Here is a 72,089-nt window from a genome sequence, read left to right as displayed (position 1 = left end):
GGGTGGCAATTTTGTGATTTATTAGCTACACTGATTTCATCAGAGTCAGTGAGTGAAGATACAAGTTTGCAAAAAACTTCTCGAGTACATAGGTTTAGATACATATACTTGTACAAAAAATAAAAACTCCTCTCTTTGTTTCCTTCCTTTACCACTTCCCCTGAGATTGCATTGGACCCACTCCCACACCTTTCTTCCATTTGCATGTTACTAAAATACAGGGAGTTCTCTCTCCCTTTCTTGTTATATCTCCCTCATGTCTGCTGGTATCAGGCCAATGGGTCTGTTTTCTCACTATCCTTGTATTTTGGCTTCTGATTTTTATAAGAGATTTTCTTTCTTAAATTACTTTTTACTATGTCAACACATTTCCAAATACAGTAACACCTACTTTTATATCATATTACATTTCTTGTCACCCTAAGATAGAGTTAATTGTTCTTGGCACTATAGTTTCAGAATACTTGGTAGACTTCTGTTACAGAATTACCATATGGTATAGTAACTGCCTCAGGTCTATATCGTAGGGGCCAATGGCAGGCTGCCCCAAGTTGCGCCACTTTGGCACAAAGACTATTGATTTAAAAAACAATCACAACCCAGCATATTCAGGAAAAGCTCTTTATCTCCCCTTCAACAGCCTTAATCTCTAAAAAGCAACAAAACAAAATAAAATACACTATGTAACTTAGCTTAATTAAAGCATTTAAGACAAACATCTCTAATAGTAAACTTCTTATCCCTCTGCAATAAGCAGATGTTTTAGATGGCTGACCCAATGGGGATGGGGGAAGGAGAGGACTGGGCATGAGGAGGTTACAACAGTTTGTGTCTACTGCCTCTCCAGCACCCACAGTGACTTAACATTTGTCATTAGCTAAGATTTCAGAGCCAGGACTTCTTCAATGAGTATTCAAAAAATCGAATGAGTATTCAAAAAAAAAAAATTCCTGTGGTGAAGCTGATGTTGCAGATTTGTAGAAAAAGAAGAAAGTGAGAGGAGGTAAAAAGAATATCGTTCATGAGGGGAAAAAAAAGACTAAAAAATACGCTCCTTTCCATACTGAAGGTCATGAGTACCCTTGAAGTGTTTTGGTTAGCTTCACTTCTCATTATTGGCGATATTTACTTTGATAATTATGGTGTAGAAAGGTTTTTAAAAGTGAACATTTTTTGACTCCTGTATTTATCTGAGTTATTATCTCTGTATGAGCTTAGCTATTGTTTGAGCCTGTCTCAACCAAGTTTATTGGCAATTGAAGTCTATTTGCCAACAACTTAAGGAGCACTCATTTTAAACTGAAGTACACCCCAATCCTTATATGCAATCCTGCCTCATGGTTCATAAAGCCTAATCAATAGATTCATTCAAATCCAAGGTTAACTCTTATCTTGGAACCAAGCTCATTCCTATTGATTAAACTTTTTTTGCCTTATTATAAAAAACAAAAGGACCTTGGGAGGACTGTAGGAAGAAAGGCACCATAAACAATCTATGACCCTTCGAAATACCAGTTAATTCATATAATTTTTACTTCCATCTTCATTCTAATATACTAAGGTATCTTCTTATATATTAAGAATTGTTTTTCCTGATTGATGAAAGGCTTTTCAAATCCCAACTGCTATTAGTATGTTCTAAAAATATTGTGGGAATGAGAAGAATGGGACTAAAGCAGATTTACCACACATGAAACAGTCACAGAGTTCTCTTTAAAATTGGAGAAGAAAAAAGTGTGTTTGTTGGTTCTTGTTTCTAAGAACTAATCTGTTTTTAAGGACTTCTAATTTACACTAGACTTGTAATTGGCTCTAGAAAAGTACTTGATGTTTTTATTTTCTCTGTTTTTTCTTTAAGGTCATTTCAATAACCTTTTTATTTTGTCTATGATGACAAAAGCAAATATACAGGTAATTTTAAGGATAAAAGATTTATGGAGCAAAACTAAAGTTTCCCAGAGGAGAAGGAATTTTGGCTCAAGATGGTGACAGGACTGCAACTATTGCTTGAGTTTACGGCCTGCCCATCTGCCCTACAAATTTCAGCAATGCTAGCTCCCAGACTCACATGAGCCAATTCCTTATAATAAATAAATACATACACACACAAACTCACACACACATTCTTTGGAGAACACTCACTGATATAATAGGTATATACTGTATTTCCAACTCTAGACACATTCGCAAGAAATGTCAAATTCCATTAATTCTTATAAATCAAATTAATTTCATCTCCAACTTCTCATCCCATGGACCGGCAGGAAATTCTTCGTAGGTCCTTAAGAGTTCACAAGCATGCTCTGATCTTTCTTTGGTGTGTTCCCCTGTGATGTCTTCCAAGGCCACTTGTTCCTGAAGGCAGACAACTCTGCTCATTCCATGTCAAACCTGAGCCCTAGAATCTTTGTCAAAGCTGCGAGTCCCATTGTTGTGGACCAGGTCTCTCTAGGAGCACCACACAGTGAATCTATTCAGATGTATTGCCAGTTCCTGAGGGTACTGTCATGTACTAGACTGTGGATCATCACTATTCTTGAGGTTCATGAACCTCCATTCCTAGTGTTGGGGAATTTCTCTTCCTTTATTCACTTCCCTCAAAGGGATTCAACTTCTTCTCTGTGCTAACTGTTCTGTTCTTCGGAAGCTCAGCTCTCTCCATAAAACAAAGAAAACAAGTTTTTTGCAAGTAATATCTGCTTTCTATCAAGTAATACAAATTCTTCTCAAGATGAAGAAGAACAAAGACCAAACTATCTGCTCCTAATGGAGGAGAGATACAAATATAAGAGGAGAAAACTCAAATTAATGTAATAAAAAATCATCATATTCATTGATATGTTGGTAAATACCTACCAGTCAGTTCTCTGGGGGTGGGGGGGGGTGGAATGAGGGAAAAAGGGGGGAAAAAAAACCCTGATTTGTAGGAATTGCCTATTTCCATATTGTAAATATTCCCATTGTGGTTGATTCAAGCTAATCATGTGACATGACTGAATACAGTGAGAAAGAGATGCACACTAGCACATAATCATGTAGTGTTGCCACCATACAGATATAATAGACATCATCTCAAGAATGTGGAGAATGCTGAATATTTATCACTTATTTATTGCTTTAAAAATATTTATTATTCATTTGTAATGCAATTGATTTACTTATAAGCTTGTATAATTTAATTTCTTAAAAATTGCTGTGTTGAACAACTGTCATGCATAATTCTTAAAAATTTACCAATTTACTTTTATGAATTAATAATAGCTGTAAAAAATGGCAAAGGTCAAAGAGCTGGCTGTAGCTCATCACTGATCCTACTGCATGGTAAAAACCCCAAGCCTGACATTGATGGGAACTCTATGTAATGAAAATTGACTCAGCCTCTACAAACAAGGGCAACAGACCCAAAGTTCCTTTTCTCTCTTCAGGATAGAAACATTATCTGTTCAACTTAGGACTCCAAGTTTTCTATCATCTGTCTTATTGCTTACCACGTACAACAGCAATTTTCAAATTTGTTGGTCTCATGACCACTTTGTGCTCTTAAAAATGATTGAATCATGGAACACTACATGAAAAACTAATGATGTAATGTATGGTGATTAACATAACATAATAAAAAAAATGATTGAGAAACCAAAGAGCTTTTGTTTATGAAGGCCAATCTCTGAATATTTACCGTACTAGAAATTAATACTAAGAAGTTTCTTTAATACATATTCATTCATTTTAAAGATTTTATTTATTTATTTATTTGAGAGAGAGAGATTGAGAGCAGGGAGGGGCCAAGGGAGAAGGAGAGACAGTTTCAAGCAGACTCCGCACTGAGGGTGGAGTCTGACACAGGGCTCAGTCTCACAACCCTGAGATCACAGCCTGAGCTGAAATCAAGAGTAGGTCGATCAACCTACTGAGCCACCCACAGGCCCCATATTCATTCATTTTAAAGTAACAATAGGAGTGCCTAGGTGGCTCAGTAGGTTTAGCAGCTGACTCTTGGTTTCAGCTCAGGTCATGATCTCAGGGTCCTGGGATTGAGCTCCTCCCACCCCCCCCCCCCCCCCGTCAGGCACCACACTCAGCGGGGAATCTGCTTGTGGATTCTCTCTCTTCCTATTCCTCTGCCCCTCCCCCCATGCTTGCTCTCTCTTTCTCTCTCTCTCTCTTCTCAAATAAATAAATCTTTTTAAATAAATAAAATAAGGTAACAATAAACCTCTTACATGTTAACAAAAATAACATTTTTATGAAAAATAACAATATTTTCCAGAATAAAAAACTTAATGAAAGAGTACTATTTTTGCAAATTCCTTTAATATCTATTAATAGAAGATGCTTGGATATTCATACTTGCTTCTTGATTAAAACGTATGATGAAAATCTAGTCTCACACAGATATGCTGTTAGAAAAGAGAAGAAACTTCAATATTTTTAAAAATCATTGTGAAAAACATTATTTGATAATATACCATGACTCAACAAATGGTAGTTTTTGTTTGTTTTGTTTTTTTTTTTTAAATAAAAAGATCTTTACTGAAATAGAATTGACATATAATACCCTATTAGTTTCAGATGTTCATCATAGCAATTTGGTATTTTTGTACATTACAAAATGATCCCCACAGTAAGTCTAGTTACCATCTGTCATTATACAAAGTTATTACAATGTTATGGGCTATATTCCCTATGCTGATCTCACTGATATGAGGAATTCTTAAACTCAGGAAACAGACTGAGGGTTGCTGGAGTGGTACGGGGTGGGAGGGATGCGGTGGCTGGGTGATAGACACTAGAACAAATGGTAGTTTTTTAAAAAGGTTAGTTGCAATGTGGAATCTAAAACTATGTCAATTTTCCTACTTTGTTACATTAAAATGACACATCTTGCACTTTTAATGGGTATTTTATCCACATGTAATTTGTTAATTCATGTACTGGTCTTTTGAAATATATCAGTTTAATTAGGTTATGTAGATTTTCCAAATCTTTATTTTTTTTCAAGTTTGTATTTAAATTCCAGTTAGTTAATATACAGTGTAATATTAGTTTCAGGTGTAGAATTTAGTGATTCATCACTACATACAACACCCAGTGCTTATCACAAGTGCCCTCCTTAATGCCCATCACATATTTAGCCCATCCCCCACTCACCTCCCCTATAGCAACCCTCCATTTGTTCCCTATAGTAAGAATTTCTTATGATTTTTTTTTTTAAAGATTTTTTTTATTTATCTGAGACACAGAGAGATATAGTGAGAGAGGGAACACAAGCAGCGGGAGTGGGAGAGGGAGAAGCAGGCTTCCCGCGGAGCGGAGAGCCCGATGCGGGGCTCGATCCCAGGACCCTGGGATCATGACCTGAGCCAAAGGCAGACGCTTAACGACTGAGCCACCCAGGCACCCCAGAATTTCTTATGATTTGCTTCCCTCTCTGTTTTTATCTTATATTATTTTTTCTTCCCTTCCTCTATGTTCATCTGTTTTGTTTCTTAAATTCTGCATAGGAGTGGAATCATATGGTATTCTGTCTTTCTCTGACTGACTTATTTTGCTTAGCATAATACATTCTAGATCCATCCACATCATGCACATGGCAAGACTTCATTCTTTTTATGGCTGAGTAATATTCCATTGTGTGTGTGTGTATATATGTATATATATATACACACATACACAATGTATATATATATTGTATATATATATATAATGGAATATTCATTCTTTTTACAGCTGAGTAATATTCCATTGTGTGTGTGTGTGTATGTGTGTGTATATATATATACACATACACCACCTCTTCTTTATCCATTCAGCAGTTGATGGACATTTGGGCTCTTTCCATAATTTGGCTATTGATAATGCTGCAATAAACATCAAATTAGTATTTTTGTATCCTTCGGATAAATACCTAGTAGTGCAATTGCTAGGTCAGAGGGTAGTTCTGTTTTTAACTTTTTGAGGAACCTCCACACTATTTTCCAGAATGGTTGTACCAGTTTCATTCCCACCAATAATGTAAGAGGGTTCCCCTTTCTCTGAATCCTCACCAACATCTGTTGTTTCCTATGTTGTTCATTTTAGCCATTCTGACAAGTGTGAGGTGATATCTCATTGTAGTTTTGATTTGTATTTCCCTGTTGATGAATGATGTTGAGCATCTTTTCATGTGTCTGTTAGCCATCTCAGTGTCTTTGGAAAAATGGCTATGCATGTCTTCTGCCCATTTTTTAACTGGGTTATTTGGGTTTTGGGTGTTGAGTTTGACAAGTTCTTTATAGATTTTGGATACTGACCCTTTATAAGATACATCATTTGCAAATATCTTCTCCCATTCCAAAGGTTACCTTTTAGTTTTGTTGATTGTTTCCTTCACCATGTTTTTTATCTTGGTGAAGTCCCAATAATTTATTTTTGCTTTTTGTTTCCCTTGCCTCAGAAGACATATCTAGAAAGAAGTTGCTACAGCCCAGGACAAAGAGGTTAATGCCTATGTTCTCCTCTAGGGTTTTGATGGTTTCCTATCTTACAGTCAGGTTTTTCACCCATTTTGAATTTATTTTTGTGTATGGTATAAGAAAGGGCCCAATTTCATTCTTTTGCATTTTGTTGTCTGGTTTTCCCAACACCATTTATTGAAGAGACTGTTTTTTTTCCATTGGATATTCTTTCCTGTTTTGTCAAAGATAAGTTGACCATATAGTTGTGGATCATTTCTGGGCTCTCTATTCTGTTCCATTGATCTATGTGTCTGTTTTTATGCCAGTGCCATACTGTCTTGATGATGACACCTTTGTAATAAAACTTGACGTCTGGAATTGTGATCACTTCAGCTTTGCTTTTCTTTTTCAAGATTGTTTTGGCTATTCCAGGTCTCATGTTGTTCCATACAAATTTAGGATTGCTTGTTCTAGCTCTGTGAAACATGCTGGTAGTATTTTGATAGGGATTGTATTAAGTGTGTAGATTGCTTTAGGTAGTATAGACATTTTAACAATATTTGTTCTTCCAATCCAAGAGCATGGTATGTTTTTCCAATCCTTTGTGTCATCTTCAGTTTTTTTCATCAGTGTTTTATAGTTTTCAGAGTGCAAATCTTTTACTTCTTTGTTAGGTTTATTCCTAGGTATCTTGTGGGTTTTAGTGCAATTGTAAATGGTATCCATTTCTTGATTTCTCTTTCTGCTGCTTCATTATTGGTGTATAGAAATCGAACATATTTCTGTATGTTGATTTTGTATCCTCTGACTTTACTAAATTCGTGTATCAGTTCTAACAATTTTTTTGGTGGAGTCTTCCAGGTTTTCTACATAGACTATTATGTCTTCTGCAAATAGTGAAAGTTTGACTTCTTCCTTGCTGATTTGGATGTATTTTATATCTTTTTGTTGTCTGATTGCTGAGGCTAGGACTTCCAGGACTATGTTAAATAACGATGGTGAGAAAGGACATCCCTGTCTTGTTCATGACCTTAGAGGAAAAACTCTCAGGTTTTCCCCACTGAGGATGATATTAGCTGTGGGTCTTTTCTATATGGCCTTTATGGAGGTATATTCCCTCTAACCCCTACTTTGCTGAGGGTTTTTATCAAGAATGTATACTGTATTTTGTCAAATGCTTTTTCTGCATCTTTTGAGAGGGTTATATGGTTCTTACCTTTCTTTTATTGATGTGGTGTATCATGTTGATTAATTTGCAAATATTGAACCACCTTGCAACCCAGGAATAGATCCCGTGTGATCGTGGTGAATGATTATTTTAATGTACTGTTGGATTTGATTTGCTGGTATTTTGTTGAGAATTTTTGCATCCATGTTCATCAGGGATCTTGGCCTGTAGTTCTCATTTTTAGTGGGGTCTTGTCCAGTTTTGGAATCAAGGAAATGTTGGCCTTATAGAATGACTTTGGAAGTTTTCCTTCCTTTCCTATTTTTTGGAGCAGTTTGAGAAGAATAGGTACAAACCCTCCTTAAAAGTTTGGTAGAATTCCCCTGTGAAGCCATCTAGCCTTGGACATCTGTTTGTTGGGAGATTTTTGATTACTGATTCTCTTTGTTGATTATGGGTCTGTTCAAGTTTTCTATTTCTTCCTATTTCAGTTTTGGTAATTTATGTTTCTAGGAATTTATCTATTTCTCCCAGATTGCCCAATTTGTTGGCATATAATTTTTCATAATATTCTCTTATAATTGTATTTCTGTGATGTTGGTTGTGATCTCTCTTCTCTCATTCATGATTTTATTTGGGTCCATTCTCTTTTCTTTTTAATGAGTCTGGCTAAGGGTTTGTAAATTTTTTAATTTTTTCAAAGAACCAGCTCCTGGTTTCATTGATCTGTTTTTGTTTGTTTGTGTATTTCCATATCATCTGTTTCTGCTCTAATCTTTATTATTTCCCTTCTTCTGTTGGCTTTAGGTTTCATTTGTTGCTCTCTTACTACTCCTTTAGGTGGAAGGTTAGGTTGTATATTTGAGATTTTTCTTATTCATTATTTCTTTCCATATTAAGGGATTTACTATCTAAAATCAGAAAAATTGACTATCAAGCTAATGCAGTACACAAAACAAGTATTTTGTAAAAAAACCTAAACTTTATTAACAGGAAATTATGTAATTTCCTAAGTTAATGTAAAACCACAAAATGAAAATTTGACTTATAATTTAATCATTTTTAAAAACCAATTTCACCAAGATAAATAAAGCACAGTGGTTCTCAATAAATACTGGCTGAACTGAAAACTGAACACCAGTAAAATCCGTACTGCCTAATTACTTAAAAGCCTAGACTTTGAGGAAGAAGGTTCCTGGCTCTTTGACTTAAATAAGTGACTCTAGACAACTGATGTGTTTTACATAAGCCTAAATTTTCTTGAAAACTGGAGGTTATTATAACTCTATCTTTAAAAACAGATTTTTTTTATTAGCTCATATTAGGTAACATAAGTGAAAGCATTCTGCAAATGGTTAAGCCACTACACAATACTTATGCCTATTCAAGCAAAGCTATCAGACCACAAGCACTAAGACTAATTTTCAGATTACAGCAACTTAAAAACCTATTTTCTATTTAACTGACAAAAAAGTGCATTTTGATTTTTAGCCTTGACATATGGCAATGAAACATGAATTACACATTGGATTCACATGTAAATGTCAGAAAATTTCTGTATTTTTTTATATGAAAGTTATTCCATTTGGAGGATCCGTTGCATTTTCATAGGAAATTAATAACTTGATCAAAGCCATGAAATAAAGTTTGCTGCATTTATTGTGCCTTCTTTCACATATGGCTTTTTCAGATCTGTGCGCAATGCCTACCTTTGCTTCACAATGCAGAAAGGAGACCATTTACTGAAGGAGAGTGCTTGCTCTGTATATCTTTGAGTTTTGTTTGCACTTGACATTTGAATTAATATGTCCCAATTCTCCCTCCAATTTACTTGAGAGCTTATTGTAGTTGGTTAAAAAAAAAAAAAAACGCAGGTAAGTCAGACAATAAATGTGATCTACTAAGCCATTAATCCTCAGTAACAGGTAGGAGTCAGAAAGCTGCACAGACAACTGGGCTATAGCCTTCAATAAGACAACCGATAGTGAATCAGCATGTCACTTCCTATATCCTACTCTGTAGGCCACAATGAAGTAGCCAGTATTTTCTTCTTCTTCTTTTTTTTTTTTTTTTAGATTTTATTTATTTGACAGAGAGAGACACAGCGAGAGAGGGAACACAAGCAGGGGGAGTGGGAGAGGGAGAAGCAGGCTTCCCGCTGAGCAGGGAGCCCGATGTGGGGCTCGATCCCAGGACCCTGGGATCATGACCTGAGCTGAAGGCACTTAACGACAGAGCCACCCAGGTGACCCTGGTATTTTCTTCTAATGGAAGTTACATAACGCACTCCATTTAAAGAAAAATCCTTACCTCACAAGAACATACAGGAAAGAATATATTTTAAACACATTAAAAATACCAATTTGCATGATTTTCTCCAGCAGTATTCAATAGTAGATGCTCTGGAGGGAAAAGGTCCATTGTGGAAAGAGATCAAAGAAGGAGACTGATCTGGAATGGGTGAAGAATGCTTCCCAGTGAGGTCATAAGTTACCTGCCTATCCACTCTGCTCTCCTTACTTTTAGTCAATGGTTTTTCTTTTAAGTGGACTACTGGAAAAAAACCTCACTTGTTTTTACCTTTACCTCCAAATACCTTTATTTGTACCCACTCATACTCCTTTTCCTCTTATTTCATAGAGACTGGTATTTTCCCAACCTTTTCCAAAGAAAGCATTTCTTCCTATGTTTTCCATGCATTCTTATTCAGCCTCCTTGATTTTGACTAATTCACTCATAATTGCTATATCTAGTGGCACCTGGGTGGCTCAGTGGGTTAAGCATCTCACTTCATCTCAGGTCATGAGTTCAGGGTCATAGGATCAAGCCCCATGTCGGGCTCCCTGCTCAGTTGAGAGTCTGCTAGTCCCTCTCCTTCAGTCCTTCCCCGTGCTTGTGCTCGCTCTCTCTCTCTCAAATAAAGTCTTTAAAAAATAAACTTAAAATAATTGCTACATCTAGGCTGTCTTCGACCTCTCAATCTATAAACACATTCAAGCTTCCCCACTACTTTGGACAGATCTTTCCTTATTTTTGTCATTCCCTTAATCAACTTTTTCCCCTTTTATTTCCAGTATCCTTAAGATTTCATTTATATTTATTATTCCCACTTTCTAATAGATTTTTCTATGTGGCTTTCATTACCATAAACTCTAACAAAATGAATCTCATTTAGATCACCAATGCCCTCCTAACCAGAACCAAAGTTTTTTTTGAAGTGTAGTACTTCATCTATTGCATTGGACACAACTCCGCCTCCTAAAAACTCTCCTGTCTTGGTTTTTTCAACACTTTCTTTCCTTGTTTTCCTCCTACCTCTCTGACATTCCTTGTCTTTTTTTCTTCAATGTCTTTGTATAGATAACTATCTATTCCTGTGTAACAAATCACCTTAAAACTTAGAGGTTCAAAACAACAAATATTAATTAACTCAAAGTGTCTGTTGGTCAGGAATTCAGGAGCAACTTGGGGTGGGGGGACAGGGGCATTCTGGCTCAGGGTCTCTGATGAGGTGCAGTTAAGACATTGACTGGAGCTATAGTCATCTAAAGGCTTGAATGGGGCTTGAGGATCCTCTTTCATGATGCTTCATCCATGTGGCTGTTGGCAGAAGTCCTCAGTTCCTCTCCAGCTTTTTATAGATGTCTCAGTTCCTCACTGGCTGTTTGCTAGAAGCCTCAATTCCTCACTACATGGGTCTTTCTGTAGGTTGCCTGAGTGTCTTCATGACGTGGCAGATGACTTCCCCCAGATAAAGCAAAGAGATAGACAGACAGACAGAAAAGCTGCAATACCTTTTATACCTTAGTATTTAAAGTTGTACACTGCCACTTTTACTTTAATTCTATTTGTTGGAAGTAAGCCACTAAGCTCAGCCCAACACTCAAGAAGAGAGGAATTAGATTCTACCTCTTGAAAAGTATCAGTTAATTTATGGACATATTTTTATATTACCACAGACTTCTACATTGCATTCCTTGAATGTTACTGGTCCTTAGAGGTCTTACCTCAGTCCTCTTACCTTCTCACTTTATTCGCTCTTCCTCGGTGATCTGAGCTACTCCCATGGTTCCAAATGCCATCTCTATTGTTGGATATATTCTTCTATATTGAATCTCAAATCATTATTTGAGATTCTCTATTCTAGTTCTGACATCTCTTCCAAAACTCATATTTGCATTGTCAATTGCCCCTCATATGTCACCAGAAAGCCAACTTGTCTTAACTAAAACCAAATTGTTTTGCTCTCTCTTTGCTCCCAATTCAGCTCTTTCTTCTAAATCTTCAACCCCATTATCCAAGATAGAAAACATGAAATTATCCTCAATTCCTACCTCTCCTCACCTCTCATCACCTTTGATATAGATTCATCCTCATTGTTTATACCTCCTAAATCACTCTCAATTTATTTCCTCTCTTCATCATCACTATCTCTGTAAAGCTGCCATCATTTCTAAGACTACTACAGCAGCCTAATAATTGATCTCTATGTCTAGTCTCTCTAATTTATCTTTTGTCAGATTTATCTTGGCTAAAATATATATCTGAGATCATATATCTCTATAAAAACCTTGAACGGCTCACTAACAACTTCAGTTTAAAGTCAAAGTCCTTTAAAATGATATATAAGGCTCTTTAAAATCTGATCCTAAAATGTTTTTAACTTCATCTCTTGTCACTGTCCTGACACATCTTCATCAAATCACTGGCATTCCCCAAAAATGCCATGTACTTTCACATAGTCATATGTTTGCACATGCTTCTTCAGTCTGAAATACCCACTACTCTCCACTCTGCTTGTAAACTCCTATATTCGGAGTTCAAACAGCACCTCCTTTAAGCTCCTCTCTCTGACTTCCGTAGGTGAGAAGTCATTTTTATCACACCATCACATCTTGCATATACTGTTGACATATCTTTGTCACCCATATGTCATGGATGTTTTTAGGACTGCTTCTATTTCAGATGTTCTGTCTTTATTTCCTCCTAAGAACATGAATAAATTTGTCAGACTATGTTTCCCAATTTTTAATTCAGAAAATGTGATTGCTAGTGACACTACTTGTCCCCTCCAGGAATTCCAAAGTAACCTATTTCAGGAAGACACTTTCTCTTGCAGAATTTTTGGAACATAGTTAAATTTTATGTTGTTAACACTCATCATTAGAGAAGACAAAGAGTCATTTCAAGACCAGAGCACAAGTAAATATTTTAGTAACGTTTACACCCTTCTCCACATTGCCCATTCCCCGTCTTCTACCACTCCCAACACACCATTACAAATCCACATTTCATAATAAGCAGCTGTTTCATCAGGAGAACTGGAAGAAAGGAAGCCTACAAATGTGTCTCTACACCTAATTAAAGATGTTTATCCTCAGAAATCTCACCTATTAATTTTGTCCTTTTCTTGTGGAATCTTGGCATTTAGTGACATACAGTACGTCCCCATAATTACTGGAAAATTCCCCAGATGGAAGTGGATGCTCAAAACATCTTGGCCCAGAGGTTTTTATTAAATTCATTTTCCATAGATAAGATAAATACAAAAACTAAATATACTTTTGCAGAGCAAATGGGAAGGAACTCTTAGCTCTCACCTTAGTTCTTAGCCATCATTTACTTTAAAAAAAAAACAAAACCATTCATTGAGTTACTTCTAAGACACAGACTGTGTTAGGTTTTATTAATGCGGTGGTAAACAAGAGACTTAGGATCCCTACTCGCATGAAGTCTACATTCTGGGGCAAGAGACACCCAGTTAAATAAAGAAACAAGGGCACCTGGGTGGCTCAGTCGTTAAGCGTCTGCCTTTGGCTCAGGTCATGATCCCAGGGTCCTGGGATCGAGCCCCGCATCGGGCTCCCTGCTCGGCAGGAAGCCTGCTTCTTCCTCTCCCACTCCCCCTGCTTGTGTTCCCTCTCTCGCTGTCTCTCTCTCTCTCTGTCAAATAAATAAATAAAATCTTTAATAAAAAAAATAAAGAAACAAAAGCACAAAGTAATTACAGATTGTGGTAAATGCTATTAAAGAAATGATGAGTGATTAGACGGAGATTAAATGGGAGTGGGGGATGGAAGCCCTTTAGATATAATGGTCACAGGTAGGTATTTGGAGGAATTGGCATTTGAGCTGAGACCTCTGAGATGAAAATGGGCCAGTCTTGTGGAGATCTGGCAGAAGAATATACCCCAAAGAGGGAACAAGGGCAACCATACCCTAAATACGGTACCCTAATCACAAAATGCAGGTTACCAGCAGATGGCAGTATCCATATATACAAGGAAAGAAATAGAGGCAACAGTTTGAAATATCTACAAGCATCAAATCTTTATGTCTTACATTGGATGCCCAGTACAATTCATCCTAATTCTAAATGAGTAGCCAAGTTTAGTCAAAATTACCCTCTTGACAACTTCTTACCTGAAAGGTTCTTCTCACTAAACATCCCTGTCACAGTTGCCTCTTCTCACTTTCCTCCCTGAGCTGCTTTTCCTGTATTTGCCTTTTAAATGTTGTTCCCTATATTCCTATTGTTTTTGCTCTGTATAATACCCCTCAAAGTTGTCCATTCCCATTGACACCCATATGTTCCAAAGTCTCTCCTGAGTTTCCAATATGCCATATGTCAAATACCCATATGTTATTGAATTTCTCCATATGAATGTCCTGCTAGCAGCCTAAATTCAACAGAGCCAAAACTGGATACATTACCCCTGCCCTGCTCACACACTCTGTACATTACCCATGTAACCCACCTAACACCATCACTGATCATTTGGCCATGCTTGACACATGGAAATCCTCTCCTCATTTTCTGACTTGTTCTACCTCAGCTCCCACACCTAATCATCCAGTCTCCCACTTCTACATTCCTAATATTTCTTGGAGTAAGTTCCTTTAGAAATTAATGAGTCAACACTAAATTATTTACTTCTTTATACTATGACCTGGATTATATAGTAATATAAACTAATTTTATGCTTACCATATGTCATGCACTCCGATGCATTATGTCATTTCATCCTTCCAATTGCTTCATAATCTATGAACAGTATACTTATTTCTCTTTTACATATAAGGAAACTGAAGCTTACAGGTGCTCAGGAATTTGCCTAAAATCACTTACAGAAGTGGAAGGGATGAGATTTAACCCATATATTTCTGACTCTAAAATCTGATCTTCTAAACACTGTATCATAGGAAAGAAGTAGAAGTTAGCTTTCTTAACAGAAAAATCAAGCATTTAACTTGATAGTTCTTTCCAGGAACAAACTTAAAAACCACTTCAAAGATTTTAGCATTCTGGGATAACTGGCACTAAATCCAGATACATGGTGACATGGTGTTTGATTAATTAAATCAGTTATTCTAAAATGTGCTCAGGTAGCAAATATCTGGAAGTTGTGGTGTTATTTGGGCAATAACAAAAATATATATACATTTAATTTCACAAAAACCTAGATATGTTTCAAGCAGAAAATAAGACTACATTTTATATAATATCCTCAGATTATTTGAAATGTATATAAAACATGAAGTCACATGAAGTATTTTATCCTTTGCTGCTTATTTCCTCTTTGTTCATTTGTTTGATGATCTGCTGCTAACTAAAAATGTTAGCAATATACTTTTTTTTTTTTTAGATTTTATTTATTTATTTGGCAGAGAGACACAGTGAGAGAGGGAACACAAACAGGGGGAGTGGGAGAGGGAGAAGCAGGCTTCCCACAGAGCAGGGACCCCAATGCGGGGCTCGATCCCAGGACCCTGGGATCATGACCTGAGCCGAAGGCAGACGCTTAAGGACTGAGCCACCCAGGTGCCCCAATATACTAACTTTTAAAGAACACATGTGAGGAAAAAGATTGAAATTGAGAATATGAGTTTTTTGCAATAGCTCAAGCAAGAGATCTGACCTGGAAATAAAGTAGTGAGTTAGGAAGGGCATAATTTGAAAAATACTTAAAAGGTAGAGTAATTAGGGGGCACCTGGGTGGCACAGTCTGTTGAGCAGCCCACTCTTGGTTTTGGCTCAGGTCATGATCTCAGGGTCATGGGATCAAGCCCCGCATCAGGCTCCTCTGCTCAGTGTGGAGTCTGCTTGAGGATTTCTCTCCCTCTTCCTCTGCCCCTCCTGCCCCCCTCCCTGCTCGCTCTCTCTAGCTCTCTTTCTCTAAAATAATCTCTTTAAAAAAAAAAAAAGAGGTGGAGTAATTAGGACTTGACTGGATTTGGAAGCTGAAGGAGGAATCCAAGATGACTCATCAGAGTTTCTATTTATGGTACCTAGGTGAAAGGTAGACAGTTTCTGTTATTTACATGAGGCTATTTATGAAAAACTCAAAGAGTGTGGAGTCTAGTATGTGGGGTACAGAGGGGATAGGAAAAGTTGGCCTAAAATGGAGAGTATAAACTGAAATAACCAGATAAAATGTAGACATTATTGGGCTGAGGAAAGAATAGAATCATTAGTATTGAATTCAAAGGGGCATAGGAAACCATCAGAAAACTATTACTAGGGAAATGACATGATTGATGGGAAATGGTTTTAACTTCAATGAAGCAAAAAATATTTGGAAATTGTACATCTTGATATCTTGACAAATGCCATAATAACTATTATCAGAATGGCACCAAGAAATATTTCAAATAGCAACAGATAAGTCACCCATGTAAGTCACCCATTTAAGAAAATTTTATGTCACTGTAGGTTGAAGTGAAGGTTTATGGAATTGAAACTCAAACTGACAAGTTAAAAGAGATTTTACATGCTCTATTGAAACATTGGCAAATCTTTTTTAATAGTTTATTATTTTGGAGAGAAAAAAATGTCTTAAAGGAGACTGCCTACATGTCAGAAGCATTTTGAAGAATCCAATATTTATATTTAAATCAAAATACTTTCTAATACGTACTGCCTCAACTCATAAAATGAATCAGTGACTTCTATGACCAGATTGGTTTTGTCTTTATGACAAGAATTTATTTAGATAAGCTAGCAGTCTTGCCTCTGCTCACCGTAATAGCAACATCCACAGCAGAGATTTGTCCTTTATCAGTCAGGGCTGTAGTAGTTTGCTAGAGCTGCCATAACAGAATATCACAGATGGGTGGCTTAATCAACAGAAACTTATATTTGTATGATTCTGGAGGCTAACAATCCAAGATCAAGGTGTTAGCTTCTTCTAGGGCCTCTCTCCTTGGCTTACAGAAGGCTGCTTTCCTGCTCTATCCTCATGTGATGTTTTCTTTTAGTGCAGGCATTTCTAATGTCTCTGTGTGTGTCCAAATTTCATCATCTTATAAGAATACCAGTTAGATTTGTTTAGAGCCAACCCTAATCGCCTCATTTTAACTTAATCAGCTCCTGAAAAGCCCTATCTCCAAATATAGTCACATTCTCACATTTGGAGGTACTGAGATTAATGCTTTAATACATGAATAAAGGGGGGGCACATTTCATCCCACTACAGAGCCCTTATTGCAAACCACTAAAATCAAGCCCAACTTAAGTAAAAAGTGAATTTATTGGAAATATTGCTCACAGAATTTAAGGAACCCTGGAAATCTTAATAAATCAGAATCTTGGGGAGCCTAGAAAATCAGGCTAGGAAAACAAAAGCAGCAAGAGATATAGCAAAGAACGTAATTAAAGTCTAGAGCAGATGCTGCCACTGGTCTACCACTACTGGACTTGTAATCCCTGTAATGCCCTTAAGAACCCCAGAATTCTTCCTGAGTCTTGTCTCATTCCTTTGAGAACAAAAGCCTTAGGTGTAGGTGGGTACAGAACAGAGGAATCTGCCTGCCCTGCCCCAAATTATGTATCCAGGATCTGATTGTGTGGGATAAGGGAAAAGGAGAAACTTGCCCCCATTTAGCTTGTAAAGTGGGAATTTTAACATAATGGGTAATTTCTCTTTCTCTCTCTCTCTCTCTCTCTCTCACACACACACACACACTCACACACACAGGGAGGACCTTAGTTTGCTTTGTTTTTGGTCTTGGATCTCTACCCCTTGGATCTTGGATCTCTACCCCTTTCTTTTTCTTCCCCCCATTTTTATTGATACTTAAGTAACATATAACACTGTAAGTTTAAGGTATACAACATGATTTGATATATGTATATATTGCAAAATGATTACTATGATAAAGTGAGTTAACACATCCATCATGTCACATAGTTTCTTTTGTATGTGTGAAAGAACTTTTAAGATCTATTCTCTTAGCAATTTTCAAGTATATAATACAGTATCATTAACTATGGTCAGGAAGAACCTTTAGATGTTGGGTAACAATGACAACAAGCACAACAACCACCACAACAACAACTACTTCCATACCAACTCTCCTACATCCTAGTGACTCAGGCTCGAAAAACATATTCTGATGTCTTCTAAAGATGTAAAGTTTTGGGAATGGTATCCAAGGCAGTAAATTCACAGCCTGTGCATCAAATCAGCCAGGCGGGTTTGGCTTCTTCTTTTTTTTTTTTTTAGCTCTTTAACGGTGGGCATTTACTTCAGGCTTGGCCCTGGTCCCATTATTCCCTAATGTATTTCACTCATCTTCACACCCAAATTTATATCCCTGCCTTCTGGGTATTTGAATTGGTAACCCCTGGACTACAACTTTCAACTTTGTTTTGTGGGAGTTTAGTTTGAATTATGAAGAAGTAGAGTAGAAGGTATATAATTCCTCCCCCTGTTGCCATTTTCTATCAGAGATTGCAAACTAGCAATTACCTTATTTCAGAAAACAGTAAATTCAGTGAGTCAGATTTCTAATCGATGAAGAAATGACTATGAGAGGGAGAGGGCTATCAGAGAAGATACCATGTTTAGAAATGTTTATTTTTCACCTGAGGCCAGGGAGAATCTTCTTCCACTACATAAATCACAACTTCAGGGCAGAAACAAAAGCAAATGTGAAAGGCAGAAGGTAGTTAAAAATTAGGAACCTGGCGATACTATTATAATTTATGAAATTCTAGATTCTGCGTATTTTCCCCATATTTGTTACTTAATACTCATCAGATTCATAAGAATGATTGCCAGTAAAATTCTTCAAAAAACAAAGGACCCAAAGTGTATTTTTGAAAGCACTAAAAAGAAACAATTAAGGCAACTACATTCCATCCCTCTTAAAGGAGAGGATCCCCAAAGAATCAAATTGATTATAAAACTGAGTAAAGGGGGAAGCAGGCTGGGTTCCTCTGTGCTCTAACAAGAACAACTACAAAAACAACAAAAGATTAACAAGGAAGTAAATAAGTAAGTAAAAGACAGGGTAGTCCATCAACCTGGGACAGGAGTCCAGACAAAGAAAGTTTCATGAGTGTGTATACAGACAGTCCCTGACTTATGAAGGTTTGACTTATAATTTCTTGACTTTCCAATGATACAAAGGTAATATGCATTCGGTAGAAACCATACTTCAAATTTTTTCCCAGGCTATTGGTATGTGATAAGATACTCTCTCCTGATGCTGGGCAGAAGCAGCAACCACAGCTCCTAGTCAGCCACATGATCACGAGGGTAAACAACCAACAGACCCATAACCATTCTTTACCCATACTGCTATTCTGCTTTTTGCTCTCAGTACAACATTCAATAAATTGCATAAGCTATTCAATACTTCATTATAAAACAGTCTTTACATTAGATGATTTTGCCCAACTGTAAGCTAATGTGTTCTGAGCATGTTTAAGGTAGGCTAGGCTAAGCTATGATGCTCAGTAGATTAAATATATTAATTTCATTTCGACTTAATGATATTTTCAACTTATCAGGACATAACCCTATCATAAGTTCAGGAAGATCTGTATATACAAACACACACCAGCACACACACCCATACTTGGGATTCCTTGGCATTATCTCTTATGTAAAAAGCTACTACTCAAATAATCAATTGCACTAATTAAAGGGACTCTTAGTTCTCTCCTTATGCAAATTAGTGAAAAATATTTAAAACTTTTATCTATAAAGATGACTCTGGGCCCTATAATACTTCCTAGCAGAAACAGTTTAAATAACAATCATGGAACAAAAATAACAGCAAAGCATTACATTTTTTAAAAAATAGTACTTTGGTTTGTAGAAATATTAACAGGTGCCAACCATTCATTCACATTCTTTTATAAGCAGGACCATTATTGTAATATTAGTTACAGGAATTTAGACTTTTGTAATATTAGTGATAGGAATGTAGATAGGAATGAGACTGCCAAAGTTGAAATCCCTGGCTCAGCCTTTAACATAACCTTGGGCATGTTTCTTTCTCTCTGTGCTTCATCTATAAAATGCAAATAGTAACAATTCCTACCTCAAAGTCCTTGTGATAACTAAATGAAATAATGTGTGTAATGTGCTAAGTAGTTTTCAGACTTTCAAGAACTTTATGAAAGTTGTTGAGTTGTACTCTCCACCCCCAAACTAGGTTTGGTTAATTTCACATTATAAATGGGTTTTTAGGAATCATCCAGACACTTTCCTAAAATCTGAAAATAACTTTAAGTATTGTACATCATAAGAGTTCAAGTTCCCCCTTCTCTGGGCAGCCACCCCTGGCGTCCTTCAAATGAAACTTTTTCCATGTCTTAATAAAGCTTCGCAGGAACCCGAAGCATGCTGTTTTCACCAGCCCTGATCCATCCGTGCATGAGAAGAAAGTTAACTGAGTACCGTGACCCTCCAAGCAGCCCTGAGTTGCGGCGGCTGCTCGAGATCATTCAGGATGGGGATGGTAAGTGCAAACATTAACCGAGCACGCAGGACAAAAGAATCGCCCATTCTCAACAAAAAAACACGTGAAGGGTGGTCCAAAGCGCAACGGGCGCCAACCAACTCGCCTCATTGATCCTGAAGCCTGACACAACCTAGAAAGGACCTGGTGGATGAGCGACATCACAAGCGATGCCAAGTCATTTTCCCACGTCCCTACCCTGCCCCCTCCTGGTCGGCCGCCGCAGAAGCGCACGCGCAGCTCCGCTTCCGGGCGCCGCTCCTCGCTACCCACAATGCTCTGCGGCACCGACCTGTCGCAAAGGCCGCGTTTCGGCGGTGAGTGAGTGCCTCGCTTTCCGTGCCGTGCGGCGGCGACGGAGGCCCGTGTCCTCTTTTTCCTGCCGCAGGGCCAGATACCCTGACGGTGTCCAGCTGCGCTAAAGTCTGGCCGGTGCCACCTGTCTCCGCAATGCCCCCCAAGAAACAGGCTCAGGCCGGGGGCAGCAAAAAGGCGGAGCAGAAAAAGAAGGAGAAGATTATTGAAGTGAGTACCCGCTCCCTCCCCCACTCATGCTGCGAGCCCTCAGGGAAGCAGCCTCCTGGTTCCCCGCTCCACGGCTCCTGCTCGCGTCTTCCGGGACGACGTGTCCACCTCTGGCTCTGTGGCCCACTGCCCTTTCCCCAGGCCCGTGATGACGCTCCCTGCCTCTCATTGCTATAGTGACGCTGCTGGCGCCCCCGTGCCCAGCCTTTGCTTCTCCGCCCACACGCCCGCCTTCACCCACCCAGGTGGGAAAGGGCACCCCGCTCCCCTGCCCGCTTCAGGGTTTTGACCTTCGCTAGTACTTAAAATTGAAGACATTTCTAGATTGGTGTTTTTAAAAAGTACGCTGAATGGGCTCAGGCCAGATTCTTTCTGGGGGGTCGGCTCGTGACGAGCCTTTGTGTTCCATTTTTACCCATCGCTTAGGAGGAGGAGTTCTTTCGAGTCAACAAATTACCACTTCGTGGGTTTTTCGATCCATTACAAGTTCCATAGAGAGTGGAGATTTCTTTAAGGTCGCAGCTCACCGTTTTGTACGTAGCTCTTGATAAATATACATTGTGAATTACATCGACTCTGCTTTAAAAGAGATTGTTTCAGTGTCACTAGCTGTGTTAAGTGCCGTACCCGAATTTGGTATATATTCATTTAGTGTATTGAGCCTATAGCTCTTCATGGCCGAGGAACACTATTGACGTTCTTGAATGTGTTATATTTGCCTTCCAATGACTGCACCAGTGAGTTTCCTAAGAAAGTGAACCATCATCAGTGACTTTTAAACAGTTCTTCGTTTTCTTTGGATGTAATTGGAAAAAGCCATGACGGTTTTCCTGCTTCTGGTATACCTGAATAATGCACAGCCTTTGTGGAATTGTCGCTTTTTATTAGAACTCGACCAAAATGCATGTTGGGTGTTTTGAAATGAGTTTATTTATAAATGATTACTGGTTTTGTTTTTCAAAGATTTTATTTATTTGTCAGAGAGAGAGAGCGAGGACACAAGCAGGGGGAGCGGCAGAGGGAGAAGCAGGCTCCTCGCTGAGCAAGGAGATGAGGGGCTCGATCCCAGGATCCTGGGATCATGACCTGAAACGAAGGCAGACGCTTAACTGACTGAGCCACCCAGGCATACCTAAATGATTACTGTTTTTAGTATTTGATATTTACAGCCTTGAAAAACAGCAATGAAAGCCCTCAGGGCTTCATAGTATAAACCTAATGGGAACTTGTCTTTGTCGATTTTTACATAATTTTTAAAGTCTGCTGGTTTAATATGCTTATAAAGAATTCTAGTAATGTTTGCCAAGTTCCAACTCTGAAGCAGAATCTGTATTCTTTTTTTCCTTTTCTTAATTTTCTTTTCTTTCCTTCCTTCCTCCCTCCCTCCCTCCCTCCTTGGAGCCCAACTTGAGGCTTGACCTCAAGACCTGAAATCAAGGCCTGAGCTGAGGTCAAGAGTCCTATGCTTAACTGACTGAGGCAGTCAGGTCCCCGCTCCCAAGAACCTGTATTCTTATTGCCAATTTGTACTATTTAAAACTGTGATGAAGCAGCATAGCCAGAACTTTAAAAGCAAATTACTGTCTTCTTCACATGTGTGTCTACTGTCACCTTTTTGAACAATCTGGACTACTGGCACTTAAGTAGATCTCTGGGAATGGTGATCTCATAGCATTCAGTGCTATGTAAACCAGAGATTTACATTTTAGGGATCACATTTTACTTGTCAGTTTCTTTTACTAAGATTGAATTAACATGATACCAAGTGAAATTTCCTTATAGACATGAAATTAAATGTTATCTGACAAAATATATCTCCTGTATTATTGAACTTTAACTATATGCAGTTATTTTATTTTTTAATTGGTAGGAGTATGACTTTTGTTTTAAGGAGTTGTACATGAAAGTCATTGATAGTGTTTATCAACTAAAAGTGTAGGTATATAATGGCTTCATTCATCTTGTACACAGTTATTCTTAAGGTAAAGAGAAAGCAATCTTAGATTCATTAATGAAGACTTAGCCTAAGAAAAATGCAAAATAAGACAGCTGCATTCTTTAACTGACTAAAAATACCCTAACAGTGGTGATATTAGCCTGCCCCCCGCATTTATTATATATGATGGGCATCTTTTTTTTTTTTTTTTTATGGTAGTAAGGTTTTGTAGACTCAAGTGTCTTGCATGGATATTTGCTCGCAGAGGTACAACAATACTATGAATTTAATGTTAAGTTTTATCATTTGGGTGAAATGAGATTTATAGAGAAAATTCTGTTACTCAGCCTGGTTAGGAAACAATATATTCCTCTTTGTTAAATATTGTAGGTGGCTTTTTTTTTTTTTTTTTTTACTTCCCCAAAACCCTAGCATGTCTTGATGGCTAGTGAGTGCATGGGGTTAAGATGAAAATTGATTGAGGAGCTGGGAGCAAAGACTGATGTACTTCTTATCAGCAAAATGGAGCTGATTCCTATATTACAGAGCTGTGGGTTAAATGAGATGACATATATAAGATACTTGACATATATATAGTTAATAAATGGCAGCTGCTATTATTTATTATAAAAAAAAGAACTAGTTAGTGGAAATAACCAGACTTATCTGTGCTGTCAGTATAGGGTTTACTTTCTGTCACTTGAAGTAATTTCCTTCTGTTGCCTACATTTTTTCTTTCCCTCTTTAAACCTTCTAAAATTTATTAATTGATTTGGATTAATAGGTATTTTCTTTCTGAAATGAGTATATTAAAAGATGTTATGGTTCTGTTAGACATTTATGCAATTGTCCCAAGTGGCATATACCATTTGCTTTCTTATAGCTTACATTTAATAAACTGAAGTCAACTTTGAGAAATAGATTTGATTATGGAAAGAGAAACAATCCTTGGGTTGTAGGACGTGCAAATAAAGGATGTCCAGCTAAGGACTTGTAGCAGCAAGAAAATGGTAATAAGACACCTATAGAGGGCGCCTGGGTGGCTCAGTTGGTTAAGCAACTGCCTTCGGCTCAGGTCATGATCCTGGAGTCCCGGAATCGGGTCCCGCATCAGGCTCCCTGCTCAGCGGGGAGTCTGCTTCTCCCTCTGACCCTCCCGCCCTCATGCTCTCTCTCTCTCAAATAAATAAATAAAATCTTAAAAAAAAAAAAAAAGACACCTATAGAGGTGGAATCCAGATGTGTAAAGGATGGAGAAAGAGAGATGATTGGTTGCCAATGAAAAACTTTAGTTAAGGTCAATTGTTGATTACTTGAAGTTAGATTAACCAGCTGTAGAACATCCATTGCATGAGTGGAGAACAAAAATACATTAGATAGTGCATGTGGTGGACGGGGGAAGGCAGACACGACTAACGAAATAAAACAGTGCTTAGCTTCTGCTTACCCTAGTTTCCCAAAAGGTAGTCTCTGGTTGTCCTGGAGTACTATTCAGTATTGACCTGCTCTCCCAATCCCCCCGCCCCTTTTTTTTCTCAGACATCTTATTTAAGGAGTGGAGGCTGGCTGTAAAAAGAAGCATGATTACTTAATGGGATGGGAAGGGAAAGAAACGGTCAGTTTTTTTTGTTGTTTTTTGTTTTTCTTTTTTTTTAAAGATTTTATTTATTTATTTGAGAGAGAGAGCATGAGCAGGGGGAAGAGACAGAGGGAGAGGGAGAAACAGACTCCCTGGTGAGCAGGGAGCCCGATGCGGGACTCGATCCCAAGACCCTGAGATCATGACCTGAGCCGAAGGCAGACGCCCAACCGACTGAGCCACCCAGGCGTCCCGAAAGGGTCAGTTTTATGTGAAGTCTGAAGTTCACTGAATGTTAGGGCTCTTGGAGCTTCAGGGAGCCATCCTTTAAAAAAAAAAAAGAAAAATACATGTTTTCTAAACTCCTTTGTATTCAGTTTCCCAAATCTGAAACATACACACACACATTATTCCTTCCTTATAACCTAATCTTTGGGACCTTATTGATCCAATGAGGACTACTATTTCCCAGTTTTATTTTAAGCACGATATGGGTTTGATTGTAACCTCCAGTCTTCCTGTCTCATTTCCCCACCCCCAAATCCAGGTTAATCTTCACGTAAGTGTTTATCCTCAATTCAAGAAAAAGGGAGAAAGCCCTTTTGAAGTATTCCAATTGTAAAACATCCTATTTTCAGCAGCTGTTGTTGGTATTCCAGATCAACCATCTCTCCCGCCTCCCATGAGAATGCACTTTTTGTAAAAGGAAAGTGGCATTTCACACCCGGTTGCTGCATGGGCTCATTTCTCTTCATATATCACATTATACTTGACCATCCTTTCTTCTTACTGAATTGAATGTTAAACTCTCTTACCTATAAAAACAAGGGACACCAGCCATAAAAAACTCAAGTTCAACATGTATGTACATCCTACTTTTTATACATGTGTAGATTATAGAAAATTCATGTAGAATTTTAAAATATGGTATATTAAAACAGGATAGAAATTTAAATAGGAGAAAGTGAAATTTTGGTATATGAATGGACATAGATGTGATGAATGAATAAAAAGGTACTACCCAGTGAGAACCTTCTAGAACTAAAACTGTCTTCAACTTTGCAAGTGTTAAGAAAATTGAAAGATCCATTTTATTGATTTTGAGATTCTGTAAAGTTATGTCATGTTGGATGTTTTCATATACTAATATCAATACTGTTTTTCATTTCCAACGGGTCCACATAGGTATTCTGTAGCTATAAAACTTTCTTCCTATTACCTTGTCCCTTTCCCTCAGAAATAATACCAAAATTAAGGCTTTAAAATAGTCAGTTTATTTCAGACTAAATTCTTTTCAGAGGTCTCAGGTTCCTTTTGAAAGTATAACCTTTTTGCCTCTTTTTCCTTTCTCAGACCCACCCATAAACAAGAGAATGAGAAAGATGCAAACTCCCATTTTAAAATTAAACATCTAGGGGCAGCTAGTTGGCTCAGTTGGTAGAGCATGCAACTTTTTTTTTTTTTTTTTTTTTGATTTTATTTATTTGTCAGAGAGAGAGCGAGTGCACAATCAGGGGGAACAGCAGGCAGAGGGAGAAGTAGGCTCCCTGCTGAGCAAGGCCTGATGTGGGACTCGATCCCAGGACCCTGGTATCATGACCTGAGCCGAAGGCAGATGCTTAACCAGCTGAGTCACCCAGGTGCCCCAAGCATGCAGCTCTTGATCACGAGGTCATGAGTTCAACCCCCATATTGGGCATGGAGCTTACTAAAAAAAATAAATTTTTAAAAAGGATAAAATTAAACATCTATTTGAATCTCAATCTACAAAGATTGATAGTGTATGGATAAATTGGTAACTGGCTTAGTAGAACAACAGAGTCCAACTGACTGAGCCACCCAGGCACCCTTAAATAAATCTTTAAAAATTTTTTTTAATTGTTTTGAGAAGATAATTCTCTTACAAAAAAACAGTGCAGTACTGTATCTTATGCAGTATTCCCCAAAATGTGTTTGATAGTACATAATCCCTTAGGGTACTCTAAGAAGAATGCATTCTGAAGTAAAAAAAGATTTAGAATTGCTATAATACTCCATCCCTTCTAGTAAAGACTCTAAGATATCTTATGCTTAAAAATTAAAAACAATGTTAGCCAAGCATTTACCTAAACTTACTTGACTGTAGGTCATCTTGTCCTGTCTTACAACTTTGCACATCCTGTATAATTTATATTCTGAAACACACTTTGGAAAAAGCATCATAGAGTAACAGGTTTAGTAACAATAGTTGTAAGTATGTATTTAATTGTAAAGGATCTGGGTCATATGTTGGTTTGACTTGATGTTTTAGTGTTTTGCATGTTTACATAGCATAAGAAAGAATAGTTTTCTTACCAGTAAGTAAATAAAGAGTGATTTTTAGATATGACTGAAAAAAATAGATAAGAAATTAATATAAATTGCTAAGATATTTCTATACTCTTTTTCATTCAGGACAAAACTTTTGGTCTAAAGAATAAGAAAGGAGCAAAGCAACAAAAGTTTATTAAGGCTGTCACTCATCAGGTTAAGTTTGGTCAGCAAAATCCACGTCAGGTAAATAACTTAAAATTTCTGCATTTTCTTCATACGGATGTAATAAGGCATCTGTTACAGATAGAAGTATTTGGTATGGTAATTGTATTTCAAAATGGAATCCTACTCTAAAACTTTTCTGCATCTTGCTTTTGTTACTCAGCATTATGTCTTAGATATTCCTCCAAGCCATTTTGATATAGCTCTAGTTTATTCTGATGGCTTCATACTATCTACAATGTGGATGTACTATATCCATCCATTTCAGTATAAGTGATCACTTCATTTCTAGCTTTCTGACATTAGAACAATTCTACAAGAAATGTCCTCGTACATGGGTTCTTAACAGGCATTTTTGCTTTTATCTCTGGCATAAATTGTGACACATTTCTAGATCAAGGGAAACGGATTTCTTTTTTATTTATTTGTTTTTTAAAGAGAGAGTGTGTGAGAGCGCCAGTTGGGAGGGGCGGGGAGAATCCAATTAGCTCGGAGCTAATGCAGGGCTCGATCTCCTGACTCTGAGATCATTACCTGAGTGGAAATCAAGAGTCTGATGCTTAACCATCTGATCCACCCAGGAGCCCCAGATCTCTAATTGTAATAAATTAGATTAGTTTCTGTAGAGATTGTAATCCTTCACATTTTCATTTGCAGTGCATGAGTTATAGGTACTAAAATTCTTTTTAATGTTTTTCAATCTGGTAAGTATAAATTGAGATCTCATTTTTTACTTTGTTTCCCTTACTGCTAGTGAGTTTGAATATCTTTTGGGTTTTTGTTTTGTTTTGTTTTGTTTTGAGTATCTTTTCATATGGTTGTTGGCTGTCTGGGTTTATACTTCTCTGACTTGTGTATTCATATCCTTTGCTTTTCTGGTTGTCTTTTTCTTGTCAGTTTATGAGAGACACCTTTGTGTGCATTACAGATAATTTGTGATGTTTCTGTTTTATTTGCTGTACAATTTTTCTTGTATTGTCAGATTTGTCTAGGTTTTTTTAAATATAGTTAAAAAGTCTCCTGCACCACTAGATTATGTGTGTTTTTCCTAGATTTCTATTTTATTTTTACAGTCTATAATTTGTCATAAATTTATATGTCACTAAGTTAATTTTCTTTCACATGAATAGCCACTTATACCAGCATCATTTATCCCACCGAATTGAAATATCACTGTTGACATATAGTAGTCTCAAATATGTTAGGATCTATTCCTGGATTCTCTTTTCTGTTCTATTTATTGTCTGTCCCTAAACCAGTATCCCATTGATTTTGATTATAGTGGCCTAGTAACGTATTTTGTTAGCTATTAAGGGAAATTCTTTCCCTCAAATGTTACTTCTTTTATATTTTTCTTGGCTCTTCTTAGGTATTTATCCTTCCATATGAATTTTGAAATTATTTTACCCATTGGCAATGCATTCAAAAAAGTTAGCTCCTTTTCTTCATGTTCTTTAGATCTTTCACTTTCTTGAGTTTAAGATTTTACATACATGTATCTTTATTTTAAAAAGTACTTTTTTTGCCACTCTGTCCTTTTCCTTAACTTTTGGAAATACTTTTTTTCATTTGAGAATATCAGAATGTATATTTGTGACCCCAATCTGAAACAAACTTCTCTCATACATATTGTCTACAGATTAGTGCCTCCAACATTTTTCTTTCCTTACACCCAGCTTGATTCTGGAGCCAAAAACTATTGATCTTCCATGCTGCTAATTTAGTAGCCTAGTTTAATAAAAATATATGCTCAGATCTTGGAGTCATCTTATTTGTAACATGAACTTAAATTATTTAGTGACGCTTATCTATACAGTGGAAAGGCAATTACCCTTGTAAGGTACCTGTGGTGGTTAAATGAGAAGATAATGTGAATCTTCTTGTGAATATAGGTGTGTGAAAAGAATTTACTTTTCTTCCCTTACTCCTTTTTTCAATTCTGTTCTCCTCTCCCTATTTTTTCTTCTAGTGGGAAGTATATTGACTGGTAATTTTATATTTCATAGACCCGAGAAAGCCATAAAATTGGTGGTGGTGGTGGTGGTGTGGTTAGGATTGATGGTACATTCAGTATTATAATTTTTGATAATTTCTTGGGTACTTGGGCTTTTATCTGCAAAATGAGCAGCAGTCCTGCTGTTAGAGCCAGGCAGTAGGTACCCCACTCTAGGCCCTGTGTTGTAGAGGATGACCCTACTCTATGTCTCCTGCAGACATAGCTCTCCCACAGGCAAGGAGTCAGTGAGGTTAAGGGAATTTATACCATCCCTCTCCATAATACTTCAGGGCCTGCAAAGGTCATGTTACCTACATTTATCTTAGGGTATACTGTACTGTCAATATGCCTGAAGTAGTCAAAGGAAGGTTGTGTGTTCACTTCAACAGCATATATACAAAAAAAGAAGGGTGTGTGCTCGGACTGTGGACATCCATACTATATCCTTCCCCACACTTTACACCTTCATGCACACACATGGTGGGATGAAACTCAGGGTGGGAAGAGGAGCCAGGAGTTGACTCTTGTTTTACTGCTGTGCTCCAGTGTGGAACTGCATGGATCCTGAGCATTTTGAATTTGAACCCATCCTTCCAGGTTATAAGGTATATTTGTTAAGTAGGGGTACAAACCATATTTTATTTAGTTAGCATAAGTTTGATTTCTCACTTACAGGTATTTACAGAAATGGTTTATGGGCTTCTGTTGTATCCTTGCTCTGGGCCCATAAATGTTTGAGATGAGCCTAATGAGCAAAGGATATTTTTATTATAGATAAAATGACTTAAATTTTTCTTTTTAAAAAATGTTTTCCCATTTTTCCATTTAAATACATTTACCATATGATCAAAGTCAGGATTTGGGATGTCTTTAACCTTATAGCATTTGGCCATTCCCTTCCTAAAATTTCCCCTTCCTTAAGTACTTTTTTTGTCCTGGATTTCTACTTGTATCTTTGATATTTCTTGGACCCTTTTATGGGCTTTTTAAGGTTGTGTTGGCTCATTTAATATTGGTATTCTTCAAGGAACTGTCTTCTGTTTTTCACTTTTTTTTTTAATCACTTCTTTATGCTGTTCTTGAGTAATCTCATACACACTCAAAGTTTTAATCAATTATAATCTGTAAGCTATTTTTAAAATCTTTATTTTAAAGCAGACTGTCTCTCCAGGTATCAAGATCCCTGTCCACTTGCCTTCTAAATAGCTCTATTCAGATGCTCTGTAAGCATCTCGTACTCAGTACGTCTAAAACTGAGCTCATCTCCACCTTCTACCCTGAAACCTGTTACTCCTGTATACCCTGTCTTATTTAACAGCACTAACCGTACATGGGATGATGCTAGACCCCACCCTGTCTTTTATACTTTATGTCTAGTCAGTCACTTGGTACTATCAGTTCTACCTCCTTAAGAGCTGTTCCGCACTCCTTTTCTTCATCCTTGCTACTAATGCCTATTTTAAGCTCTTGTGTTTTCTTGCCCACAGCAATTGCATTAGCCTGTTAATTTTCCTTGCTATTCTAGTCCATTTTTCATATAGTTGCCATTGTGATCTTTATAAAATACAATCTGATTGTGTCATTGACTTACTTTAAACCATGGAGTTTTACCTGTCACTACTGATACAGTCCAAACTTTTCATTGATGTTTCTCATACCTTGTTCCTTCTGGTACCTGTATCTTTGCATTGGCTGGCTCGTTTTCTTACCCATCAGAAAAATTCATCCATAAAGTATTAGCTCAGTCTAATTTTCATAGGCATTCCTTGTTTCCAGAGAACCATGTATTATATTATAGTTATTGACATGTCTGTCTTCCCACTAGATTCTGAGCTTCTTTAAATAAGCATCTTTATCTTTTCATCTTTGTATTCCCTGTCATGTAACATAGGACCTGACATATAAATGTTTGGATGAATCCTCTAATCATATTAGGTATGTAAATTGTGTGCCTGGAACTATGTCATATGTCATATTTGTTTTGTTTAATCTCCCACATTGACCTAGTCAGTGTTTCTCCACAAGGGTAATAGGTATTTTGGGTGGTATAGTTCTTTATTGTGTGGGACTGCGCATTTCCGGATGTTTGCATTTCTGATCTTCAAAAGGCACCCTCATGTTTCTGGGGAGTGGGTGGTTGTCGTAAGAAGAAAATCCCAGGTGAGAACCATTTACTAAAAGTGCTGGGCATGTAGCAAATGCTTAATAAATGCTTATTGCTATAAGCTTTTGAGTATGCTTTTTACTTGGCATGGTACCATTTATGAATTTTTTTAAGTCAGCTGATAGAAGATTTCACAGTTTCATTTTATAGTTTAACCACACCATTTAATATGTATTGAAAGGCCATTGTAACACTGATACTAAGAGGTACAGACTATATACACATAAATGTGCAAACGTTTTTGTTATGTCAGTGATGTTATATGTACTATTGTATAATGAGAACAATGTTATTATATGAAACCAAATTTACATATTATACCTGGGAATATTATAGGTAGCACAAAGTGAAGCTGAAAAGAAATTGAAGAAAGATGACAAGAAGAAAGAATTGCAAGAATTAAATGAGCTGTTCAAACCTGTAGTTGCTGCTCAAAAAATAAGTAAAGGTAAACTTTAAATGTCAGAAGTATTATTTTTATCAAATGTAATTCATGTTTAAAAACCTTTTAATTTGTTTTGTGAATACACAGAAGCACAAACAGACCCATAAATACAGAGAATAAACTGATGGTTTGCCAGAGGGGAGGGAGTTGGGGGCCTGGGATGGGCAAATGGATGAAAGGGAGTGGGAAATACAGGCTTCCAGTTATGGAATGAATAAGTCGTGAGGATAAAAAAAGGTACAGCATAGGGAGTATAGTCAGTGGTATTGTAATAGCAATGCATGGTGACAGACAGCAGCTACACTTGTGGTGAGCACAGAATAACACATAGACATGTAGAATCACTATGTTGTACACCTGAAACTAATGTAACATTGTATGTCAACTACACTTCAATTTAAAAAATCTCAATTTGTTTTGATGTATATTTTCTTCATATTATGAGCCAGTGTGTCTGCTATGGAAATGATAATCCCTTAGTCAAAATTAAACTATATCAATGACTTACTTATGGTTCCTCTATGTATGTGCTCAGCTATGACTGTACAGCTATAACTCCAGCCACTAGCGCCCCACTTAAGGCAAAATTAAGGATTTAGACAGTCTACTAGTTGATTTTATAATATCTCTTCTTTGGTGATAGCCAAGACAAACCTATGATTCTATAAATTGTAAGTTCCAAACTCTTGGCAGTATATCTCCATGTATATTTATATTTCTCTTTTGCCTCTGCCTCATTGACTCAAACTAGACAAATTACTATGGAATAACCTATGGGTTTGTCCCTGGAAATAAGAGTAAGGATGGAAGGAATAATGGTAAGAATAAAAGAAATAAAAATAGATATAAAATGCTGTAGAAGGAACTTTAAAGAAATGTCTTAACAATCACCTGTAAGTGGTATTTTTCTTTCACATCAGTGAATGGAAAACAACAAGTTCACCAGTGGTAATTATATCTCAGATAGAAGCTATACTTTGTGATCTGGCCGATTGTAATACAAATACCATGTGCCATTTGACATAGGTGCAGATCCCAAATCCGTGGTGTGTGCATTCTTTAAGCAAGGACAGTGTACTAAAGGAGATAAGTGTAAGTTCTCTCATGACTTGACTCTGGAGAGAAAGTGTGAAAAGCGAAGTGTTTACATTGATGCAAGAGATGAAGAACTTGAAAAAGGTATTTTTTTAAGACATTTTCTTAAAAATATCTTTTGGTTGTTACTAAGATATTTAGTACTTGAAGAATATTTTGGTCTTAGGAAGAAGGCTGTGTTTGTAAAAAAAAAAAAAAAAAATTCTTTTTCATAAAATCTGAATTGACACCATTATGTCCTTTGATTAAGTAAATGAGGATGTATAAAAGCCAGTTACTTATTTTGGATTTGTCTCACCCTTTCTTCCAGTACTACCTTCTCATTTCCCTAAACTACATGGGATTTTGGTGAATAATTTCATAACACATCCTATCTTTGGTGTCATTTAAGGAAAATGTGTTAGGTCATAAGTCTTATGATACAGCTTTCCTATCTAAGGAGATACGCAATATGTTTTGGGAACAGTAGATAAAATTACAGTATTTAGTTTTCGTATCTCTTTTTATTTAGATACTATGGATAATTGGGATGAGAAAAAACTGGAAGAAGTAGTGAACAAGAAGCACGGTGAGGCGGAAAAGAAAAAACCAAAAACTCAAATAGTATGTCCTTTTCTTGAATTGAGTTGCTGTGATATTTATCATTAGGGAGAATTATGTGGCAAGGTATTTGCTGCTATTTTTTACTGGATTATTAAATTATTGGAGCTTTTCATAAAGTGCATCAAGCTTTGTTTTGGAATTTGCAATTATAAGTTACACAAAATTAGATTCCTATTCAAAAGTAGGCTTTGAAAAGCCTTTGATTTTACTTTCTCTCAAGTATGGATGAACACAATCACATATTCAGACAAGAATTCTTTATTTTTTTGTGCAAAGTAAAAGGAGGGAGAATTGATAAACACCTACTCTGTTTTAGTGATGGGGAGATTTTAAATCAAGAAGGTGAAAATATTGTCACATTATGAATTGCAGAATGAGTTTTGGATAGGCAGTGGCTCTAGTATTCCAGGAAATGTACTTTTAAAAATTTGTACCTTATTTCTCAAACCCAGCATTCATGTCCACATATTTACCTATAGTGCAGTTAGAGTGAAAAACCTTGGTGTGCTAGAAAATTTTTATTTTTATTTATTTATTTATTTATTTATTTATTTATTTATTTATTTATTTATTTTTAAAGATTTTATTTATTTATTTGACAGAGAGAGACACAGCAAGAGAGGGAACACAAGCAGGGGGAGCAGGAGAGGGAGAAGCAGGCTTCCCACGGAGCAGGGAGCCCGATGCGGGGCTCGATCCCAGGACCCTGGGATCATGACCTGAGCCGAAGGCAGCCACTCACGCGCCCCACTAGAAAATTTTTAAACACTAGTTTTACTTATATCTGTTGTATATTTTTCAGGAAAAGAATATTGTTTATTAATTTTTACTTCTTATTTTTAAAGTTTATTACCTGAGGCTTCAATACAATTTTATTTTGCACCAAGTCATTATCCTTTGTGTTCCTTTTGTACCTTGCTTTCTTTCTCCCTTCTTAGATGTGAGAAATTGCCTATAATTTCAGGTAATTCAAATAGTATTTGTATCATTATTGCATGTGATGAGTTTTTAAGGAAAGATCAAAACAAAATCATTGGTTTTAGTTTTTTATAACCATATTCATATTTTTTCACTTATTAAAAAATCAGGGTTGGATTGCATTTACAAAGGCTAAAAAAGGCTAAAACTAAGGCATGTCCTTTTGTGTAATTCAGAATTTGGAACAATGTTGAAAATAGAAATTTTATATAGATCTTCTCTAAAGGGAATTTATCATCATATTATATATTTTAAGATTATATGTACATTTCTGCACAAAGGGTGGTCTGAAAAGTGAATAGCCTAAGGATGTGAATAAGAATGTACTTGTTCCATACACTTAAGCATTTACCTTGGAAATGGACTACACTGAGCCACTACTTGTGAATAATATTGTCTCTATACAGGTGTGCAAGCATTTTCTTGAAGCTATTGAAAACAACAAATACGGCTGGTTTTGGGTATGCCCTGGAGGTGGTGATATTTGCATGTATCGTCATGCACTTCCTCCTGGATTTGTATTGAAAAAAGATAAAAAAAAAGAAGAGAAAGAAGATGAAATTTCATTAGAAGATCTAATTGAAAGAGAGGTAACTATAATTTTTTCCTACTATAAAACTAAAGCAGTATTTATTGTGAAATTATAATATTTACCACTTGGGGGCAATAGCATGTTATTATGAAAGGGGGAAAAAATGTGACCTTTTCCCAAAGTTGCCTTTTTCTTTAGTTATTCATGTACATCTAGAATGTAAACCTAACCATAATCACTAGCCCATCGTGACATTAATTTTAGGATTATGAAACAATTTCTTATGCCACTGGTTTATCAAACTCTTTCCATAAGATTGATATACTAATATGTTCATTAAAATCATATTCAGATTGATTGAACTTGAAGTTTAGGTGTTCTTTCTGTTTTATTTTTTAGCCATTTTACTAATCAGTAATATGTACTGAAGGAGATAATTCCTACAGTTTTCCATTTGTATGTTTTATCATCATCCCTGGGCTCAAAACCCTCACTCTGTTGATAGAGGAGAATATGTCTCATTGAAGAGAATCTTCTGCTCCTCATTTCTGGTTCAGCACAAAAGGTGTTTGCTCCATGAGATAGTAGATGGGGCTCCTGGGAGTGACAAGAAAATGTTGAAATTATTGGAAATACTAGGTTTAGGGTTGTATATTTCAAATTATATCCATTTTGCCTTCTTTGGATTGTCTAAATATGTTGTGTAAATGTCTAAGGTTGGGATTATATACATTTGCTCATTTTTAAATGGCTGTATTGTTTAGTGTCTCATAGGAGGCACTATGCTATAATAGAAAATAGAGACTTTGGAGTCAGGTATATTTGGGATTGTTTGTATCCTGCTTCTACCACATATTAGCTGTTAACCTTGATAAATTTCCCATCACTTTCTGTTTGCTTATTTGTGGAGATCAGTGTGTTAGCGTATGTGTAGATAGCATTTAATACTGAATACCTGGCAGATGTTCAGCAAGTATTATTTCTCCATACATTTATTACTTGATTATTGGCTCTGAGGAGCAGATGGTGTTTTGCCAGTTTTTTTCCTCATTTCCTGAGGAACACCAGTGAAACTTGGATATTGTTATGGTGCTTTTCGTATTTTTTGTTTTCAGCAATTGACTTCTGTTAAAACTATTTTTCTTTATGATAGGTTTTAGTCACCTTCAGTTTTGAAAAGAAATCCAGCTCAGAATAATGTATTTTACTGTGTTTAGAAATGTTTGTATCTCTGAATACTCATTCTGCTCATTGCTATATAAAATGAAAATAAATCTGTTTATTCTGAATTTGATGTCTTAACAGTTACAGGCAAGGACTTAATTGCATTAAGAGAAAACTATTAAATGTTGTTATAGGTGATTTGGGGGAAAAAACCCAACTCTTTTGTCTTTACAGCGTTCGGCCCTAGGTCCAAATGTTACCAAAATCACTCTAGAATCTTTTCTTGCATGGAAGAAAAGAAAAAGACAAGAAAAGATTGATAAACTTGAGCAAGATATGGAAAGAAGGAAAGCGGACTTCAAGGCAGGAAAAGCATTAGTGGTACGTCCCAAACTCACCTGAAGAGATTCTTTATTCTTTCTTTCATTTTATAATTTCTGTGTCCTGCAAGAATTTATTGTAATTTAATCATGTTTATGTCTGAAATCAGTGACCAAGAAATATTTTAATTTTACCCTGAGTTGATATATTTGTGTATCTGAATAGATTAGTGGTCGTGAGGTGTTTGAATTTCGTCCTGAACTGGTTGATGATGATGATGAGGAAGCAGATGATACCCGTTACACCCAGGGAACAGGTGGTGATGAGGTAAGAAGCAGCTTTGGCACCTCATTCCCTCACATTGATGGAGAGAAACAATAGAGAATAACAACAGAGTAGCATGATTAAGGGTACCAACCCTGGGGCCTTGGTTCAAATCCTAACTGTAACCTGGGAAATCACCTACACTGTAGGTCTCTACCCTCATCTGTAATAAAGATATAATGATAATCCCTACATGCAGGCCACTTGTGAGAATTAAATGAGTTAATAAAATTACAGTTCTTTATAAAGAAAGTAGAACAGTGATTGGGGTAGAGTTAAATGCTTATATGTATTAGCTAAAAAGTATGTGTTTTATGGGGCGCCTGGGTGGCTCAGTCGGTTAAGCGACTGCCTTCGGCTCAGGTCATGATCCCGGAGTCCCGGGATCGAGTCCCGCATCGGGCTCCCTGCTCAGCGAGGAGCCTGCTTCTCCCTCTGACCCTCCCCGACTCATGTACTCTCTCTCTCTCTCTCATTCTCGCTCTCTCAAAATAAATAAATAAATCTTTAAAAAAAAGTATGTGTTTTATTCTTCCTCTAAAAGGAAAACGATTTTTAAAAATATTTTATACTGAAAAAATGGGACAGAGACTAAAAAAATACAGAGTAGGGGAAAAAAGTACAGAGTAGGGAGCAGGAGACAATAGCAGAATCACTTAGTTACAGGCAAACATAGCTGATTATTCATTTTTTCTATAGTATAAAATTCCAGTCTCTGTCTTTGACTTGAAAATAAAAACGTCGTATTCTTTATGTCAGAGGAAGAAACTTGAAATATGGCATTGCTATTTTTTTCCCCCAAGAAGTTTAGGAAAAGGAGTGAATTTTGGCAGTTGTCAGTTACTGTTTTCACTTGGCATTAGTAATAATTTTGTTTCACTAAGATAAATGTCAGAGGTAAAGGTAAGTTGTGAAAACTGTTCTCATAGGTAACAACTTTCTTTTCTATATTTTTAAAGGTTGATGATTCAGTGAGTGTAAATGACATAGATTTAAGCCTGTATATCCCAAGAGATGTAGATGAGACAGGTATTACTGTAGCCAGTCTTGAAAGATTCAGCACATATACTTCAGAAAAGGATGGTAAGTATGCTAACCTTTGTGTGATTCTAAAAACTAGAAAGCTGTCTAAAGAGGGAGGGGGGACAGTTAGACCAGACTGGCAAACTTTGAGGTCTGCAGGTACAGATCGGTAACATAAACATGTGTGGCTTGGCTGTATATAGAAGTAGTGAGTCGTGGAAGCTGTAGAATGGGTGGCTAGGTGGATATGGAAGCCATTAACTGAAAGTAGAAGGGGACAAAAATGAATTTGGAGATGCAGTTAATCAGTTTGGAACCTCATGATTTTGAGATATTTTAATTATCAAAAGTGGCATTGTCTAGGATACTGTGTAGACATTCACAGGAGGAAAACTTTTGAAAGTCATTTTCATTGGTAGCTCAGAGTGAATGAACTCACCCAAGCACAATACTTACCACGAGAACACTGTAGAATACACCGCAAACATCAGAGTAGTCAAAAGAGAGAAAGCTTGGGAAAGACACTGAGAAGGACAAACAAAAATAAAGAAGAGTTTCAGAAAAATTAAGTAGGATGAGAGCTGCAAATAATTCTTTAGTTGCAATAAGAAAGGAGTTGTAGGAATTAGGGAGCCAGTTTTCATCAGGACTGCAATGGTAAGAGGAATGAGGAGAAAAATAAGTCACTCTTAGAAACTTTGTTTGAGGGGGAGACATGGTCATGGGAAGGGCTTGTACGCCAGGGAAGAAAGATCTGGGAGAAGAAGAAAAATGGAAGATGAAAGGGTATTAGTTACAGAAACAAGATCTGGGGGCGCCTAGGTGGCTCAGTTGGGCGACTGCCTTGGGCTTGGGTCATGATCCTGGAGTCCTTGGATCGAGTCCCGCATCGCATCGGGCTTCCTGCTCGGTAGGGAGTCTGCTTCTCCCTCTGACCCTCCTCCATCTCATGCTCTCTGTCTCTCATTCTCTCCCTCTCTCTCTCTCAAATAAATAAATAAAATCTTTAAAAAAAAAAAAAGGAAATAAGATCTGGAAATACAAATAATGAATTTAGTTAAGAGTGAGAATGGGGAAATGCTGGGGTGAGGCTTGTTGATAAAATTTATGTCTAATGGTGCCTTGACTGAAGAGTTTAAAGAGAAGTGAACGTTTGGCCTGGTTAGTATGAGATAAAAAGGTAGAATACTAATCAAGGCAAAGTTTGAGAGAGCAGAAACTAACCTTATTTTTACAATAAAGGAATGCAAGTTATAACATGAAAAACTGGCTTGCCCTCTTGAGATCTGAGTACTGTCAGACTATTGTCTTAATGCCAATCTGAAGACTGGATTTGCTCCTTTTAGAAGTAGGACTTTGGTGACAGTAGGCAAAATTGCAAGTACTTCAGAGTCTATAATCCCCCAAGACTTTTGTCATCAAAGGTATTTAAAATAGCTAAAATCTAAATTAGGTTATTAAAAATTGTCTTTGTGTAAGTATTAGTGTCTTTGAACATGAAAAGACAGCGTTTTTGTTTTCTCAATCTTTTCTAGCTTGTAAAGAAAAGTAGCTGCATAGCCCTAGGTTCTTTTTTCACAATTTGATGATAAGATGAAATGTTTTTGGATTCATATCTATTTGCAGCATTACTAGTGTGATTTAACTACTGTTCCCCAAATCAAAAGCTAAGTAGCTGCTAATAAACACTTTTTGATTCCATAATCATTTATTCAAAATACTATGTGGAAGTTGACTGTTTAAAAACCTAATTGCTAGGTCATGTAGGAAACAGAATTGAATAAGATAAATCTTGCTTTCAAATGTATAAACCGTTAAGCAATCAAATGTCTGTAGTGCAAGACATACTTGCACCTAGGTATAGGTATAGCTTAAGCTTTCTTAAGCTTAGAAAAAGATCAGTTCTTGTTGGAGTAACCTTAGGGAAGGAAGGCTTTCATGGAAAAAGGAAAAATGTAGTATCTGTGACTGTTAGTTGCTAATGGTGGAATAGTGTTTTCTGTTTCTCGGCCTTATTGATTTCAATGTTTATTTTTAGAAAACAAATTAAGTGAAGCTTCTGGAGGTAGGGCTGAAAATGGTGAAAGAAGTGATTTGGAAGAGGACAACGAAGGGGAGGGACAGGAAAATGGAGCCATCGATGCTGTTCCTGTTGATGAAAATCTTTTTACTGGGGAAGATTTGGATGAACTAGAAGAAGAATTAAACACACTTGATTTAGAAGAATGACACCAAACAAGTCTGAAAAAATTAAGCCAGCTCAGCATGAGTTGAAATTGACTACAGTAATTTTTTTCCACCTAGAATTCTTCAACAGGAGTTTATTTCCCATGCTGATTCTGGAGGGCTTCCTCTCCTCCAAAAAAGGAATATTCTCCCTACATCTTGTCTTCTGACTTTGGCTACATCTCATAGTAAGTTCAGAGTAGTTCATGATAAATTGAAAATATAATGGTCATTGCAGAAAATGATTGTTGTAACTGTCCATTCAAGTAGGAAGTGTAACTGCTTTTCCAGCTTTTGATTTTCATTGGGCATGTATTATAAGAACAACATAAATTTAAATTTAAAGTACCCTTCATTTAATGCAGTTTTAATGAGTGATTTCATTTCCTTTGTATTTATATGTTTCAAAGACTGCCTAAACTAAAATATGAGCACTGTATTTCATAAAGGAAACTGCGTATGCAGATTCAGTATTGTATATCTTTGGACAATTAGATGGACATTTAAAAGGAATCTTCTTTAACCTGACAGAATCAGCTGCAATGCCCTGTGTTAAACTGTTTTAAATGTTTCCCTCTTCTTTTTTGCCAATAAAGTTGTAAATAAAGACCATCATACATTAAAATCCAAATATGGTCCTTTTTTCTTTAAGGTTTTATATGAATATTTTCTTAGAATTTATAGCTTGAGGATTTTAACTAAATATTATCTCTTATAGTTACCACAGAAGGCACAGACATTTAAAGGATTCTCTTAACTGGTTACGGAGCTATGTAGAATACTGACAGTACTACTATGAATTTAGTAAACTATGAATTTGGCTTTAAAAAGAGGCTATAGGTAATGCTGTAGGAAAGAGTAATTCCCCAATTGATAGATATCAGCCTAATTAAATATTACTTACAGAACTAAATACTACTTAACCATCATTTGTGGAGATCCATGGTGGTAACCATAGTACATGCTACAGTTTGATTACTATGAAAGAGTGTAAACAAATCCACCAGAAAACTGAGCTGAGGGTCTTTGTCATTGAGTTCCCTGAAAAATTAGGGTGGTACATTTTAAATGGACATAATTTATAAATGACAAATATGTGCTAGCACCTTTTTGTCATTTTATTTTCAAATATTAGTACCTTGTTTCTTTTGTTATCTGCAAATATAAATGGATTTTAAAGCATTAGACTAAGATAATAGTATGAACAGGTCAGGTAAACTGGGCCCTAATTTCATTTCTACCTCAGGTAAATTGATTTTTAAATCTGAATCTTAGGGCGCCTGGGTGGCTCAGTCGTTAAGTGTCTGCCTTCGGCTCAGGTCATGATCCCAGGGTCCTGGGATCGAGTCCCACATCGGGCTCCCTCCTCGGGGGGAAGCCTGCTTCTCCCTCTCCCACTCCCGCTGCTTGTGTTCCTGCTCTCGCTATCTCTGTCTCTGTCAAATAAATAAATAAAATCTAAAAAATAAATAAATAAATCTGAATCTTAGTTTCTTCATCTGCATATAGCAGTTAAAGTGCTTCGCAGTTGTAAAACCTAAAAAAACATAATTGTAAATCTTGTCAAATGATAATATCAAAGTTGATAATGAAATCGACTTCCTATCTACTCATACTTGTACTGTAATTGACACTTTTCAAATGTAGAACATGAACCAAGTTTATTTCCCACATGCAATGAAAGTATACTTACTTTGTATATAAAAAGTTTCAAAATTTTGATCTATGAAAGATTTGTTTCATTCTTTATAAAAAGTTTCAAATGTTACTAATTATATTTTATAATGAAACATTTTCAAAATAATCCAGAGTTTAAATCTTTCTAAAGCTATAACCCAAGCAATCTTTTTCTTTCTTTTTTTTTTTTTTAATATTTTATTCATTTATTTGACAGAGAGAGAGAAAGCACAAGTAGGCAGAGAGGCAGGCAGAGGGAGAGGGAGAAGCAGACTCCCCACTGAGCAGGGAGCCTGACGTGGGGCTCCATCCCAGCATCCTGGGATCACGACCTGAGCCAAAGGCAGACGCTTAACCAACTGAGCCACCCAAGCGCCCCATCTTTTTCTTTTTCACTTTTGAAATCATCTAAAACTTTACCAAATAATTGTATTTACTTTAGACCCTACCGTTAGTCCATTTACTTTAGACCCTAAGTTGTGTGTGTGTGTTTTTTAAATGTATATGGAAGGCCTATTTAAACAAAAGTATGCCTAAGGCTTTTAGTTCTTTAGTTCTTTAATTTAACGTATTACTACCTTACAGCAAATATGTGATTTTGAAAACCCAAATTTTCTTTAATAAGTGAGTCAAAGGGAAATGCTACAGTGGAGGTAATTTTTGATACCTACAATTCTTTAAGATGGCCTTCACCTATCTTGTCCTTAGGTTTCTTCCATTATAAATACAATCAATATATGCTCAGAGAATGCAAAAGTATGAGATGAGAATATATAATATGAGAAAATAAAAATGTAAAATCAAATCTTCTAAAATAACATATAGTATATTTCAGAGACCATTCGATATAGTTTTGTATTGTTCACAGTACAGTTATCGTATATTAGTACAGTAAATCTGAAAATGGCTCCTCTTTTCAAACCCATTTACACAGAACTCCATAGTTTTTTCTTACAAATTGTTCTTTTATATAAATCCCATTGTTAACATATGTCTGTAATCTAATTTCAGTTATGTGACTTACCTTCATTTTAAAAGGTTTGTGGTTTACACATTCAGAAACTTACAGTGTAAGCCTTCCACAGGAGGGGAACTATGATTTTGCACTTATTTCCTTATGGTCTATAAAATGAGATTATTATCCCAAATGTAAAGAACTTTTCATTTTTCCCTTAATAGCTAGGAGATTTCATCAGCCCATGCTCTTTTTCCTATTTACCACTTTTTTGGGTAGTTAATCTCTAGGTTATACCAGTGTTCTCAAAGGACCATATATCAGTTTATTCTATTCTACCTGTGAATCCTTGAAGCTATTTTTATCGAAGTCTTAAGGTTCTGTGTATTTCAGTGACAAAGGTCATCAGTACCACTTTCACTACTCTACATATTTTAAGAATTTTGTGATGTTTCCATATTTAATTGATAATTACTAATTTTGAGTAATCCTGTTTATAGCATGTATAGAAATAGAGTGAGAATGTATAATTGAAAATACTTGAGTTAATGGAAACCCCTCAATTTAAAAGTAGAGTGTATAATACACTAATTGAGTGGATCACTTCATAATTGTGATTATTGTATATATTGTATGTATTTCACTTAGAAAAGTTCAGTGTAGGAGGAGTAGAATTCACTGCATTAATAGTAATGTTCATCCTTGAATTAGTAACTAAATCCTTTTGATAATTTGTGAATTGACATGACTGAGAAGCCAGTTAATTTCTGGAGATAAGGCATAACTATACCAGCTGCTACCCATTCAGTTGTATTCAAGCTAATTAACTAACTACATTGGTGGTTTACTCCAGTGAGATCTCCAAGAGATCTTTTTCTTCTAATATGCTAAGAATTATTAAGTATTCCTACAACTCTCGCACTGATGACCCACCATAGAAGGAAAAGTAAATAATCTCTTTTATACTCCAGAACTATCTTCCACTCCTATTGGGGGGTGGGGGGATTAATTGCTAATAGCTTCAGCCAATTTATCTTCAAGCAGGACTAAAAAGAATTATGATACCATCTAGTTTGAGCTAATCATTGACATTTTTTACTTACTTGATTGGTCTTTTTAATTTTTTTCCCAGCACAGTCTTTTAACGGGAGGGGTGAAGACTCAGCTAATATGCAGCCTTCAAGGACCCTTAGATGAGTGAAATGGCTTATATACAGGAGACTCCATTCATCCTTGACACTCGTGCCACCCCTCCCCCTCACAAGAAGATTTTTGACAGCAAAGAATTCTTTTTAATTATTGATCATCCCATATTAGCAATAACTAAGCTTATTTAATTTGTAGGTTTATTACACAGGTGGTTTCTGATTGATGATATCTTTAAAAGTCAAAACTCTATGAAAGAGGAAAGTTGATACTCTAAAACAGTAAGAATCACTATTAGAAGTGACAGAAATAACACAGGTGAATTGTCTGAGAGAAAACAGTGTTTAGAAGGCTGGGAAGGCATTCACTGGGACAATAGTTTTATGCTAATCATAGAACCCTATGTCCATATACAGCATGCTACTGTACAAACATAATACTCTTTAAAAATACAGGAATGCAAGAACAAGTGAACCAGTTTAGGATCAATTTTCTTGATAATTCATTTGCATAAAATCAAAAGGTTTCATCTGGGCAGAAACATAAATCTGTTCATCCTTTACATGTGTCCTGCATATATAAAAGGAAGAAAGAAATTTCTTAATTTCCTAAATTCTTTATTTTAGTGGGGAGGGTGCAGAGGGAGAGAGAGAGAATCTCAAACCGACTCCCCGCTCAGCACAGAGCCTGACCACAGCACTGGATCTCAGGACCCTGAGATCATGACAGTAGCCGAAATCAAGAGTCGGAAGCTTAAGCAACTGAGCCACCCAAGCACCCTACACCTATTATAATTTAATACAAACTTTATATGCTGCCTAGAACTCTGCCAGTTTATTTGAAGTCAGATGAAAATAAGTGCAGATTTTTTTAAGTTTCAGTAAGATTCTTAAATGCATAATGCATATCACTCGCTGCTCATTCTTTCTGAACAGAGTTGAATGGTGCTAACAGTTTTCAAAAGCCTGTCCATTTTTTCATTTTCTCTTCTCTTTGATAGTTGAAGATCAGAAGACCAAGTGCAAAATTGACTGTCAGAACTTGTCCAGAGGCAAACAATAAAAGCACAGGAAAAAATTAAAGTGAGCCAATATTTCAGAGGCTTTGACAACAAACTTAGGCTGCTAACAGGTTTATTCTTGTACTTATGTTTTTGTATCTGATTTCATTTCATACATAAGTAAGAATCATCATACTTGTCTGTAGAACTGAGAATGAGCTTTTCTATGAGAAATAGAATAACACATTGCAATGGCCTTCACATGGAGATTTTTGCCACAGCTTTAAATGAAATTTATTTTTCAAACTGTGAGCTTATACAGTGTTACTAACATTTAAAGGTGTAAAATAAGCCAAATTTCAGAGGTAAACTGATAGAAATTTCTGAATTCCTCTGATAAAGCTAAACGCCTTTTCGGGGCGCCTCGGTGGCTCAGTAGGTTAAGCATCTGTCTTCGGTCAGGTCATGATCTCAGGGTCTTGGGATCAGCCCCAAGTCGGGCTCCCTGCTCCATGGGGAGTCTGCTGCTCCCTCTGCCCCTCCCTCCACTCGTTCTCTTTCTCTCAAATAAATAAATAAAATCTTTTAAGAAAAACTAAATGGCTTTTCATTAATCTTCTAAACAGATTTATTGAGGTATAATTGACACAATATACATATTTAAAGTGTACAATTTTATGTTTGACAAATGTATGTACCTATGAAATCATAAGCACAATTAGGATATATTGTACATATTCATCCCCACCAGAATATTCCTCTTGCCTTTGGTAGTCCTTCCCTCTCCAAGCAAGCACTCATCACCATAGTTTCATTTGCATTTTATATAACTTTATGTAAATAGAATCATATGTATTTTTTTAACTCCGCATAATTATTTGGAGATACATCCATGATGTTGGAGGTATCAATAGTGCATTTTTTTTTGTTGCTAAGTAGTATTTTCTTGTATGGATATAACAACTTGTTTATCTGTTCATCTGTTGGTACACTTTAGGGTTATTTCCAGTTTGGAAATTGACATGCAAGTCTTTGTATGAACGTACAGTTTCATTTCTTTTGGATAAATACATAAAAGTGGAATATCTAGTTCATATTTTTAACTTTTTAAGAAATTTCTACAATGTTTTCCAAAGTGGTTGTACTGTTTTATTTTTCCACCAGCAGTTTATAAGAGTTCTATTTGCTCTACATTCTCTAACACTTGATGTGATCAGTTTTAATTTAGGTCTGTTACCCATTTAGGCTTAATTTTTTATCTGGTCCAAAGTATGGATATAAGTTAATTTTTTTGCACATGGTGAACAACCTGATTATTCCAGCACCATTTATTGGAAGACTGTTCTACACTGAATTGCCTTTGCATCTTTGTTGAAAATCAACTAATCATCAATTGACAATTCAACTGTTGTTTTTTTTAAAGTATTTTGATTCATTTATCTCTTTGACTATCATATCAATACCATACTTTCTTCATGGTTGTAGCTTTATACTAATAGAGTCTTGAAATCAGGTAGAATAATTCCTCCAGCTTTGTTAATCTTTTACAAAGTTGCTTTGGCTATTCTAGATTCTATGCATTTCCATGTGCATTTTAGAATAATGAGCTTGCCGATTTTTAACAAAAACAAAAAATACTGCTAGAATTCTGATCAGGCTTGCGTTAAATCTGTAGATCAGATTTGCAAGGAATTGACATCTCAGTATTGAATCTTCTGATTCTGATGAATAAGATATATATCTCCATTTTATTTAGGTCTTTTTGAATTACAGTGTTTTGTAGTTTTCAGTATATAGTTCTTATACATCTCTCATATTTATCCTTAAGTATTTCATATTTTTTGATGTTATTGTAAATGGTATTTTTTAAAATTTCAGTTTACAATTATTGGTTAATATACAGAAAATTGATTTTGCATTTTGATTGTATTCTGCAACCTTGCTAAACTCACTTATTCTAGTAGCTCCTTTTGTAGATTTCACAGTCTTCCACATAGATGATCATCTGAGAGTCATATGTGAATAAAGACAGTTTTCTTCCTTTCCAATCTGGATATGTTTTATGTCTTTTTCTTGCATAATTGCATTATTGTGCATGAGTCGGCAAACCTGTTTTTGTAAATGAAGTTCTATTCACATACATTTGTTTATGTATTGTCTTCCCTGCTTTCATGCTACAATGATAGAGTTTAGTAGTTACTACAAAGATGAAACGGCCCCACAAAGCCTGACATATTTACTACTTGACCCTTTATTTAAAAATTAAAAAAAATTAATTTTTGAAAAGGCCAAACTGCCTTATTGCACTGGCTAGAACCTTTAGTAAGGTATTGAATAGAAGTGATAAAAGCAAACATTCTTACTTTGTTCATGATCTTAGGTGAAAAACACTCAGTCTTTCACCAGTAAGTAATGTTAGCTGTAGATTTTTCATAGATTCCTTATATAAGATTGAGCAAGTTCCCTTCTGTTTCTAACTTACTGAGAGTTGGGGGGGGGTTTGTTTTGTTTTAATCAAGAACAGGTGTTGGCTTTTGCATCCTCTGAAGTGATCATATGGCTTTTTTTAATTGTAACATGTTAATATGGTGAAGCCAACTTTGAATTCCTGAGATAAACTCTACTTGATCCTAATGTATTTTTTAATACATTGTTAAATTTGATTTGATAAAATTATATTTAGAATATTTATGGTTATGTTTGTAATTGATGAGTTAGTCTATAGTTTTCTTATAATTTCTTTGGTTTTGGGATCAAGGTAATACTGTTCTTATAGAATGAATTGGGAAATACTTCATCTCCTTGATTTTCTGGAAGATGATGTGTATTATATCTTCCCTACATATATGGTAGAATTTACCAGTGAAACCACCTTTGTGGAAAGGTTTTCAAATACAAATTCAATATCTTTTAATAGATATAGGAGTGTTTAGATTATTTCTTCTTGTGTAAGCTTTGTTAGTTTGTGTCTCTCAAGGAGTTTGGCCATTTCATATGTTTTCAGTGTATTAGCATACATTACTTATTTCCCTGTAATTACTGCTTTGGCTGCATCTCATAAGTTTTGATACATTATATCCCATAAATTTGCATTTTTATTGAGATCAAAATACTTTCTAGTTTCCTTTGACCAGTGAGATATTTAGAAATGTGTTATTTCACAAATATTTGGAAATTTTCCAAGAATCATGTTACTGATTCCTAATTCTTTTGTGACTGGAGAACATACTTTTTTGACTTGGATCCTTTTCAAATCATTGAGATTTATTTTATGACCCAGAGTATGATTAATCTTGGTGAATGTCCCACGTGCATTTCTGCTGTTGTTGGTTGTTACGTTCTATAAATGTTTATTAGGTCAAGTTGGTCAATAGTGTTTTTTGGTCCTTTTGTGTCATTACGGATAAGTGCTAGCATGACATATCTTTTCCATCCTTTTACATTTATCTTAGTTATGTCTTTATATTTAAAGTGGGTTTCTTTTAGACAACATGTAGTTGTTTCTTGCTTTTTTATCTGATCTAATAATCTGTGCCTTTTAATTGGGGTGCTTAGGCCATTTACACATCTGATTGGGTTAAAGTCTACCATCTTGCTCTTGTTTCTGTTCTTTGTGTCCCTCTTTCCTTTTACTACCTATTCAAGATCTCCACTTTAAAAATTAGGCTCTGGAAATTCAGGGAACATACAAGACAACAGTTTATTTTGCTTCATCCTCTGAACATATCATGGATATAATAGTTTAGCTGTATAATCCTGGGAAAGAGAAAACTTCTCAGCCTCTGCATAGGCTATTCTTTACTAAACATATCACCAAAAATGGTTTACAGATTTTTTTCTTAATATGACTATTGTAACAAAGATGAAGCCATTAATGATTGTCAGACAACACAGCGTCTGGCTAGATTCTAGCCATTAATTGTTTACAACTTATTACTGAATGTGTTTTACCATCAAGCACAAGCTTCCCATGATGATCATATTAAAAATTTTCAGTTTTACATGTGAAAGTCCTAATACCAACCTGGAAAAATTGGTTGCATTGATGAGTAATGAACTCTGCATATGGTGGATTACCATACTGCCTGAACTCATTTTACAATATTGGCAAAGAATCTGAATTCTTAACTGGGTACATACATTTTTTTTTTCCCAAGCAGGTATTAAAAACACATTGCTTTTCAGAGAGGCTTAGCAGAGTTGCTGCACTATTTGTCTTTTTGACAGTAGGTTAAGGTTTGGAATGTATTGAAATTGCTTGGAAAGATTCATTGTACTCCTCTATTTTCTTCCTCATAAATTAACTCCAGTTGACTGTGCCATTTGTTTTCAGATATATGGAAAGATATGTGGTTTACTTTAAAACTGTTTTTACTCCAAAAAGTGAATTTTGTTAAATGAAGGAAAAGAGCATAGCGGTTGCAAAGTCTCTGCTTTCAGTTAGACTTGTAGCTAATTATAAATGTTGTTGGTACTTACTGAAACATTGAAGTTTGTTTTTTTTTAAAGAGACAAGCTAAAACCCATGGGGGTACTCGCGTTTAATTTCAACTTCCTGCACAGTACATGAAGTTTTGCATTTGAAGTGCTTTCATAAGGCTTTGTTTTAAGGGCAAAAGAATATGAATTTGCCCTATAAAATGTAAACATTTTTAAGGCACCTTTTTCTCAATTTTCAAAGTAGTCTTAAAATTAAATTCAAATCTTTTTTTTATCAATGTTTATCAATTCTATATAGTAATTTTAAGGTGTACCTGGTCTTTCCTGGGTGAGATTTACATCTCTAGATATAAATCAAACAGTAAGTTATGGGCTTTTACATATGAAAGCTAAACGATTTACCAATATACTCTGTAGGTCTGAAGACACTGATAATACAGAGATGAATTCTGTTCTTTAGTCATGTACAGGAAAGTGAGTGACAGAGAATGTAGACACTTAAGTGACCCACATTACTGCAATATTTACCTTCTTATATCTGAAGGGAAGCAAAATATGCCACTTCGGCATATTGATTATTTTGAATTAAAATTACTTAAGAAATAGCCAGTGGAAAAAGGACACTCTGATCCTTCTTTGTCCCCCTGAAAGCAGGAAATAGATCTCCCATGTGAAGGTATTCTTCCTATACCAGGTAGGTAGAAAGCATCTTTATTGCCAGAGATAGGGAAATCAAGGCCAAGAAGGCTGGATAAGCAAACTTTGTTACTTCTTCATTAATTTGTTACCTCAAGCCCAAACCTCTTTGCTTTGTCAGATCTTCACAAATACTGTTTCTTTGTCTGAAAGCTGTAAAGCTGCCTGCTTTGGTCACTTTTTGAAGTCTCTTATCTTTGGGACTCCCATGAGTATGAAATTAAATTTATTGTTCTCCTGTTAATCTGTTTTATGCCAATTTAATTATGAGACCAGCCAAAGAACCTAGAAGGGAAGAAGGGAAACCTTTTCTTCATCTGCATCTTCATCAATCACTCTAGTCCTGGGCTAAGAATATGTGTTATGGTTATAATACTTGGGAGGAATTCACATTCACAAGAAAAATGTTAATGCAAATGTCACAAAGTGATAACAAGCGGGAAAGTTTGTGAAGTTGCCCTTTGGTTTCTTGACCAGCTACTTTCAAACTCATCATTCCACACGAGGAGTTGTTGATCATTTTGACTGGGCTCAAGATGATTAATTCAACTCTCTATTAACTTCATTTAGTATTTACAGTTTGAGAGTTTTTCTAAATAGGCCTTCCTTGAGGTCCTCCAGGCCTCTTTGTCATCTTTAATTATTCCCTGTTCTTTGGCAATCTCATTCACTTTCATGATTTCAGTAATCACTTCCATATGGGCAACTGTTATCTCCAGCCTCACATTTCTAATAAGCTACAGCATGGCTCAACATGAATATCCTGCCACTGTATCAGATTCCAAGTTAAAGTAATCATTTTTCTCTCCTTAATCGTTTCTTCTTTCCTTTTCTTCTTTTTCTCCTTTTTCCTCCTTGTTATTGAGATTTTATTATCCATCTACTTGAACTAAAAAAATACCTACTGATTATTCTACCACACCAAGATTCTCTCACATCCATCCTCCTTTCTATTTACTATCCTCTATTACTATTCTGTATTACTCAGGCTCCCAACTGCCTTCATAATTATATTATTTATCTTCCAAACTGGGACATTTTTGAGTGTGAAAAAGACATGGGGAGTGAAGAAAGTCCATACTTATACTAGTACAACTGATATACATTGAAACTGCCCCTTACAAACCTGGGCATATGGTCACTGTGCTCTAATTAATCTAGCTTATTTCCTTTCCTTCCTATAACTAATCATCCAAAGCACTACCAGACTTACCTTCTCAAAGCCTTGCTTTAATCATGAGGTTTCCATCTTCCTAATTCTTCAGTGGCTCTAAATTGTCTAACAAAAAAAATCTAAACATTCAGGCGTTATCTTCCAAGTCCACCTTGGTCTGGTTCCAGCTTCCCTCACCTACATTATCATTTCTGTTTTTTCCCCAGTTTTATTGAGGTATAACTGACATACAGCACTGTATAAGTTTAAGGTCTACAGCATAATGACTTCACTTAAATATATTGTGAAATTATTACCACAGTAAGTTAACACCCATCATCTTATATATATAACCAAAATTTTTTAATGTTTTTTTTCCTGTAATGAGAACTCTAAGAACCTACTCTCTTAAAACTCTCTTTTTAAAGTTTTTATTCAAATTCCAGTAGTTAACATACAGTAGAATATTAGTTTCAGGTGTACAATATAGTGATTCAACACTTCCATATAACCCCCAGTGCTCATCACAAGTATACTCCTCAATACCCATCACCTACTTAACCTACCCCCAAAACCTCCCCTCTGGTAACCGTCAGTTTGTTCTCTATAGTTAAGAGTCTGTTTCTTGATTTGTCTCTCTCTCTCTCTCCCTCTCTCTCTTTTTTCTCTTTCCCTTTGCTCATTTGTTTTGTTTCTTAAGTTCCACGTATGGGGGTGCCTGGGTGGCTCAGTTGGTTAAGCATCTGCCTTTGGCTCAGGTCATGATCCCAGAGTCCTGGGAAGGAGCCCCACATTGAGCTCCCTGCTCAGCAGAGAGTCTGCTTCTCCCTCTCCCTCTGCTCCTCCCCCTGCTCATTCTCTCTCAATCTTTCAAATAAATAAAATCTTTGAGGAAAGAAAGAAGTTCCACGTATGAATGAAATCATATGGTATTTGTCTTCCTCTGAATTACTTCGTTAGTGTAATACTCTAGCTCCATCCATGTCATTGCAAATGGCAAGATTTCATTCTTTTTATGGCTGAGTAATATTCCTCTGTGTGTGTGTGTGTGTATCTCACTTTTTTTTTTTTTAAGATTTTATTTATTTGACACGGAGAGAGAGAGAGAGCACAAGCAGGGGGAGAAGCAGGCCGAGGCAGAGGGAGAAGCAGGCTCCTGGCTCAGCAGGGAGCCCGATGCGGGGCTCGATCCCAGGACCCTGGGATCATGACCTGAGCTGAAGGCAGACGCCTCACGAAGAGCCACCCAGGCACCCCCTGTATCTCACTTCTTTATCCATTCATCAGTCAAGGGACATTTGGGCTCTTTCCATAATTTGGCTATTGGTGATAATGCTGCTATAAACAATGAGGTGCATGTATCCCTTCGAATTAGTATTTTTGTATTCTTTGGGTAAATACCTAGTAGTAAAATTCCTGGATCATAGGGTAGTTCTGTTTCTAACTTTTTGAGGAACCTCAATACTGTTTTCCAGAGTGGCTGCACCAGTTTGCATTCGCACCAACAGTGCAAGAGGGTTTCTTTTTCTCCACACTCTCACCAACACCTGTTGTTTCCTGTGTTGTTGATTTTAACCATTCTGACAGATGTAAGGTGGTATTTCATTGTTGTTTTGATTTGTATTTCCCCAGTGATCAGTAATGTTGAGCATCTTTTCATGTGTCTATTGGCATCTGTATGTCTTCTTTGGAAAAATGTCTAGTCATGTCTTCTGCCCATTTTTTGAGTGGATTATTCATTTTGGGGGTGTTTAGTTTTATAAGATCTTTATAGATTTTGAATACTAACCCTTTATCAGATATGTCATTTGCAAATATTTTCTCTCATTCTGTAGGTTGCCTTTTAGTTTTGTTGATTGTTTCCTTCACTGTGCAGAAGGTTTTTATTTTAGTATGGTCCCAATAGTTTATTTTTGTTTTTGTTTCCCTCGCCTCAGGAGACATATCTAGAAGGAAGTTGCTATGGCTGATGTCAAAGAGGTTACTGCCTGTGTTCTCCTCTAGGATATTTATGGTTTCTTGTCTTACATTTGGTTCTTTCATCCATTTTGAATTTATTTTTGTGTATGGTGTAAGAAAAGTGATCCAGTTTCATTCTTTTGCATGTTGCTGTCCATCTTAAAACTTTCAAATATAATACACAGCAGTGTTAACTATAGTCACCATGTTGTACATTAAATCCCTAGTACTTATTTATCTTCTACTGGAAATTTGTACTTTTTAACCACTTTTATCCAATCTCTCCATCCCCATCTTCACATCTGGTAACAAGACATCTGACCTCTTTTTCAGTGAGTTGGGTTTTTTTGTTTGTTTGTTTGTTTTTAGATACCACATGTAAATGAGATCATATAGTATTTGTCTTCCTCTGACTTATTTCTCTTACCATAATGCCCCCAAGGTCCATCCGTGTTGTCACAACATTATCATTTCTTTAGTCAAATAACTCAAAATGTTAATTCTTACCTTTCTTGATCCTGAGTTAAAATAGTAAAATAGGAATAAAATAGTCCTCAGTTGTGAGGCTAAAATATGGTATTGTATGTAAAGAATGTAGCTTGGTACGTAGGTACTTAGTACTTGCTACCAAGTACTTAGTACATAAGTGCTGAGGAATTGGATAGCTATTATGTTATTGTATTGTAATTTTGTATGTCTTATCTACCTGTTCCTACTTTGTGAAGTATTCTCTTGCTCTTCTCTAGTCTCCCAATCTCCACATTCCTAAATCCTTCCTAACCTTGAATATTCTGAAGACACATTCCCTTGAAATCACCTTTGATTCCCCCAAATTGGTGGTCTAAAATTCACATTCCAATCTTTCTACTTTGTTTATTAATGTATATATCTTTGCTTCCATAATAGAGTATTATTTGCTTGAAGACAGGAACTCTCATTAATTTTAGTGCTCCCCCCTCCAGTGCTGTGCTTTTAGGCAATGAATATTTATTCATTATTAAAATTTTTATCATTAAAGTGCTCATTCCTTTGTTAATAGTCTCTGAGACCTATGGTTCTACATTTGTCAAATATGGCACATCCATACAATGAAGTACTATGCAGCTGTTTAAAAGAATGAGGTAGAGGGGCACCAGGCTGGCTCATTCAATAGAGAGTCTTGAGTTCAAGCCCCATGCTGGGTGTAGATTACTTAAAAATAAAATCTTAAAAAAAAAAAAAAAAAGAAGTAGATTTTTCCACATACTGACATGGAAAGAGGACCACGATACTATGTTGACTATTAAAAAAAAAAGGCAAGTATGAGAACTCTATTGAAAAGTGTGTATAAGTGTAATGTGTGTGTGTATCTTGTTAAAAAGAAAAGGTGTTGAAGCTATGTACCTGTTAATAGTAGTTGTCTTTGTATTATGGTATTTATGTAGTATAATCATAGTAGGGAGGAAGTGTAGTTACAGAGACCCTTGACTTTCAGATTTATGTCTGTGTGTATATAGCAAAAAAACCCCACATAACATTAAATTTACCATCTTAACCATTTTTAAGTGTAACAGCTCAGTGGTATTAAGTATATTCACATTGTTGTTCAACAAATCTCTAGAACTTTTTCATCTTGCAAAACTAAAACACTAATTTCCCCTTTCTCCTTTTCCCTGACCCAAGCCCTGGGAAGCTACCTTTCTACTTTCTGTTTCTATGATTTTGGCTACTTCTGGTACTTCTTATGAGTGGAATTATACAGTAAATGATCTTTTTCTGACTGGCTTATTTCTCTTAGCTTAACGTCCTCCAGGTTCATCACTGTTGTAGCATGTGACAGTATTTTCTTCTCTTTAAAGGCTGTATCATATTCCATTGTATGTATATACCATTACTGTTGCTTTGTAGTATATCTTGAAGTAAGGAGGTGTGACGACTCCAACTTTGTTCTTTTCGATTGTTTCGGCTAGTCAGGGTCCCCTGGGATTACATGTAAATTTTAGGTTTTTTTCTATTTCTTCAAAGGATATTGTTGGGATTTTGATAAGGATTTCCTAAATCTGCAGATTCTTTGGGTAGTATGGACATTTTAACAATGGTAAGTCTTCCAAATTTTTCCACTTTTTTGCTATCTCCTTCAATTTATTTTAGCAATGTTTTATAGTTTTTCACTATATAAGTCTTTCTCCCCCTTAAGTTTATTCCTAAGATTTTATCCTTTTCGATGCTCTTATAAATGGGACTTTTTCTTAATTTCCTCTTCAGATTGGTCATCATTAGTGTATAGAAATGCAACTGAATTTTGCATGTTGATTTTGTATCCTACAACTTTGCTAAAATAGTTTTTTAGTTTTAACAATTTTTTGTGTGAAATATTTAGGATTTTCTACATATACATGCATTTCTACATGTCATCTGAGAACAGAGATACTTCCTGCTTTACAATTTTACAAATTTACAATTTGGATTCCTTTTATTTACTTTTCTTGTCTAATTGCCCTGGCTAGACATCCAGTACTATATTGAATAGTAGTGTCAAGAGTGGGCATCTTTGCCTTGTTCTTTTTAGAAGAAAAGTTTTTAGTCTTTCATGTTTGAGTATGATGTTAACTGTGAATCTTTCATATATGGCTTTTAATATGTTGAAATACTTTCCTTTTATTCCTCATTTTTATCATGAAAGGGTATTGATTTATGTCAAATGCTTATTCTGCATCAATTGAAATAAGTATTTTCTTGTCTTAAAAACTATTTTCAGGGTGCTTGGCTGGCTCAGTCAGAAAAGTATGTGACTCTTGATCCCAGAGTCATGAGTTTGAGTCCCATGTTGGGTGTAGAGATTAAAAAAAAAAAAACAAAAAAACCCTATTTTCACATCATATCAATAGGTTAAGTGGCACAAAGTTTCCTTTTTATGAGACTATGCCTAAATTCCTAAAATATTTATAAAGTATGTATATAAATGAATATTTAGATTTATATTTTATTATAAACACATTATAATTATAAAAACAAGATATTAGAATTGTTTACTAGATACTTAAAGGTACTGTGAAGGATTTTTTTAACCTATTTGCATTTTTTTAATTACTAAATTTAGATGTGATTTTCCTCTACTTGGGGTTCAAACCCTGTAGAGTTGAGAAGGAACAACACTCACATGATAACACTCACACGTAGAAGCAGTAGTAGTAATGATGATGATGATAGCACTTTATATCTATTGAGCACTTACTGTATACCAGGCATTCTGCTAAATTCTTTGCATGCTAATCTCATGTATTCCTCACAAGAACTCTGTGAGCTGAGTACTCTTATCCCTCCGTTCCATAAAAAGCAAATGAGTCCCAGAGAGGTTAAGAAAATGCCCCTGGGGCGCCTGGGTGGCAGAGTCAGTTGAGCATCCAACGCCTGGTTTCAGCTGAGGTCGTGATCTCAGGGTCCTGAGATGGAGCCCCGTGCTCAGTGGGGAGTCTGCTTGAGATTCTCTCTCCCTGTCCCTCTACTGCTCCCAATCATGCTCTCTCTCTCTCTCTCTCTCTCAAATAAATAAATAAATCTTAAAAAGAAAATTTCCCAAGGTCAAATAGCCACTAAGTGTCAGAAGCAGAATTAAATATCAGTCAGCCTTTTGGACATTATTTTATGAATAGTTCTTTATTTTTAACCTCAGCTAGTATACTATGGGGCTATTGTGATTATCAAGATAAAAATCAACATTACTGTGATTTAATTAGAAGAATATCTGAGTCTATTCAACTACTCACTTCTGGACAGTGGATCTGCAAGATGAATTAATTGGGCCAAAGCACAGCAGATCCATTCAGAAAGAATACTGAACCCTGGAACCCAAATGATGATGCAATGATACCAGTGAACTTCGAAGGCAAAATCTTAGCCATTTAATGAATCCATTCGTTCCATTTTTTGATCTAGTCATTCCCTTCTTTTCAGTGTAACATTATCCTCACAATCATCTTTATAACTAGAACTTTTTAATCAGAATGACCAAAACATCCCCATTAATAATGTGCTATTGTTATATATAGCATTAACTGCTCAGTAATTCACTTGAAATCATTAGAGGAGGAGGAATCAGTATAGAAACTGACCATCTGGGTGCTGTGTTTACTTAGCAATGACTAGTTCAGTCAAGCTTGGAGGAAAAAAAAATAAGTCACATCCCCACAATTTTGTTCCTTTGTTAAGCATCTCAACTTTTTCATTTATTCAACAAACACTTGCTGTGCAAGTACCATGTGCGAGCACTTTACTAGGCTTTAGGGATAACAGAAGTTAAATTAAACAAAACAAAACTCTTCACAAGGCACTAGTCCACTGGGGAAGATGGAAAATAAATGGATGAATTTAATAATAGTGTCACAGAGATATGCACGTGTGCTCTGAGAGTGTGTGAAGGGAACACCTAACTCAAAACAGGGAGGACCAAGAAGGTATCCCACAGAAAATAATACTTTAACTAAATCTTGAAGGCAGAGGGACAGAAACATGAGTAAGTAGGGCTCATAGTTCGGTTTAATCAGAGGAGAGGTGGAGTCATGAGAGATCTCTGATTTCATGGCTGGAAACATTCTAGGCATAAGAAAATCATAGGTTAAAAAAAACAAAAACAAAAAAACCACATAGTTAAGATGTAGAGTCTTAAAAATCCAAAAGCAAGTTTTCACAGTCAAATGACATTGCCGAAAGTAAAAGAATATTCTAGGTTTGGTATTTTTTCCAAAATAATCAAATTCTTGGATTCTTCTAAGGCTTTTAATGACTTAAGTCAATCTAGTACTGCTGACCTTTAGTTAAGGCCAGAAAGTAAGATTTGAAGTCCTGAGTTAGCTTGTGCAGGAGAATGAAGACTGCAGAAAGCTCATTCGTGAGATGGTTTGAGAAAGAGCACACACAGCAAAGAGTTAATCAGCTCGTTTCTTTTTTACTTTTTTTTTTTATTCTTATGTTAATCCCCATACATTACATCATTAGTTTTAGATGAAGTGTTCCATGATTCATTGTTTGTATTCAGCTCATTTCTTAAAATGGCTAAAAAGGCCTTGCTGCTTACTGAGTCCTGAATGTGGCCAGAGATGGTGACCTTAAGCAGTCAGTTTCATCAAACCCAAGCAGTAGCCACGTTAATTCTACTTGACTATATTACACCATCAAAAAGGGTCAGATTCTGATCTCCAAAATGAGGACTTTTCCCCTTCCTTCCATATCCCGCCCACTCTAGCTTCTTCCAGTCCTTAATGAATTATTCAGCAATAGCTTTTAAGCATAGTTGTTATTAATGCTTCAGTCTAATATGTTATAATTCAGTAGACATTAACCCATTTATAAAGCATAAATTAGATTTGATTTAACTACATTGATCAAATTCTCTTATATTTATTGAATTAGATGACCCAGAAAAAAGAATTAAACAGAACTGTCCAATTAACTTGATAAATGAAAATTTTGAAACAATGTCCAGTGTGAAAATACAAAATTTATTCTTGAGTTATTTCATATATTCAACATTAAAATGAAAAAATTCTTATTTCCAGAGTTGACTTCAATTTCAAGTTAATTTCTATCAACTGTGAAGGTCTTTCAACCATTACCTTAGGTTTTTCTTTCTAAAAAAATAGTAAAGTAACATGTGAGAGCTTCATATTTCCCACTAAACTGGAAGGTATTATTGTAAAAATGTTTTGGAGTCCCATGTTTGAACATAAAAGACATGTTTCTCTCTCCTTACATTCCTCCACCTTGTCCACCATACTTAAGCACAGACCACAAACTGACAAAGTTTGTGGATAACTGGATAAAGAAGAAAGAATAAGATTACCTGGTAGTCATGATTTCTCACTTCTTAGGGTCCCTGAAAACTGCCTCATGCCTGAACACATTCACAACAATCATAGGTGCCTCACCCAATCTCCAGAAACCATATAAGCAAGGCATGGTAACCCCCACTAATAAGGGTTTCTTGAATCTGGGCCCTACAGAAGCCCAGAGTGGATTGAAGAATACAAAAGGGCAGGCATGGGGCGCCTGGGTGGCTCAGTTGGTTAAGCGTCTGCCTTCGGCTCAGGTCATGATCCCGGGGTCCTGGGATCAAGCCCCGCATCGGGCTCCCTGCTCCTCGGGAAGCCTGCTTCTCCTTCTCCCACTCCCCCTGCTTGTGTTCCCTCTCTCGCTGTGTCTCTCTCTGTCAAATAAATAAATAAAAAATCTTTAAAAAAAACAAAAGGGCAGGCGTAAGGGCCCTCTTGGCGTCAGAAGTGAAAATTCATAGCCAATGTGTCATCCCTCTCCGCCCCCAGCTGTGTTGTAGTTTTATTTGCCAAGTGGTTTTCCCATCCATGTACAGACACTGCTGCATATGTGTATTAAAAGGTGTGGCTAATTTGGACTTGAATACACTTTTTCTTGGAATATCTTAACTGTATGATATAACACCATGAACAACTTCCTTGTTATATAAAAGGAAAGCATGGTAGCACACTGGTGGCCCTAAATGGAGATTGGCTGCTATTACAAATTCTTGAGAGAGCACACAAAAAAAATGTTGTATGGATTAAAAACTTGTTTCAGTTGGCACAGCACAAAATGTTAATGGGAGTGAGGACATTTTCAACAACAAATGAACTAAACATTGGATCTAACAGGAAAAGTAGATACCAAACTGACATGGCTAGAGTATCAACAATAAACCTTGTAGGGAATGAGGAATGTAGGTTCCCAATGAAAACCCCAAATGATGATTTTTTTTAAAATATATGTTTTCATAAGAATTATTGGAAAATTTTTGTGTCTATTTGTCCATATCTCAGTACTGGGAATATGTAAAGTATTTTGGCATAGAGTCAAAGAATAGCAATAAAAGTAATTTATGTGCAAGACAGATTAATTGAGAAGACACTTAAAGGATTAATTGTAGGTTGGTCATGCAAAGGATTTTGAAAGAATACCCTGCCCTTATTTCAGGTCTCCTACTCCATGAAGGAGGTGAGCTGGCCAATTTAAATGCCTGCTTTGTGCCCAGGATATAGCTCATCCCAAACAGCCTTTGCATTGCCTGGGAACTCACAAAAGAAGGGGCCTCTCGAGGATTTCTAGAGGCTATGGACTAGTTTGAGTACACCATGTTCTTTTTGTACATAGTATCCAACAGAGTTCAAAGCACAAAAAGGCACTTAATAAATAATGTTACTTGAGTGACTTAACCTGATATCTTACGGTAGTTTGAAGTTAATTTCTCTTGGGACAGATATCAAATTATCCTCCTCGAAATGTTTCTCATGTGATACACTTTAAGCCACAATAGAACAGTGAATAATCATAATTTCTTAGACATAACACTATTCAAAAATTCTTGTTCACTAAAAAGCAAGTTCAGGGGGACTCTTAAACCAACTCTTTCCCTAGATACTAAATTTGACTGCATCTGATAAAAAACAGATGAGCTGATTTTTCTATTTGTGGTTAATTCATATCTTTCTCCCTCGTAGAATGAGTTCCAAGAAATAGGTGGGTTATTGTCCCTATATGCAGTAACATTTTACCAATCTTTAATTCATTAAAAGTGCTGACGGAAAATTTCTTCTGTTCCTCATATTTTTACAAAAGCCTGAGTTACAAGATTTTAAGCTCAATGGTAAGAACACAGCCACATATTATCACCCTTGACATTTGCAGACTGAAAAGAATTTTTTTCTCCACTTGGTTTTTGGCTTCACTCACTGACTCAATAAATAGTACTTATTTATTGTAGAAAGATTTAAAGACCAAACCCAGCATGGTGAAAATGGCAAAAGGATAGGTTTTGGAGTAACATAGCCCTAGTCACAAGTGCTCACTACTCCCCTTAATAGCCAGATGACCTTAACCTTATGCCCTTCCTCATCTGTAGAGTGTGGAAGAAAATGTTTGCTCTGGGGATGCTGAGTTTTGAAGAAGAAAATGCATGTGAAGCACTTAGCACAAGGCCTAAGAATTTATAGCTGTCAGCTCCCTTCCCTTTGTCTCCTTCCCCTGTCTTTTCTCTTTTCTCTTCATGTTGTACAACATAATAATGTCTTAGAAGAAAAGATTAAGCAATACATTTCTCCATCCCTTATTTACACAAATTCAATTTTCTTTTTGCTAATACTCATCATTACGCAATTCTACCGCATTAAAATATGAACAATAATAAATTATGATTAAACTATACTAATGATAATGATATTTTTCACATCCAATGCCTTCCAAATTGTTTGCCAGAAATGGTAATAAGCTCTAAAGGGCATGGTTGCCTCATATAACAGTCCAAGGTTACAGCTGTCATTAGGCAAGGCTTGATCTAGATGCTCAAAAGATATCATCAAGAACATGGTTTTGAAGTTTTAACTTAATCTACAGGCTAGGACCTCTCCTGGTGGCCATGATACTGCAAGAGAGAGGAAAATTTTTTGAGGGAGATACTACAGAAGGCAAGAAGGGATGAGCAGACATTTGAGCAGATTATCTGGAGGAAGGATATTCCAGGCAGAGGGAAATCCAATGCAAAAGTAATGGAGGGAGGAATATATTTGGTATAGCTGGGAAACAGCAAGGAGGCTAATGTGCTGAAGTATAGAGTGAACTACACAGAGAGTGATAAGAGATGAAATCAGAGGAGCACAAGGCCAATTAATCTAACCTTTTGCCCTGAGTAAGATGTACAGCCCTTGGAGGATTTAGAACAAAAGAGAGACATGATCTGACTTACATTTTAAGAGGAGCACTTTGGTTGCTGTGTTGAACTAGACCAAAGGGAGATAAGAGAAAGCAGGGAGACTGGTCAGTAAATTTGCAATAGAGTAGGTGGAAGGTGATGATTGTACCTTGGGCAAGGATATAGTGATGAGAATGGGAAGAGTTGGGTCCTGAATATATTTTGAAGGTAGAACCACCAAAATTTCCTCATAGACTGGATGACAAATATGATAGGAAGTAATTGATGTTTGGAAAAGTCTACAGGAGGGGGAACCCAAAAGAGAAAAATTGGAAATTTGGTTTTGAATATGTAACATTTATGATGCCTATTAGACAGCTAGCAAGTTTCTAGCTGATTATATAAAAAGTTCTTACTCTGTTCCAGACACAGATTTAAGTGCCTTGTAGATATTAACTTACTTAATTCTCCCCACAGCCCCATAAATTGGGTGTTATGAATTGAGACATTCTCAGTTATCCATAGTAATTAAAACCATGAGTCTTGATGAAATCACCAAGAGAGTAAGTATAGATACAGAAAAGAAGACCAAAGTGAGCTCAGCCCACTCCCGTGATTAGCATTTAGGAATAGGAGGGGAAACTAGCAAAGGAGATTAAGAAAGAGTGGCCCATAAGGAAGGAGGAGAATATTAAACCCAGGAGCCAAGTGAAGTAAGTCTATCAAAAAAACTGAAATGATCACTGTGTCAAAAGCTACTCATATTTCAAGGAAGATGAGGACTGAGAACTCATCACATTTTGGTGCAGTAGTGAGGGCAAAAGCTGGGTACGAATAGATTCCAGAGAAGGGAAGAGGGGAAATAGTGAGCACAGGCAGCTCTTTTAAGGCATTTTCCTCTAAAAGGGAGCAGATAAGTGAGGTGGCAGCTGGAAGGGAATGTGAGGTCCAGGGAGGTTCTTTGTTTTGTTTCTATTTGTTTTGTTTTTGTTTTGCTTTGTTTTTAAATTACTTTATTTTTTAGATGAGCTTCCATTTATGGCAAAATTGAGCAGAAGGGTCAGAGGTTTCCCACATACCCATTGAGGACACACATATAGAGCCCTCCCAACTATCAAAACCCCACATCAGATTGGTACATTTATTATAGTTGATGAACCTATATTGACATTTCATTATCACTCTAAGTTCATAGTTTACATTGGGGTTACTCTTGGTATTGTACATTGTATGGGCTTAGACACATATCCACCATTATAGTGTCCTACCTAATAGATTCACTGACCTAAACATCCTATGCTCACTTGTTCATCTTCTTCTCCCCCAAACCCTAGCAACCATTGATCCTTTTACTTTCTCCATAGTTTGACTTTTCCAGAACCAAATTCTCTAAAAATCCTCTGTACTCTGCCTATTCATATCCCCAACCTCCACCCCACCTCCCCACCCCCGAAACAACTGATCTTTTTATTGTCTCCATAGTTTTGCCTTTTCTTAGAAGGTCACATAGTTAGAATCATACAGTATGTAGCCTTTCCCAGTTGGCTTCTTTCACTTAGTAATATGTACTTAAAGTTCCTCCGTGTCTTTTCATGGCTCAATAACTCATTTCTTTATAGCACTGAGTAATATTCCATTGTCTGGATGTACCACTGAAGGACATCTTGATTGCTTCCACATTTGGGCCATTATGAATAAAGCTGCTATAAACATCTTTATGTGCAAGTTTTTGTGTGGGTATAACTTTTCCACTTATTTGAGTAAATACCAAGGAGTATAATTGCTGGATATTATGATAAGATATGTTTAGTGTGGTAAGAAATAGTCAAACTGTCTTCCAAAGTATCATTTTGCATTCCTACCAGCAATGACAATTCCTATTCCTCCACATCCTCACCAGCTTTTGGTATTTGTTCTGGATTTTGACCATTCTATGAGGTGTATAGTGTCTTCTCGTTATTTCAATTCACAATTCCCTAGTGACATATGATGTTGAGCATCTTTTTATATGCTTATTTGCCATCTATATTTTCTTTGATTGAGTGTTCTGGTCTTTGACTCTGTTTTTAATGCAGTTCTTGATTTTCTTATAGTTGAGTTTTAAGTATTCTTTGTGTATTTTGGAAAACAATCCTTTATCAGATATGTTTTGGAAATATTTTCTCCTACCCTGAGCCTTGTTTTCTCATTCTCTTGATATTGTCTTTTGCAAAGTAGAAGTGCTTAATTTTAATGAAGTCCACCTTACTGATTTTTTCTTTCATGAGTCATGCCTTTGGTGTTGTATCTAAAAAATCATCACCATACCTAAGGTCACCCAGGTTTTCTCCTGTGTTATCTTCTAGGAGTTTTATGATTTTGTGTTTTACATTTTGGTCTACAATCCATTTTGAGTTCGTTTTTGCAAAGGGTGTAATTATCCTTTAAATGTCTGTGAAATCTGTAGTGATATTCTCTCTTTCATTTATCTTTTTCTCCTCCTTCTAGTATTCCCATTATGTATAGATTCCACCTTTTATAATTGTCCCACAGTTCTTGGATATTCTGTTCTCTGTTTTGTTTTCTTCCCTACAATCTTTTTTTTTTTTTTTTCTCTTTGTTTTTCAGTTTTGGAGGTTTCCATTAAGATCTCCTCAAGCTCAGAGATTCTTTTCTCAGCTGTGTCCAGTCTACCAATAAGCACATTGAAGGCATTCTTCATTTCTGTTACAGCTTTTTTGATCTCTAGTATTTCTATTTTTTCTTTCTTAGAATTTCCACCTCTCTGCTTTCATTGCCCATCTCTTCTTGCATGCTATCTGCTTTATCCATTAGAGCTCTTAGCATGTTAAACATAATTGCTTTAAGCTCCTGGTCTGATAATTCCCATATCCCTAAGATATCTGAGTCTAGTTCTAACACATGCTGTCTCTTCAAACAGTATTTTTTTGCCTTTTAATATGCTTTTAAATTTTTCCTTGATGGCCAGACATGATATACTAGGTAAAGTTAACTGTGGTAAATAGGCCTTTAGTAATGTGGTAATAAGGTGTGGGGGCAGGGAAAGGGTTCTATAGTCCTATTAGGTCTCAGTCTTTTGTAAGTCACTCTAAATTGCGAATTCCACAAATGCATCTCAGTGTTTGCTGCCCCCTCCGTGGGACAAGATGGCTAATGGGGGCTGGAGTGGGCTACTTCTCTTCTCCCAGCTTGAGGAGAAGGCTAGAGCTAGCTGGAATTGGGTATTTCCCTTCTGATAAAATCTCAGTATTTTAGGTTCTATAAAATAGTTTCTCTTGTGGGCAGGCCTTGTTAAAAAGAGAATGGTCTTGCAAAATAGTCTCTTTTCTCTTACCCCTGCCAGAAGCACAAACAGATTTTTCTCTGATACTCACTGTGAGAACCAAGTCAAGTTTCTAGAGATAAAACTCACAAAATTGTGGGGGGCTCTGAGGACTGAGTCTCTCTGGAGTTTTTAACTCTCAGACTTGTCCACACCGAGCCTCCAGTAATTCATCAATTACAATTCAGGTTTTCCTATTGCAACAATGGTTCTTATGCAGGTTTCTGCTCCAGTAAGTTGTTACTTTCTATATTTGCCTGTCTGTCTCTCAAATTTGGAGGCAGTGGTTTGCCTATGACCTCGCTTCTCTGGTGGATCTAAGAAAAATTGTTGATTTTTCAATTTGTTCAGCTTTTTACTTATTTTTTGGACAGACTGATAATTACCTACCTCTTTTAAAAAAAGATTTTATTTATTTGAGAGAGAGAGCGAGAGGACGCGCATGAGCCATGCAGGCACATGATGGGGTGGGGGCGGGAGCAGGGGCAGAGGAGGGGCCGGAGGGAGAGGGATAAGCAGACTTCCCCCTGAGCAGGGAGACTGCTGGATCCCAGGACCTCAAGATCATGACCTGAGCTGAAGGCAGATGCTTAACTGACTGAGCCTCCCAGGTGCCCCAGTTACCTACCTCTTTCCATGACCGACCTGAAACCCAGAAAGTCTGCTTTTGTTTTTAATATAGGAGATATTATAGAGTATCTATATACTGATGGGAATAACTTAGTAGGTATGAAAATTGATACAGTAAAGAGGATAAATTTGAAAGAAACCAATCCTAGAGAAGGTAAGGAAATGGGGCACAATAAGAAGCTATTGGGTTTAGATAGGAGCATAGACATTCACCCACAGTAAAAGGTCAGGCAGCATCCATGGGGCCCAATGCCAGTAGATCAGTAGATGTGTTGGTGGGAGCACCTGGAAGTTCTCTTCTGATTGTTTCTTTCTTCTCAATGAAATGGGAAATAAGTCCTCAGCAGAGTGAAGATTGGAGAAGTGGCAGCAAAGGTTTGAAGAGAGAGAAGGTATGAAATGATCCACAAATGAACTGACATGGAAAGTAAAGTAGGCTTTTAGGGCTATGCCAAGGCCTGAATGTGAAAGGAGAACAATCAGCATGATCATTTTTGTTCAATTATGTTCAACTTCCCAAGGACAGGCAGGGGGAAGTACAGAGTTGAATTTAACCAAGGAGGAGTTTTGCGGTAGTGTGTGAAGTCTAAGAGTCATGGACTCTGCAGTCAGACTGCTAGGATCTGAATCATGGTTCTGCCATTTTGCAGCTATGTGGTCTTGAACAAACTGCTTGCTCTTTCTGTGCTTTAGGTTCCTCATCTGTAAAATGAGTATAGTCTGTTTCTCATTTACAGAGAGACTAGAAGCATTTAGAAGAGATCTTTTATATGCCTCCACTGCGCTGACTTCCAACCTCTCTGCATTTAGACCCATATACTCTGCCATATACTGATAGGGTATTGTTGAGTTAGTAAGTGTACAGTGCTTAGAACAGTGGTTGGCACGTAGAAAACACAACAGAAATGCTTTATCTGCCAGAGGGGAGTAAGATCGACGAAGAAAGTAGCAAGAAAGTGATTAAAGTGATGAGAGGAACTGAAATTCCTGCTTCTTTAGATCTCAACGAAAGTGGAGGAAACTCTTCAACTTCAGGGAAACCCCTTCTTCCAAAAGAACACTGTGGAATTTGATTTGAACCCAAATGAGAGTGAGGCAGACTTGAAACATGTGGTTTCTCAGACAGTTCGGTGATGAAAGGAAAAACATATGCCAAGAAAATGACAAATGCTTAATGCAAATCAGAGAAATTCTGCAACTTTATTGAAAATAGTCCTTCTTTTTTCTACTGTAATTACTTTAGTGGTGTAGGATTAACTATAATCCCTGCTCAGAAGCAGCCTTGGAGCTATTTTCATACTACCAATTTCAGGAATCTAGAGTTACATGGTAGATTGGTGCATATCTTAAGTATTTTATGTTCATTGGCCACAAAATGACTTCCATATTCTCATTTGTTGAAGAAAAGGCAATTTCAGTCGTTGTTCTTACAGAGAGGTCCACCAGAGTTTCCCTGTTTTCCTCTTAATTCAGTGACTATGTTTGTCATGAGGATCTTTCTTCCCTAATGTAAATAAGGGAGTCTTTTAGAGAAGGAAGAAGAGAATAATTTTAGGAGGTAGCAAGGCTTTGGCAGTCATGCAAATGAGCAAGTGATGCCTACTGCTTAAGGGTGTGGCCTTGGAAGACAGACTGCCCCGTGGTGGGATCTGCTCCCACTTCCCATTACTGCTAATAGCTGTACTTCTTTGGAGATTTCTCTTGGTTTTCTCATTTGTAAAATGGCCATAATAATAACATAGGTGTGAAGATTAAATAAACTAGTATTTGAAAGTGTTCAGAACAGTACCTGGTACAATATGCACTCGATAAATACTATACATCACAATTAAATAACACCTGAATAGGTTGTGGTTTTCAGTAGTTTTCTCCCTAAATCCCATGCCTTGGGACTCAGCATGAGCAAAACACATTTGCATACCCCTATCTTTTTTGTTTGTTTGTTTCTTTTCTCAAATAACCCTGGGCTTGTCCCTACAAAAACTGTCTGCTATCTTAAGGATAGCTCAGTATACGAGGGGCAGAAAAGGTCTAAGAGGAGGTTTTCAAGTAGGGTCCTGAGTTCATGTATTCTACCACATACTCATTGGGCTATCGTTGAGTTAATACATAGAAAGTGCTAAAACAATGCCTGGCTGAAGTATTCTCTGCTAGGAAAGAAAGAGGGAGGAAGAGAGTAGCAAGTAATATGAGAGAGAACTCTCTCCAGTTATCCAAATCATTACCAAGTCCTGTCTGTTTTCTCCTAACTATCTCAGGGGATGATGTATCCCCTTGCCTCCAAGCTCCTGAACACACTGTGCTTCCTCCTGCTACAGGACCCCTGTGAATGCTTTCGCTCACCCACCTTCTTTCACTATGTAACCCCTATTCCTCCTCAGATCTCAGCTCAGGTGTTGGTTCTTCCGGAGAGAAGCTTGTTGTGACTCCTTGGTCAGGTCTTCAGTCCTTTGTTACAGGGAAACTTCCTAGCGCTGATCTTTATCTATAGTCATGCTTATGATGATTTGGTTAGTCTGTCTACTTGTGGTTAGTCCAACACATGGTAAGAAATCTGTAAGTATTTATTAAACAGTGAATGAATTGCTCTCATTCTCCCACTTTGAAAGTTTCTCTTTCTTCCTAAGTCCCTCAGTGTTAAAGGTTGAACAGTGACTTAAAGAAGTAGCCGGAGGAGAAAAGGGTCTGGGGGCAATATTATCTGGTGGCTACATAACAGGGGTAAAAGCAAAAAAGGCATAAAGCTCATTAAAAAAGTGTAGGTTATAAGAGTTGGGAGTGTTCTTAGAAATCCTCTAGTCTCAACTTCTTCGGTATTGACAGCACAGGAAAATCCACCATTTAGGGTTTTAGTTGAGGACTTCAGCCAACCGTCTTCCAAACAACAGCTCTATATACAAATAAAACATGTGTTTCAAACTATAAGAGCTTAAATCTGACTCATCAACATCTGCTTTCTTTAAATATTTTTCCTCTCAGAGACTAAAACCACTTACAAGGATGGGATAAATTCTTGCATGTGTTAACATGGCAAAAGACAAACCTTTTATGCCACTTTTTTTGTAGTCCCCTCATTTTCAATCTCAAATGATTTTCTCTATCGTAGAACTCTTTTGTGAGGCATATTCAAAAGAATCTATTAAGTCATAATCGTAGAACTGCTTATTTAAGTTTGCTTTAATAAGAGAATAATCAAAATGCCATCTAATTTCAGTGGAAAACTATCACATTTTGATATTGATCAGCAAGTAGCCCAAGTATTAGAAGACAAAAAGAACTTTGGCTAAAGGGAGAAAAAAAAAATCATAGTTTGTTTTGAGAGTATTCCCTTTTGTCTTTCTCCTTTCTCCTTGCCTGACAAAGAGATGCCCTGATGCTGCCTCTCGCTATCGAAGCCCTCCATAAAAGTGCTTCAATAACATGGGCCAGGCACTGTGTTTCAGATGTTCTTTACTTTCCCTGTATACCTTGCTCCCTCCAATAAAAATGAATGGCAGAAACTTGTAACCAGAAAACACAATCAATGTTAATATGTTAATAGATTAATATGTCTGAGCAGGATAATATCACCTTTTGCTCAGTTAAAATCCAAGTTCCCAGAAAGTCCCTTGGGAGTGACTCATGGGGGGAATTTTGATGGCATCAGACTCAGGGGTTGAAATACGTTTAAGCAGTTGAGTCTTTCTCTCCTTAACCTTCAAGTAACAATGTGCAGGGAGCTTCCTGGATTGACTTTGGGCAGGGTTGATCCTAAAGGTGAAATAACTAGTTACTGCCAGCAAAACAGCCTAAGAACCTAAGAGTGCAAAAAGTTCTGTGCAAATGAGAAGTTGTTTCCTGCCATAGACACCCTCAACAAAGCGAAAAGACAAAAGATAGAAATAGCAATCACGGGTACCTGGGTGGCTCAGTTGGTTAAGCATCCAACTCTTGATCTCCGTTCAGGTCTTGACCTCGGGCTTGTGAGTTCGAGCCCCATGTTGGGTTCCACATTGGGCTCCACACTGGGCTCCATGCTGGGCATGGAACCTACTTAAAAAAAAAGAAATAGCAATCAAAGGATTTCTATGCAGTATACAAACTATATAAAGTATTTCTATAAATTGAGAAAACATGAACAACCCAACAGAAAAGCAAGCAAAAGTTATTAACAGGAAATTCATAGAAAATTAAGTGCAAATGACCCAGAAAACATTTGAAAGGATGGTCAACTTCATTAGTAACCAGGAAAATGCACACTGAAAGAACAATGAAATATAATTTCATCTGCCAGATTAGCAAATATCTAAAAGTCTGATTTTATGAAAATTTGGATGAGAAGTATGGGAATTTTTACTTTTATATACCACTAATCAGAGTGAAGAGTAAAGCAGTAATGCCATCTGTGAGATTTGACAACATTAAAATGTGCCCTCTTCAGGGCGCCTGGGTGGCTCAGTTGGTTAAGTGGCTGCCTTCGGCTCAGGTCATAATCCCAGGGTCCTGGGATCGAGCCCCACATCAGGCTCCCTGCTCAGTGGAGAGTCTGCTTCTCCCTCTCCCTCTGCCTGCCTCTCTGCCTACTTGTGCTCTCTATCTGTCAAATAAATAAATAAAATCTGTAATAAAATAAAATAAAATGTGCCCTCTTTGGAATACTGTATCTCCCTAATCATCCTAGAAAATACTATACACATGTAGAATGAGGCATCTACAAGGGTGCTCATTGCAGTATCATTTGCATAACAAAATATGAAATGGCGCTTCTCTGTTGTCTTATTCCCTGACCTGAAATCAATAGGTGCTAACCCCCTCACATCCTAAAGAGATCCACTAATGATCCCTCAAATTCATTTCCTAAAGATACCTGAAACCGAAGCTGCCGATACTGGGGCCATGATGGAAAACAGCCTAAGAAGCCTAACAAGAAGAGACAGAATCTAGGTCTTTCAGGATATCATTAAGCCAGTGGCACTAAACTTTGGAGCAGTTCTACCTGGGAATTTCTTGTTTTGGGATAGTCAATCTCTCTTGTAGGAGGCATTTTTAGTTGGGCTTTCTAACCTTCCTTACCCAATTATCCACTTATCTCTAATACCTGATATTTTCTTCATTGACTCTAGTGCTCAATTTATAGTCTTCCTTTTCACCTTAAACCATGTCATCCTCCCAAGGATAGACACTGATGTATGATTCATGACGATATAGGAAGGCAACACTAAATATTAATAAAAACTATACTTTGAACCCTTATTAGGCGTCAGATATGAGACACTTTATATGTATTATCCCATTTAGTCCTCACAACAATTCTAAAAGTTGGACACTAACATGACCCCCATTTTCCAATGAGAAAACAGATGTGGAAAGGCTTATGACTTCCACGGGGTCACCTAACTAGAGAATAGGTCAGGCTGGGGCCTGGGGCCAGGCCACTTTCACTGACCTACTGGATCATATTCTTACACTGCCTTTCCTCACTGCTTTCTGGACTTCCTAAAGCAGAGTTCCACTCCACAAGTCCTCCCTAGACTTCATTTTACTTGCTGTTGCTCTGCTTCTAAGATCTTAAACCCTGAAAATCCACATTCTAACCTTAACTTTAGGTCCTTCCATTTCTTCATGATCTTAACTTGTTTTTAATCCTAATGGTATCCATGTGTGTCCTGAACTCTCTCTTTTCTCCAATTGATCCTCTTTTCTGTGTTCACTTGTGTCAATAACATACCAAGCCGTGTCGGGAATATACTATTAGCCACCACATGATGTCCTTGTCATTTTTATCTTCTCATTCCTGCCTCAGCCTTATCACAATTAACATCATGCAAAACAAGCTTTCTCTGCTTAAACTCCCTGGACACGAAACATTTCTAGGGAAAGTCAGTAGGTTGGGTCTACAACAATTTAATGTATCTAATTTCAACTAAGCTCTCATTGTTGCCCAGAAATTACTACATTCAGTTACAGTCAACTCTCCACAGCAGCTCTTCCATATGGCTCCCCTTCCCCCCTCAGCTCCCACCTCATTCCTGGCAATCTCTCAGAATATACTAGTCACTTGGGGTGCCTGGGTGGCTCAGTCGGTTGGGCGTCTGCCTTCGGCTCAGGTCATGATCTCAGGGTCCTGGGATCGAGCACTGCATCGGGCTCCCTGCTCAGCAGGGAGTCTGCCGTTCCCTCTCTCTCTGCTACTCTCTCTCTCTGTCAAGTAAATAAATAAAATCTTAAAAAAAAAAAAAAAGAATATACTAGTCACTTTCTCATTTACCAGTAAGATCCAAGATATCTGGTGTAGACCTCATGCAATTCCATTTGCTGTATCTCAGTATTACTTGGCAATTTTAATCTGCCCATTCCTTTCTTTTTTTTTTTTTTAAAGATTTTATTTATTTATTTGAGAGAGAGAGAATGAGAGAGAGCACATGAGAGGGGGGAGGGTCAGAGGGAGAAGCAGACTCCCTGCCGAGCAGGGAGCCTGATGCGGGACTCGATCCAGGGACTCCAGGATCATGACCTGAGCCGAAGGCAGTCGCTTAACCAACTGAGCCACCCAGGTGCCCCTACATTCAAGAACTTATTAAATCTTCACAACAATTCTGGGAGCTACTAGTGCTGTCATCCTGAGAAGTTCTAGGTATAGATCATTAAATTTTTACAAACACAGTTGTAGTTAGTTATCCC

The 72,089-nt window shown here is 36.7% G+C and overlaps 1 protein-coding gene across 1 annotated transcript; it reads left to right on the top strand.

Annotated features, from left to right (window-relative positions):
* The first annotated feature begins 20,644 nt into the window (after positions 1-20,644).
* Positions 20,645-40,411, top strand: ZC3H15 (zinc finger CCCH-type containing 15). Its single transcript, XM_006726944.2, has 10 exons — positions 20,645-20,880; positions 26,829-26,930; positions 31,406-31,517; positions 32,541-32,693; positions 33,121-33,212; positions 34,598-34,780; positions 36,121-36,267; positions 36,433-36,534; positions 37,491-37,614; positions 39,593-40,411. The coding sequence occupies exons 1-10, from the start codon at positions 20,806-20,808 to the stop codon at positions 39,781-39,783; spliced, it is 1,281 nt and encodes a 426-aa protein (XP_006727007.1). The 5' UTR covers positions 20,645-20,805; the 3' UTR covers positions 39,784-40,411.
* Positions 40,412-72,089: the final 31,678 nt, after the last annotated feature.

The sequence above is a fragment of the Leptonychotes weddellii genome, chromosome 3, assembly GCF_054177405.1.
Source record: "Leptonychotes weddellii isolate Sample4059 chromosome 3, ASM5417740v2, whole genome shotgun sequence".
NCBI classification, from domain to species: domain Eukaryota; kingdom Metazoa; phylum Chordata; class Mammalia; order Carnivora; family Phocidae; genus Leptonychotes; species Leptonychotes weddellii.
This window is presented reverse-complemented; position numbering and strand designations above follow the sequence as displayed.

Coding starts and splice junctions, on each gene's coding strand:
- ZC3H15 (XM_006726944.2), top strand. CDS start 20,806: ATGCCCCCCAAGAAACAGGCTCAGGCCGGGGGCAGCAAAAAGGCGGAG. Junction 34,781..36,120: donor AAGATCTAATTGAAAGAGAG/GTAACTATAATT, acceptor TTGTCTTTACAG/CGTTCGGCCCTAGGTCCAAA. Junction 37,615..39,592: donor ATATACTTCAGAAAAGGATG/GTAAGTATGCTA, acceptor GTTTATTTTTAG/AAAACAAATTAAGTGAAGCT.